The sequence below is a fragment of the Sabethes cyaneus genome, chromosome 2 (assembly GCF_943734655.1).
Source record: "Sabethes cyaneus chromosome 2, idSabCyanKW18_F2, whole genome shotgun sequence".
NCBI lineage: Eukaryota > Metazoa > Arthropoda > Insecta > Diptera > Culicidae > Sabethes > Sabethes cyaneus.
Window position 1 is genome coordinate 39241354 of NC_071354.1, and position 72089 is coordinate 39313442.

General features: G+C 40.3%; 2 protein-coding genes across 4 annotated transcripts; one reads left to right on the forward strand and one right to left on the reverse strand.

Annotated features, from left to right (window-relative positions):
- Positions 1-469: 469 nt before the first annotated feature.
- LOC128734935 (exportin-4-like) lies at positions 470-14912 on the forward strand. 3 transcript variants are annotated; one of them, XR_008411996.1, is made up of 8 exons: positions 470-1109; positions 1619-2595; positions 2651-2825; positions 2893-4028; positions 4089-4290; positions 11292-11708; positions 11776-12306; positions 13513-14912. XR_008411996.1 is itself a non-coding variant. In XM_053829344.1 (7 exons), the coding sequence occupies exons 1-7, from the start codon at positions 1059-1061 to the stop codon at positions 12247-12249; spliced, it is 3432 nt and encodes a 1143-aa protein (XP_053685319.1). In that variant the 5' UTR covers positions 470-1058; the 3' UTR covers positions 12250-14912. The 3 variants fall into 3 exon arrangements, 1 of the variants encoding a protein (XP_053685319.1); XR_008411997.1 differs by having other exon boundaries at positions 14151-14912; XM_053829344.1 differs by having other exon boundaries at positions 11776-14912.
- Positions 14913-25417: 10505 nt separating this feature from the next.
- LOC128737882 (broad-complex core protein) lies at positions 25418-27701 on the reverse strand. Its single transcript, XM_053832625.1, has 2 exons — positions 26571-27701; positions 25418-26497 (listed from the first exon to the last, which is right to left on the reverse strand). Exons 1-2 carry the CDS (start codon positions 27699-27701, stop codon positions 25418-25420), a joined length of 2211 nt encoding a protein of 736 aa, XP_053688600.1.
- Positions 27702-72089: the final 44388 nt, after the last annotated feature.

Consider the following 72089-nt stretch of genomic DNA (forward strand, 5'->3'; position numbering starts at 1 on the left):
ACTTATTGTGTCTGCTAGTGGTGACAGATAAAATTCATCCAGTTCCAACTCAGATTGAACAAAACAAATTTGCTCTAAGTTCTACCCGCGGTTCAACCTGAGTGAAAAAGCAAATATATTGACAGTCTTTCGATTGGAACTAGGGCGAACCTAGGTTGGACTTAATCCGAGCGTTCGGTGAAAATGTCGGTGCTGCAAATCGACGTTTACGGATCTTTACTAACGTTTGGTCAAGCGTTAGGTATCATACAAATTTTCACCTGTCCAAATCTCGGTAAAATTTTGCAAACTTCGGCACTTTCTTCTGTATACAGTTTTTTACCTACATTTGATGTGCTTTGGGGTGTACCTCCGTCGGTGGCTACCGAAATCCGACTACCTTGTTCTTTCTTTTTCTTTCATCTTCATGCGCGAATAAGCCACTTTTACATCGTTCGTCGTCCGTGCAACATTGTTCGTATAAAGAAAAGTGTGCTATTTCTTATTTTTATAGTTCCCTGAAAATTCTGTAGTGCCCATTTGGTGCAAAAGTGTAGTGAAATCATTTTCCGGAGACTGTTCCGTTCGATAATTGTTCGAACACGTTACGATACGCCTGAAAAATCCTGTGTTTTGCTTCGTTTGGGTGTAGGCAAAATTTTATGCTCTGCAAATCCCATCTGGGAGTGAGGTGCCAGCTCTAGACGGGATTCGTGCGAAAAGAAAAATAGTAAGACGAAAGACGATACGGATGTGCTAAAGCAGGGAGGTCTGGCTGCTCCTAATGGCACGAAGAAAATAGAACAGATCGCTGCTTTTTGGATTTGCCGTCTTTTGTTCTGGTGTTTCGGTTTATTTTCACGGGTGTTGTTGCTCGTTCGATTGCCTTACGTTCGTTTGTTTACTTTTACTGTAAATAGAAGAAATTTATGGTTGAAAATTTTCCTGAAAGGACAAGAAAGAAGAGAAATTGATATAGTGATTGCGTGGAAGAAAATTTCGATTTAACACTTGGCAGTAGTGGATCAAGTAGTGGAAGAACGGCGAGCGTTTGGAGAAAAAGAACGTAGTTCTCCACAATGGAGGAGTCACTGCTCAAGGATCTGGAGACGGCTGCCCACATTATAATGGTAAATATTGCTAAAAATTTATTTGATTAGTTTAACAATCTATGCGCTCTAAATCAAGAAGATAGTGAAAATTTAATAGATTTACCGAAGTCGTAAATTTCATTCTGAATCATCAGTGTGTAACCATAACAAAGCAACAAAATATCGATTTTTGTACTTCATGGACATTCACCCACACAACCATAACAAAGCAATAGTAACATGTAAAAATAAAATGCGTAAAATACATTCTGCATTCATTGCACTCAAATCAAAACAAGGGGGAACATGACTTCTCGGTACGACTTTTGCTGCGTGTTATGCTACTACGTCATTTTGCTAATATTTGCAAATGTTTTAATTAATAGGATTTTAATAGCACTTAAGCTAAATGTACAAATTTGATTTTTACTTGCATTGATTTGAAAAATATTTTTGGATGATCGTTACACCTATTAATTACATAAAAAATATTTAACTCTTAAATTGTCAACAAAAATATAATGCTTTATGTTTTCTCCCTCTAAAAGGCACCGCCTACCGTGGTCAGCAAAGAGCAGCGTCAGCAGTCTGAAACTATTTTTATGAATTTCCGCAAAACAAAATCCCCGTACGTGCTGTGTCAGACAATTCTGGAGAAGTCCGTCGTGGATCTGGTGTTGTTCGAAGCGGCCGACGTTCTTAAAAAAGCCGTCGTCGCGGAATGGAAGTACATTCCAGAACAGGACAAGACAACGCTGCGACAGTATCTACTGAATTACATCATCCAACGGGACATTCCAGTATTTATCAGGGACAAGCTGCTGCAGGTCGTGGCAATTATGATCAAGCGGGCCAGTTTGAGGGATGCCGGAATCGAGAGAGGTTTGATTATAGAGGAGACTAAAAAAATGCTGACTTCGGGTGATATTAAACAACAAATTCTGAGCTGCAGTATTATTCTCGCTATTTTGGAAGAGTACTGTAACATTGTTAGATCGGACGATACCGGTATAACGACTTACGAACATTTTCGAGCAAAGAAGCAGTTCGAAGATTCCGACTTACTGAAGGTCTTTATCATGACATTACAATCGATGGAGGAGCTCATTAAAGTATTCGACGCCAGTAATTCAATGCAATCGTATCTCTTCAAGCAAATGCTCTCGGTAATGGAAACTATTCTGACGTGGGGTTTCCTTCTACCCAAGCTGCGAATCGTTCGTGTGCTGCAGCCATCGTTGACTAAAAAGATAATCGATACTTCGGAGACGGTAACGAAAGCACTGCACGCTCCACCGTTGCGACTGCAGTGGAAGTGGAAGAATGTAATTTTTGAACCTAAACTGTTGGAGATATTTTTCTTCATCTACTGGAAGGTACGTGATAATGAAGACTTGCAACCGAAAGCGCTGATCTGCATCCTGCAGCTGTCCACCCTGAAAGGCCCGATAATCAGTGATAACAAGGAGGAAAGCATGAACTATTTGGGCAACTATTTGACACATTTCCTGTCGATGTTGAACACGTAAGTTAGATTGTATTATTTTCAAAACGTATATTTACAAAAGTTTTTATTTTAGCATCGAAATCAAAGAAAAAGAGGCCTACAGTTTTTCGTTGATTCTACGCAAATTGTTGCAGTTTCTGCCTCGAGCAGAAATCAAGAACCTTCCAAATTCTCTTTGTGATGCGTACATGCAGCAAACACTTACCATGACTTTGAAATTCATCGAGTTGTCCGCAATGGAAGAAGCCGTAAGTGTAAAAGTTTTTTTTGGTCTCTAAATCGTAATTATAAAATGTTTTCCTCCTGTTTTTTAAGATGTCACCTGACGAAACGGTATACATCGATGCCCTGGGTAATCTGCTGGAGATTTGGTTGGTCGTGTTGAACGATAAGGAAAACTACCCGTCGGAGGTGATGGTACCGTTAATCACGCAGATGTTTGAAAAGTATATCCAGTACCATTTAGCTGCTCCGGATGGCCTGCGAGGTGTTGGTAAAGATGCTGATACAATCGATGATATCGCTGAGTTTGAAGAATCCGATTGGGACCGTTTTAAGGAGCATTTGATAATTATCGGTTATTTCGGACGAGAGATTTTAGCCCATTCTTTGCCATTGCTTTCCAAACTGTTGGAAGACAGAACGAGAAATCTGGGCACGCAGTTACACATGTTGCATTCGACAAAAACAATGAGTGAATCGGGTTCCAAAACTATGATAAATTTGTTCGAAGATATTCATTGGATTCTGTTGATTACCGGACATGTTCTGGCACTGGAAGCGGATGGAGAGTCAGCAATGATACCGGGTGAAATTCTTCAGCTTTGCACGCAAAACATTTCCAACGGAGTGACGGACATCACGAACAGTTTAAAGCTGTTGGCTTCACCGAGCCAAGATATACAGGAGATTCCGAATGCGGAACTCAATGCAGACCCTGTGATTCGACTATTTGCGGCGGGTTTCCGGTTGTGTGAGCTTGAGAAAAGTGCCATTGAGGTTCGCATGTATCAGTTCCTCAGTCCAGAGATGAGCAGCACTATCGTTTGGTTCCTGCGGCGCTGGGCCGATGCGTATTTGATGCCGGTTAATGAGGAATATGTTAGTGCGGTTTTCCGAGAAGCGTTCGGAGCGGGCACAGCTGGTTCCGGGTGGGTCATCAACTATTTGCTGAATAAAATTTGCTTGAACTCGCAGTTTCTTCGGGCGGAACCGAAGGTTATAGAGGAAACCTGCTCCCTTTTCCTGGTACTGCTGAAGCGAAAGGATCGATGTTCGGCAGTTTTCAACTCGGAGTATTTCCGATCGATCTGTGATTTGAAAAGTGCGTATTTGCCATCATCTATCAAACGAAAGCTGTTGAAAGGGTTCGTAATGGTTGCGTCCAGCGTTGAAAGTGATGCAATGCGGAGCGAGTATCTGGGAAAGATACTGCTACCAATAGAAGAAAAGTTAGTTGATTTGCTAGTTGAACTGCGTGAGCCGAACATTAATATTACTTTCATTTTTAGGTACAAAATGTTGATCTCACATCAAAATTTCCAGTCCATATATCAGGATGAGAGTGTTAAGCTGAAGATTATAGAGATGCTGGAAGAGCTGATCGGTTGTGTGCAAGGCGCTTATCAAAACTCGTTGACTATCATTTTCACCAAGATTCAGAGCATCTGCAAAGAGCTGCCCACGTTTTTGGACATCTATCGTAACTATCCGGTGAGTATGATTTTCTTAGAAATAGGTGTGTTACATGGGTTTAGCCAAGGGCGCTAGGAGGTTGGTCTTTCCTAGGGCAAATTGTTAATCGACACTGTCCAATACCTAACCAATTTGTTGAACAACTAGTAAATGTTATGCAAACGCAGCAAGCCTTGATCTGAAAAAAAGATTGTCAAAAAATTTGTCATTTCGAAAAGAATTGAACATTCTGAATTTGGTATTTGCCTTAGAAAGTTTAGAAAGTTTTCGATCTAAATTGGACCCCTCCAGTGTTAATCCGGTTTAGATTTAGGTAGTTGTTAGGAAGATAGCCGTGCAACCTACACATTTGATTCTGCTATACCATGCGTGGAAGCAGCTGGTCCAGATGGACCATTAATCACATAACTAAGGTTATGTCCTCGTCTAAGTTTTGCCACTCTCGTTGCCACTTCGACATCGGCTTACATCTAATTTATTTCCTTATTTCCGTGGTGTCCTTCTGTTCGTAACTTGCGTACTCGGTCTGCAAAATGCTAATGAATGGGTATCATTCAGGCTATCTGTTCGCATGATTCACCGGCTAGCAGCAGCACTATGCCGTCGGCAAACCCGTCGTAGTCTTAGAGTTAGTACCCCATCGTACATTACGTTCCACAGTGTTAGGCCCAAAATAGAGCCCTGTGGCGCGCCAACGCCAGTCATTCTTATTTGTCCCACGTCTGTCTGCACAAGTCGTCTGAAACTTTCATCCTGTGAGTGTTTCTGTGATTGACTGCTGAACGCGTTCATCTTTTTTTGTTTTATTGCTGTTTTGATTCTCTCTACCACCTTTCATACGGCATCTACCGTGGACTTCCCTGGACAAAACCCAAACTGCATCTGCGACTAGACTGTTTTTACTTTCCGTGCATTTCTTAAATCTATTGATGGTAAGCGTGTCGAACAGGCATATGGTCCTGTATGATGACGGATTACCTACTTACCTACTTGGTCTTCCTGGCCTCGGCAGCAAAATCAGGTTTGGTCTCTTCCACGTCCTCCGAAACATATCCGGGTTCACTTAGAACGCTTTTAACATCCGGAATTCCATGCGAACCGGGAATGACTATCGCATAAAGCTTTTCCCTAATGATATGTACCGGTTCATAATTTTATGGAGTTGGGAGCCAGACCATTGGATCGTATTTTGGGAATAGGTTTTTAATAATTGTCTTCCTTTTCTCCGAATTTGTTTCAGGAGGAACGTTGGGACCTCTTACTTTCGCCATTACCACTCTGTACGCAAGAGTTTTCATTTGCATTGCGGCATAGCTCTTCGAAGAATCTTCTTTTATTTTGTGTAATTTCGCTTTTAAGAATCGTTCGTGCTACTCACTTCGAAGGTAACTCTTAGTTCCTCTCTTTCTGTTTCGGTTCTGGCCCTTTGCACTTTCCTTCTAGTTCTCCAGCAATCCAGCTTGGAGTTAGCTCACCATCTGATTTCCTCAATATGTCCGACGGTGACCATCATATCTCGGCTTCGTTTTCATTGGCATAGTTGTATCACATACAGTCAGTACCACGGTCAACTGGAACGCGTCACTGTACCTGCACTTCTCACTTACTCACTTGCGGAAGGTACTGACGGATACTTCGTTCGCTAGGCACACATCCAACTTGGCAAAAGCTTCTAGCATATTTTGCCCTCTCGAATTGGTAGCTCGTCCTGTTGATTGTGATTAGATACTACTTGTTTTGTGGAATATTTTCCCATAGACCATATCGCCGCCTTTCTAGCCTTTTCGGGTGCCCATCACTGGTATAGAAGAACTCCGTACGGTTGAGCTACAATAGCTCTACTGCCCATAAATGGAAAACAGTCATATCTGCAAAAACGTGCAACTACGAAAAACGCTGTTAAAGCCATGACAATTTTTCTTTATTATTGAATCGATTTTGGAAACAAATCGTCCAAATCGTCATAAAATCACTTGAATGTACATAACAGAATACTTTTACAAGCAATTGGTTCCCAAGTGACCTAAAATTTGTTCCAAAACTTGCCAAAACTTGAAAAATTGCCGAAGTTACTGATATGCGTTTATTTGTGCTTGAATAAGCAAGAATAAACGCATAACAGTCACAGCATGCCTTGATCCTTGCGTTGTCGGTGACTCGGCAGTATTTTCAAGACCACGTGTCGTTGTTGTTTTGATAATTCACGTGCTCGTTCAATTCAATTGTTCAAAATGTCCTTTTTGACTCAAATCTTTTCAAGTGGGACTCGGGGTAAAAATTTACCAAATGTGATTGTTGCGTTGTTCAGAAAGTGCTTTTATTCCGTTTAAGAATAAGGCCAGTATGGGGATCTCTGACAATAGATGAAGTTTTCTGGGATTTTTCTTCTCATCATCATCATTATCATCATCATCGTCATCATCATCATTATATTTAAAATATGACATTCCGGCCTTTGGCAGAGAGATCTTAGAGTCAGTTCGTGGAGTCCGCGCAGGGTCGAAACGCCTCCGCCTGCGGGTATAGGCGTGACGGCTATGCTTGGGGCTCTACCTGTGTTTTAGTGGGCGCCAGTGCCTGTCTCGTCAGGTAGAACTGATGTTTGAGGTCTCCCTGACACTTTGTTGACAACACAAAAGGGCCCAGCGCAGAGTTTTATACGCTATTAAGCGACCAGTTGGATAACCCGAAAAAAAGGAAAAAAAAGGAAAGTTTGTTATTTTGAGTTTATAGCGAGGTCGCATGATGGGGTTTGCTTGACTCAGAAGCTGGTTGCTTTCCTGTGTGTCCGGAACACTCCCAGAACGTGTCTGAGTATGACCAATGTGAACCTGGACACTATATGTGACTGCAAATGAACCATTTCAAACTAGTTTTGCAATTTCGAGTACCGACTTAGAGATGTCACATGTTGTATTTTAGTTAAATTCAGAAACTGATGCCCGTAGAGGTATCTGGAATGTTCACGGACATGTTTAGATGTGGCCAATGACGTCTTGAATACTTTATACGACTACCAATAGTCTAGATTTGCAAATCCGTGTATTTATAGGTGTCCATTGATGGGTTTGTTGGGATTCAAGGTGCTTCTATGTTCAAGTCCCATATATTCCGGAACTTGTTCCCACTGTAACTTCGGAATCGTACATCCGATCCAAATTCTCCTCAATAGTGTTCTTCTAGGCCATAAAATCTTCCGTTTGGTAGTTGCTGCAGTCGAATTGGTCCAGGCATTGCCAAAAAACAGATGCTTATTGATATATTTTTACTACTGCTACTATTATGCGTTTATTTGTAATATGGGACTGACATAGTTCGATATTTTTATCAACATCTTGGGAACAAAAATAACTTTTTTGTTTGAAATATTGAAAGAATAGTTAATTTAAAGATGATTTCCAGGTTTATCTCAAAAGTGGTGAAAAGTCAAATGGGACTGTTATGCATTTATGGTCAGTATATCGGTATCAGCATTTGGTTTCAATACTAAATTGCCAGAGCAGCTGCTACGCAGTATAACCAGTGTTGCGAAGTTCTCACTCGTATGGTTTAATTTTCTCACACATCCGTACTCATTCTTACGAACACGTCGGACTCTCGATCTTATTTATTTATGCACTGCGACGAGTTTTTGCGGGTGTGTACATATTTAGTTAACAACTACGTTCGTCGCTCTCATTCGTCTTTGCAGCCCGAGCTGCTGATACCAGTTACTCACGAGGGCTCGCACTTCTGCCCGTGAGTAGAATTTGAGGGCGTTGGCTTATCGGCGGTGTTGGCTTATTGAGTATAGCAATGTTTGAGGTTTATTTCACCTTATATTCCACTAGCTAACCCGACAAACTTCATATTGCCACAAATTAACCTTTGTTGTACATAAATCATGAATCTCGGATGATCTTTGTCACAATCTCGAGTTTTGCAAGCCCCCCAGTGGGCGCCGCTTCCGACGGCGGGTCACCGGCAACACTCGCGACCGTCTCGTCCTGAATGATCTAGTGTTACTATAGATAGTTTTTGTGGTCTTGTATTGACTAATGTTTTATGGAAGAGTCTCGAATTTCTCGAGTTCGATTAGTTTTTGAGTTTCGCAAAAATTTCTGTTTTATTTGTATGAGAGTCCATATCCGCCTACCACAGGGGTGAGAGGTCTCTAACTATCGTAAAATAAATTCAAGACTCCAAAATCTCCCACATGCCAAATTTGGTTCCATTTGCTTGATTAGTTCTCAAGTTATAAGGAAATTTGAATTTCATTTGTATGGGAGCTCCCCTCTTAAAAGGGGAAGGGGTCGTAATTCACCATAGAAAAAATTTCTGCCATCTAAAACTCCCACATGCCAAATTTGGTTCCATTTGATTGATTAGTTCTCGAGATAAGAGGAAATTTGCATTTCATTTGTATGGAAGCCCACCCTCTTAAAGGGGAGATGGGCCATAACTCGCTTTCTAAAGAAGAGAGGGGTCTCAATTCACCATAGAAAAAAATCTTGCGTCCAAAACCACTTACATGTCAAATTTGGTTCCATTTGCTTGATTAGTTCTCGAGTTATGAGGAAATTTGATTTTCATTTGTATAGGAGCCCCCCCCCCTCTTAAAGTGGGGAAATCCATAGAAAATATACCATAGAAAATATTCTTGCCTACAAACACTCTAGAACTAATCAAGCAAATGGAACCAAATTTATCATGTGGGTGATAAATTTGGTTCCATTTGCTTGATTAGTTCTCGAATTATGAGGAAATTTTTATTTCATTTGTATAGAAGCACCCCCTCTTAAAGTTGGGAGGGGTCCTAATTCACCACAGAAAATATTTTTGCCTCCAGAAATCTCCACATGCCAAATTTGGTTCTATTTGCTTGATTAGTTCTCGAGTTATCAGGAAATTTGAATTTCATTTGTATAGGAGCCCCCCTCCTAAAGTGGGTAGGGGTCCCAATTCATCATAGAAAAAATTTTTGTCTCCAAAAACACCCACGTGTCAAATTTGTTTCCATTTGCTTGATTAGTTCTCGAGTTATGAGGAAATTTGTATTTCGTTTGTATAGGAGCCCCCCCTCATAAAGTGGAGAGGGGTTCTAATTCATCATAGAAAAAAATTTTGTCTCCAAAAACACCCACGTGCCAAATTTTGTTCCATTTGATTGATTAGTTCTCGAGTTATGAGGAAATTTGTATTTCGTTTGTATAGGAGCCCCCCCTCTTAAAGTGGGGAGGGGTCCTTATTCACCATAGAAAATATTCTTGCCCTCGAAAACTTTCACATGCCAAATTTTGTTCCATTTGCTTGATTTGTTCTTCAGTTATGAGGAAATTTGTATTTCATGTGTATAGGATCCCCCCTCCTAAAACGGGGAGGGGTCCCAGTTCATCATAGAAACAAAATTTGTCTCCAAAAACACCCACATGCCAAATTTGGTTCCATTTGCTTAATTACTTCTCGAGTTATGAGGAAAATTGTGTTTCTTTGGTACAGGAGCCCCCCCTCTTAAAGTGAGGAGGGGTCCTAATTTACTATAGAAAATATTCTTGCCCTCGAAAACCTTCACATGCCAAATTTGGTTCCATTTGCTTGATTAGTCCTCGAGTTATGAGGAAATTTGTATGGAAGCCCCCCCTTTTAAAGAGGAGAGGAATTATAATTCCCCTTATAAAAAGGGGAGGGGTCTCAATTTACCATAGAATAAATTCTTGTCACCGAAAACACCCACATGCCAAATGTTGTTCTATTTGCTTGATTAGTTGTCGAGTTATGCAGAAATTTGTGTTTCATTTGTATGGGAGCCCCCCCTCTTAGTGGGGGGAGGGGTTTCTAACCATCACTAAAACCTTTCCTGGCCCCAAAAAACCTCTACATGCATACTTTCATCCCGATTGGTTCAGTAGTTTTCGATTCTATAAGGAACATACGGACAGACAGACAGACAGACAGACAGACAGACAGAAATCCTTCTTTATAGGTATAGATTGTCCTATCAGCCAGCGGATTTCGGGATACAGGAAATCTTGGACTACCTGTAATGTGGTCGTTGGCTCCCTGCGTAGTACAAAGCAAACATAGCTCTCACCACACCTAAGACACAGTTTGGATCTATCAGATCCCCTGCAACTTTTCGCTGGATGCCCAAAAGCCAAGCATTTGAAGCACCTCATTGTCTGTTGTGACTTCCCTACTGATTTTGTCAGCTTCTGGTAACGTGCCGACAGCTGTCTACCGGTACTGGCATTTCACTGTTGCTGTTGGAAAGTGTCTAAAACCCTTCTTCAAGCGGATTGACACTGAAACATTTACCAATGCCGTAGCTCGTCTTCTGTCGTGACTTGATCTATGCCTTTGCAGATGAGAGTCGTCTGCTGAGACCTGAGACAGAGCTTTCATCTTAACCACATTGCTCAAGGACTTTTCCACAAGCATTTGTACGTGGAACTCTTGGCTCAGTTTTGGGTAAGTCGGTTTTGACCTTTCTCAACAGCGGCATGGTCATGTTGAGCCCGGTGATCGTGGTGGTCGCCCTTTCACCTTTTAGCATTAGCGCCATTTTTTTTCAGGTGACGTTCGGACTCGCTTCGTCCAGAGAGGAGTGGCAGTCACCCTGGATGGTCCACCGTCTGCTTGATCTTCTCCTTTTGACTGTAACCAGCGTCTTTTCCATGGCTAGATTTCTCACAGTTCTCGCACGCCAGTGATGTTTCGCTTCTGCGGCCCTCAACTAGTATTGGCATTATGTTTGTTTTTGATAATTTATCGATCGTCGAGAGAGAGAGAGAGACTTTGGGTTCGTTTTTCTCGAAATTAGATTTTTGTTACTTGGTTCAGTCTGAATTAACACCGCCCAGTTTACTCTCAATTTGGACTGAAAAAGCTTTTGATTAAAAGTAGTTCCTCATATTTTAAATAAGCACATTAAAGTTAGGTTATTTTGGTTATCTTCTCCACCCCCTTAGAAAATTTTCTGACTACGCCCGATCCTAGTGTGTTCCAAAAAGCAAACCTTATAAAATCTTATTTACTTTCAGTTGATCGTAGAGCTTATTCTGGAGTTGGTATGTGAAATCATATCCACCATCGGGAACGTAACGTCGGAGCAGGCAATCCGAACAGCGGTGCATGAGTGTTGCTTCTCGGTGATTCGGGTTTACGTTAAAAACAATTCGAACCGGGTTTCGCTCGGGGCGGCAAATGCCGACAGTGACCCCGTGGATCTGATACTGATTTTGAAAATGATCAATCACCTAACGTCGAAGCCGCTGTTGATGGACGATCTGCTGTTTTCCGGCTCGTCGGACGACAGCAACGCACAATCATCGGAGATTTGTATTTTTGGCCTAACGCATATCGTGCCGCTCATCACAATCGATTTGATCAAGTATCCGGACCTGTGTCAGCAGTACTACAGCACAATTCGGTCTTTTATGGAGGAAAAATCACACCTTGTAAGTGTTTTTGTTGTATATTGCTTTAATATTTGCTAATGTATTGTTATGATTACTTTTTGGACAGATGCCCACCCTCCATCCAGATTTGCTAAAACAGTTGCTCAGCTCGATCGAGCTGGGTCTCGGTTCATTCACAGCCGAAGTCGAAGGCCTATGCTTGGAGTTCCTGGAGATCTACGCTAGCAATGTGTACTTCAATCAGGACAAAGAAGCACCGATGGCGCTGCTATTGCGGCCTTTCCTGAAGCTGATGCTGGAGATGATTTTCGGACAGAAGATTGACTTGAACAACACCACGGACTGGTATCGAACGGTGTTTGTGGTGGTTTGCTGCTTCCCGGAGCATTTCAAAGAGCTGCTCAACCAATTCCTAAGCGAACAGTTCGACTCGGAACAGATAATGGGCGAAGATCTGGTGCGGTCAAGCGTTGCACTGGTGAACGAAATAGAGTTCGTGAACAACCGACTCGCCCGGTCCGAGTTTGTCGAACGGTTTGACAAGTTTGTTACGAATTTCAGTACGATGTACAAGAAGTAAGCATGACTACCGGCAGTGATTTGTTTCTTGGTCTTAGCGCTGGTTACAAACAGTTCGGTAAGTTTCATTTTTTTTCTCGTTGATTTTTCTTGCGTTGATTTTATTGTTTTGTACGACGGCACACGTTCGAGTGAATCACTCGAAAGAGAAGTGTATTTTGAAACTGGTTTTCAAACAACCAAAAAAAAAAAAATGAAACGTATTGGTTATCTACATAATTTTAATTCTGACCATTGTTTGGTAAAAACTTACCTTGGAAATAAAATTTGAGCATCATTATAAATTACTGCGTATTATACATGCAAATGACGATCGCCTAAGTATAAGCGTCCGGGTTCATATCACAATCGCTGCGATTCTTGGTCGAGCTTTCTCCGATCAGAATTCCTATTCTGGATTTCGGTTTAGTACGAGGCAAAACATGGGGGCTTTTGATTTGTGTTTTCACTTCTGTTCTATGGTTTCAGTTTTGAAAGCTGTTTTTTTTTCAAACTTTGGTCTTATTTTCTCATGATTTTTCCATAATTAAATCCAGATTAGTGTATGGACCCACGTAAAATTGATGGTAACTAAGCTTGTCAACACCAAATGAGATCAAAATGCAATCAATTTATAACAAAGCAAAGAACAAAACAGCGAACGAAAATGTGCTATGAAATTTGCTTTATTTCTTTTCACTTTTTCAATTTCCGATCATGCTGTGTTTACATTACATTACATACCACACTGTCGATAGAGATTCCGACTCGTTGCAGCAGTAGGAAATGCGTGATAAGGGTACTGTATTTACAGTAAGCTAGACTAATATACGTAGATAGAGAGTGACAGGTTAATATCGGGTAATACATTAACAAGAAGTCCAGTTAACATTTGTTCATTTGTTCCTGTGTGGTTTATATTGATCGACTAAAACCAGAAAAAGAATGAATCTTTGAACATGAATCTTAAACTGTATTTGGAAAAATAGGGACAAAAATAGCCTTGCGCTATGGATTTCTAAGATAATTGACTGGTTGCGTTAAATCATGTCGATCGTTGGCTGATGAACCCAGTAAATGTTTAAACTTATTTATTTCACGCCCTTTTTCATCTTCCATACAATCTTCCCGCAAATCAAACGTAGAAATTAATGATAATTTTTAATTCAAGGCCTTTAGCAATTTGATAGTAAACTCATCTAATTATCAACACATTACAAACATCATGTAGACCGCCTGTAGAAAGCAATTTTAATCATACTCTGATTGTCTGATTCACGTTTAGCTTCTACGGAATCTCCGCTCAGACACGAGCAGCAGTCTGTGCCGTGAATTACTTTTCTAATTAGCAAAAAAAATATATTCATACAATGACATCAATCACCAGAACGTACATTCTCAACCTGAGTGAAATTCATACGGATGGAATAGAAAACAATGTTTTGAGGTCGACTTTTATATGCACTTTTTGCAGCATTTTTTATTATAGCTAACTAGTATATTATTCATATTTATATACAACGGTAGAAAATTGATACTTTTTCGTCGGATGTGTACTTTAAAAACGAACTGTATAGAATGTCGGTTAGTGTTAACGCTGCATCTTCGCAAATAGCTATGTGGTATAATACTTTTCGATTAAACGAATTAGAGTTTACTTTTCTGCTCGTTTCGCTGTTAAAGATATGAAATCGAATTATGTGTAAAGTAATTGTCTACTTTCGAGCACGGTAGTTTTTAGATAATACTATAAACTGTACATTACACTGTGAAAGTATAGCAATCACACGTCGAATCAATTTTGTTTTCGTAAACCTATCGTTTTGTTTATTGATTGAAAAAAAATCGACTTTTTACTCTTCTGCTATCCTTGTAAATAATCCACTACATTCAGATCATAACTTACGCGTTACTTTATTCTAGATATTTATCTACAAGCTAAATACCGTTACGTTTTTGTTGAATCGATTCGATTGAAATGGAATGTTCAGATATACCCCTATAAACACGAAGTTGAAAGATTGTATTAAAGAAAAACACATAACACAGCCTCAAATTTTGGAACTCAATATGAAAACCCCCACTTAGACGGTTAAAATAACACACTTTCAACTCTTTTTACGATATGTACGTTTGTGAATGGAAGCAATTTGGCCTCGCCAAAGCTGATCGACGGTCCTACATATTATTATGCGAGAGAATCGGCTTACGTTTTCAGAATCAGTGCTCATTCAAAATACCTTAATCAAAAGATAGTAATCAATGATAACACACAATGCTACAGTTATAACTAAAAAGAAATCATTGATATTAACCTGTAAGCGGAAGCATTTTATTGTTGCAATACAACAAGCAGGAAACGACGTTGCAGCTAACAAGCAGATGTAGCACGAGCTAAACATATAAACAAGAGCGAATCGCTCGCTCAGCCTCTCTGTACTACATACTACTACTGTATCCGAGCGAACGCGCAATCGATAATCGATATCTACTTTTTAAAAGTACAAAATAATTATTAAACACACAACAACAGAAACAGCTGTAATAGCAAAAAACTGATCAGAGAAAAAGGCAGTGTGTCAGATATTAGCTAAGCGATTTTAAATTCTTTCCGATAAGTGATACTATAGTGGATAGTAAGAAATAAACTATAATGATGACACCAGGGTTTCGGCCCGGGCTCATACGGAGATCAAAATCTCCTGAGTAATAATATTTTTATTAATATTTTTGCCTAAAAACCTATCCGAATTCTTAACTAGTGACCCTTCTCGGTAGGCCGTAGAAAGTCCGATTCGCGACTGCAATTTCTTATATGAATTTCTCCACTACTTCATATCGTTTACCATCAAACCCAAACTTGCTGCAATCCAATTTAAAATTTTCTTACAATTTTTCCGCTTTCCATTTTTCCATTTTGGTTTTTGATAAAACCCCCGTTTGCTCTTCGTATTGCACCTCCCAAGTCAATGTTGAATAGCAAGTTAGGGAGTGCATCCCCTTGCTTCAGTCCATCCAGTGTCACAAAAGCGGCTGAGGTCTCACCCACTATTCTGACCCATTCCATCCAACGTCACATAAATCCGCTTATGTCGAAAAACCTTGTTCTAGTATTATCTGCCATAGTCCCACAGTTCATTTCGTTTGACTGAATCGTATGTCGCCTTAAAGTCGACAAACAGATGATGAGCCTGCAAGTTGTGCTTCCGAAACTTGTCTAGTCATTGACGCAGGGTGAACATCTGATTCGTGGTGGAGTGACTCTCACGAAAACCAACTTGGTACTCGCCGACGAAGGCCTCCGCTAACGATCTTAGTCTACAGAACAGGATACGGGAGAGCATCTTAGAGGTAGAATTGAGTAGTGTTATTTATAGTGTTAAAATAAGGCAAATGACTTAACATCTTGCCATCGCTCATAATTCTAACCCTGCAGTGAGGTTTCGCCGTGTTCGACAACCAGTGAATCTTAGACACAACGATCGTGATCAGAGTCGATATTTGGTCCCTGAAAGGATCGTACATCGATGACATCCGAAAAGTGTCGACCGTCGATCGGGTCCATAGGTTCCACTATCCATAGGTTCGCTCGAGCTTGTCATAAAATTCTTCCTTTAACATCGTCGGATTTATCATTTGTTTGTGGGTAAACGTTGATTAGATCGTAGTTGAAGAATTTGCCCTTAATTCTCAGGGCCTTCACCGGATAACTGGTTGCTTTTGTTTTCCCAACCTATAATATTTGGTCTATTGCAAGGATTTTTTTTTCTGCGGAATTTGACCACCGAACTTCCCTGAATAACAGCGATCTCCACTTCGAGTCGATATAGCAAGCAAGTCAGCTCGTGTCGGTTCATGAAGAGTTCGGATATTCCCGGTACTTACTGGGTACTTACTTACTTATCTGGGCCGCATTTAGCAGTCGTCTTCACGCTTCTCGGTTTGGCGGACTGTCGCTCTTCAGTCGCCCTTAACACGCGTTGTTCTAGCATCCTCGACAACAGTGCTCATCCAATAGTCATCCGGCATCCTTGCTACATGGCCATCCCACTGTAGTCTGCCGTGTTCTATTCGCTTCACAATATCCGCATCTTTGTATACTTGGTAAATTTCATAAATTTCATGGTTCATGCGCCTGCGCCACACTCCATCTTCTAATATGCCAGCAAGAATTTATCGCAGGATCTTACTATCAAAATCACCAAGAGCTCCTCGTCCACGCTTCGTGACCACAGAGTACCACCAGGAGAATTAGTACCTTATAGAGCGCGCGTTTCGTATGGCTACGGGACCTCTGCTGGCTACGTAATCCGTACCCTGTTAGCAGCCGCTATCCGCCTTTTTATTTCACGGCTCACAACGATGCCACATGTCACATAATGTATCAAGATAAACTGGTTCGTCGACCGCTTCAAAAGTATCACCATCTATTACCATCATGCTCCGTACCAGCTACCATACACTTCGTTTTGGCAGAGTTTATGACAAGCACTATCCGCGCAGCTTCCTCTTTAAGAAGGGTGCACGCCTTTTCCGCAGCTCTATGGTTAGCACTTATGTTATCGATGTCATTCGCGAGTATGTGAGATTTCGTGAAGACGGTACCGCTTCTTTGTACGCCTGCCCTTCGAATAGCACCTTTCAATGCACTGTTGAATAGTGAATTCGATAGCCCGTTCCCTTGCTTCAAACTATCTAACGTCACAAACAACCCCGATTCTGACATTTGATTTTGAACGATCAAGGGTATGATCCACCACAGTGCATTTTGTTTAACTGAATTGCACGCCGCCTTGAAGCCTATAAGCAAATGGTGAGTTTGCAAGTTGAATTTTTGGAATTAATTGAGGATTTGTTGCAAGGTGAAGAATTGGTCCGTCATGGAGCGTCCTTCTCGTAAACCGTCCTGGCATTCGCCAGCAAAAGTTTCCTGCAGCGGCCTCAGTCTATGAGACAGGACGCGACAGAGGTGCACGTCGTTGGACATGCGGACGATAGGAATGCGAACATTAGACATAATGGATGCTAGGCATAATTTATAAAATTTTGCTTTCCAACGTATACGCACTTGAGTCAATCAGTCAGTGAATACATTTAAATACAGTGAAAAAACTTTGGGCGAATGACCGTTCAGCGGTTAAAGACCCGTAAACAAAAAAAAGTGAAAAAACAGAGTCCCTGTTTTGGACCCAAAAATTCCTTCCGAGATTGGGCTTTTCGACGAAAGGGTAATGACTGCTCATTTCCCCTTATTTCCTATTTACCGTGTTAAAAGCAAACGTTTGTTCGTTGATTCAGGGCGAGACGGCCATCTTAAATGCCATCATAAGAGTGTAATAAAACCCAAAATATTACTTGGGATTATGTCTTCTTCACGTTCTTTGTCTTTCTTTCATTATCACTATTGTCCATTTTGCCTAACGTCCATTTGGCTTAGCGTCTGTATGCCTAACGGGGTACAGTCATGCGACCGATAATTGGTATGATTTGCTGCATTCGAGTCGGTAAACTTTTCTGTAACTAGGCCATATGAGACCTTCCAACCAGTTCGTAGGTTGTTCTTGCCCAATCCATGACCTTTACTATAATCTGATGGATTGCACAATACAGCCGTTCGCTGCCGACTTTCTAAAATTTGGCGGGAATGCCGTCCTTTCCAGCTGCTTTGCCGTTTTTCATCTCTTTAGCTGCTTTTTAAACCTCGTCCAAAGTTGGTGCATTCTCTGCTTGTCGATCATCCTCAATCATTATCCTGTGTCTGTTTACAGCCTCATCTTGTCCACCATTCAACAGTATATCGAAATGCTTTCCAATACCTGACCACCTCCGTTCTTTCGGTAATCAGGTTTCTCTCCTTGTGGTTGCACATAACAGGAGTTGGCATGGTCCAATTCCTGATTCCGGTGATCGTTTTAAAGAAGCTTCTCGTATCGTGTCTCTCGAAGCAATTCTGCGCCTTCGCAAGAACGCAATTCGTAAGAAATGATTGAACAAAGTTGGTGAAGAAGCTCTGAAACGTTCTGGAGTTTGTGGGACTGTACTGAAATGGTATAGCTTTGAATATACTCAAAATATTCTGCACATAACTAATAGTAAATTTCCATATGAAACCATATAAAATCATCGAAAATTTCAAAATTTTGCCGAATTTAATAAATTTTTGTAATAAAATATAACTCCAGACATGCCACCATAACATTTTTATGCATGTACCAGATCTCAATGATTGTGAAAAAAATAGTTAAGTACCTTGTTTCACCTACTTCAATATTTCTAAAAATATTTTTTTGAATTTACTCCTGAAAAACGCCATTTTTTTCACAAAACTCAAATGTGCGACCCCTAAATCGCGGCAAACACTGTTGACGTCATATAAAAGTTTTGTTGTGACACCCTAAGCTATCATTGGAGGGGTGAGCCCCCGGGTTTTCTGACATAGTGCTATTTTGGGACACTCTAATGTTTGATTATACACATAAAAATTATACGCATATGAATAGTATGTGCAAATTTTTCGCGTGCACATAAATAATATAACTGTTTGGCACATAAAGGTCATTGGGCACATTGCAAAAATCTATATGTGGGACACATAGAAACTATACGAAAAGTTTTCTCAGTGTATTCGGAAAATCGCGTACAAATAACGAGGTACAAGGAATGTATGGCACCAGCAGCTCCAGTAAACCTTGGTGTCCCACAGGGTAGCGTGCTTTGACCGTTGTTGTTTATTTTGTATATGAATGACGTGAACCGTATTTTGGAGAGGGCCGAAATGAACCTTTGTGGACGACATACAATCGTAATTTGTAATCGCTAACAGCTACGAAGAGTGTTTTAATGAATTGAATAAATTCTCTGAATGGTTGAAGTGGAAAAGTTAAGTTTTGCCAAAACAAAATGTATGGTCACGGCAGCAGAGTGACGGAGATAGAGCAGTCCGAACTGACGGAAAAGTGGTTAAGCAAATACAGGTTGTGAAATATCTTGGAGTGATGATTGGCCAAAAATTAAACTTCAGTGAGCACATTGATTATACGAACCGTAAGGCTGCTCGAAAGTTTGGTGTGCTCTGTAGCATTCATCGTTTCTTGATTACAAACGCAGAGATTATACGTCAACCATCGCCATAATCAAAACTCGTAAAGTTATGCATTTGTTTATTTATTTGTACATCAACAGGCCTTGTGGCCCAAATGATAATTTAACCTAAAAACTACGCGCTATTGAAAAAAAGCGATTTTTCAGCATATTACGGCTGACGTCAAATTCGAAGCTGGAGTAAAAGCGGTTAAAGTGGCGTTGGAGACCGGTAATCGTGCTGAAGCTGCTGTAGTTAGTCCGTCGATTCGGCACGTGTAAAAAGTGGCTATTGCGCAATGTACGACTCCGGACGTGAATATCAAGGTTTTGCAATATATACGGGCAATCCACCCGTGAGGTCAATAAATCGGAGACAATTGTTGCTCTATCTACATCGCGACGAACATGAAGGGGGTCTACCCAACAAACATTTTATTTGAAGAGCACTTTGTTCAACCATTCTACAGCTAATTTCTAGTAAACAAGCGCTTGTTCAGCTATTAAACAACCAAAATGTTTGTTGGGTAGGTCGATGAGCCTACAGCGTTGTTCGTAGCTTGGCAGCTGGAAAGGGTTATTCCAAGGAAGTTTCCGAAGAGCAAAACGAATGAATCTCCGCTGCACTGACTCGATTCGGCTAACTCCATTTTGATAGTATGGGCTCCAAACTGGAGCACAGTATTCAAGGTTGGAGCGGACTAATGCACAATAAAGAGCTTTCAAGCAGTAAACATCGTTGAAGCTCTTGCCGATGCGCATAATGAATCCGAGGTTTCTGCAGGCTTTGTCCACGATGTACGCGATGTGCTGTTTGAATGTAAGTTTAGAGTCGAGCAGTATCTCCAGATCCTTGACGCAGTTTTCACGACGTAATGGCGTATTTGACAGCTTGTAGTCAAAAGCGAACGGGCTCAGCTTTCTGGAAAATGTGATGACTTCACACTTGTTGGGGTTAAGCAGCATTCGGTTGTCGACACACCATTTGTCAAAGGTCGATAGTTCCTCCTGAAGGACAGCGGCGTCGGATAGATTTTCGACTTTTGAGTATAACTTGAGGTCGTCAGCAAACAAGAGTCGCGGACCTTTAAGCAGGTAGTTGACGTCATTGAAGTAGATAAGGAATATTAAAGGACCAAGATGGCTGCCTTGTGGTATTCCAGAATGAGCAGTGAACGATCCAGAGAGACTGCCCTCAATGTTCACCTTTAAGTGGCGATCGGATAAGTATGAACGGAACCAACGCAGCAACGGACCACCTATGCCAAGTTTATCCAGTTTAGCAATAGCGATTTGGTGGTTCAATTTGTCGAAAGCTGCGGAAAGATCAGTGTAAATGACATCTGTTTGCGACCGAGCATCGAAACTATTTATCACGTTGGTTATCAGAGATGTACGGTTTGAAAAATGCAAATACTGGTTCAAACAGGGCGAGCTCAAACAGTTTCGAAATTGAGTTTAGAGCAGAGATTCCTCGATAGTTATCTACGTTTTTCCTATTTCCCTTTTTATGCACAGGGAACAGGTAGGTCGATTCCCATGCTAAGGGAAAGACACCTGAGTTAACGGATAAGCTGAAAAGATGGCTCATTGGAGCAGCGATAGCGTGGTTGCATTTTTTCAGGAACACAGGTAGTATACCGTCCGGTCCAACGACTCGAGAAAGTTTCAACTTCGCGGCGGCCGATGTAACCATCACTTCGTCGATGGTGAGGTTGTTCAATGAATGACCCAGGAAAGGAACACACTCGGTCGCTGTGCATATCTCTGCAATCGTCAAACTTTCATCAGTAAATACACTGGAGAATTTAATCGAGAACAGTTCAGAAATTTGCTGAGAGTTGCTCGCCGTTTTATCACCCAGGAACATAACCGAGGGTAGACCGTCATCTTTCCGTTGCTCGTTGACATATTTCCAAAAAGATTTGGGGTTACGCTTCAATCTTCGCTCGACATTTCTCAGGTAGTTTCGAAAGCAGGAACGACTCAGGCGTTTGTATCTTGTATTAATCGACAGGTAGTGGTTGCGGAGGGTTAGGGTCCTGTACCTCGTAAATTTCTTTAGAGCCGCCTTCCTTTCGGATTTGAGACGTCGCAACATAGTGTTTAGCCAGGGTATCTGGTACTGAGCGGGAGCAGTTCTTTTGGGAAGGTAACGATCGATAACGTAGTTCAAGATATTGGAGAAGGTTGTGACAGCAGTGTTTATATCGTCATTATCTAAAACTGTGCTCCAATTGATGCTGCTTAAAACATTTAGAATATCCGCCATCGTCACTTCCGGGGCCTGACTACGAACACTGGCAAAGCATAGATCGAGGAGATTCTGTGTTGTGATTGAAGAAATGACGGCTCAATACCTGACAAATACGTGTACGGAAAAGATGAGCACCGCTACCAAACAAGAAATACTGGAAATCTCAGACTGCTTAATTTTGCGCAAAACTCATTGTTTTATAAGGGCTACAGTTTGTTCAAGCAGCATCCGAAAACCGCAAAACAAGTAGTTTGAGAGAATTTAAACAATTTTGTAAGAGCCTCTGCATCGATTCTGCAATTTTTTTGTTTGAAATAAAAATTTTGTGCATGAAAATATATTCACTGTGTTTAGATTGGTAAAAAGAATGCAGTGAATACACTTCCATAAACAGCACCCCGCTTTTGAACTCAAAAACTGCTTCCGATATTGTGCTTTTTGAAGAGAAGTTAATGACTGCTAATTTCCCGTTAAGTTGTTATCGAAAGATATCTGTTCGTAATCCTTCCACGCTACAAAAGATGTGTATAGGTGTGAGGTGGGCCATCCGAGAAAGAAAACTGCGGTTTGAAAGGATTCTATTGTGATTCAAACAGAATCAAACTGTATTGTGAATGTAAACTAAAAGCACACATACCTATATGCATGCACATACAGGACCGAGAAGGCTGTTGTTGGCTGGAAGGAATAGCTGGAAGGAAGAACTCCGAGGTCGCTGAATCCCAGTATCGGATTCGATGTCGGTATAAATATAGTCGATGGTCATCCCGAGTTGAGTGCTACGTTAAGCGGGTTAAGATACTTAGAAGGTTAACGAGTTTGGAGATAGGTGACACGATAGTGAGGGTCGATAATTCCCGAGCAGCACAATGTTAGTATTTTTAGTTGCATAAACTTATTTATGACTAGAATTAGTCGTATATCGGTTGCCATAGCTACTTTGTAACAACTGTAGTATGCAGGCTTGTCCTGCACTCAGTGAACTTATTTTGCTCTTTTAACTGTAACACCTCAGCCAAGCAAAATTCGAAAATATTAAATATGGGGCATTTATAGAGTAAATTATTATCCATAAGATTGCTGAACTAAGTATTGCTCTATCTTTAGTATTTACTGCGCATTCCCAGTTCACACTGGCTGGTGCACCAAGGTGCGATAAATTTAACTTCTTAAAATTCCTAAATTTCCCAAAAAATTCCTAAAATTTAGCTTCCCAAATACTAACGAATCTCGGAATTAGTTGCAAACGAATGTTCTACAGACGGACAAACTAGAGTTAACCAGCCATGACAGTACTCCAAGAGAAGATGCTAAGAAAGTGTTGAACCAACACATATCAAACTACATACTTTCGGATAACATAGTAATAACGTATCAATATCACAAGTATTTTTAATCGCATTTTTATTCCATGTTCATGTTCTATACATTTAATATAAAGTTTACCCATCAAATATTGGTTTACGCTCATCTACAGGACACATTGATTTTTCCAAAAAGAAAAATATTCACATGTAATCATTATAATTTGTTCAGTTTTAACTGTTTCGTTATTTGATGCACTAACGATAAATCTACAACCGAAAATTAATTTTTACTTAATTTTTTTTTTCCTTCTGCAAAAACATCAGAACTAACATCTAGGCAACGATCAGTTTGTGTTTGAAACTTGTTTTGCTTTTTGATTATAATTTTTGTTTTACTTATTAATGTCTAATTGTGAATAAAATTGATTCATAAAAATAATAGTAAAATTACCGTTGATAATGTAACTAAGAATTAACAGTTTTCTTCCGTTAAGAAGCAAAAACAAGTTGTTTCGGCTGTTCCGTTTACTGCTATTGGCTCTGGCAATGTCCGTATTAGTTCCTTTCCGTTTCCGAAAGAAAACCGAAAACGTTCTTCGTTTGTAGTATTGCATCGGCCCAGCACTATTTCAGTTCAGTTTTTCGTTACTCTGAGCATTTCATGACTTATCTATCCTAAGTCTCGGTAAAAACAGCTTTCTTTTTAAATTGTTTTCTGCGTTGCGCTGCCATGCTGCTGCTGTCTTCATTTCTCACCAATAAATATCTAAGTAATGCTTGTGAGCGTTACCGACCAACGAAAGAAAGTATAAATCAGTCTTAAAAATTCATTCGAAAAAAAAAGTTAAAGCGATACGATAGTGTAGAATGTAGTACACGGACAACTTGACATTTCGAACAAAGTTATTGCTACTATTTTATCTACAGGAGGTGCAGGTTGCGTTGCTACACTTCATCTTGCCATCATCATTGCATACCACAGCGCTTGTTTTGTTTGATTCTGCAACACTTTCTCTCTCTTTTTAATCAGTCTTGTTTTAATAAAAGAAAAATAGTTTTGATTCTTATGCTTTTTCGCTGTGTATGCATTTGCTTATCGTTTTTTTTTTTGCTTTTTTCATCTACTCCCGAATATGGCATCCCTTGCTAAACACATTAATGTTAGATTTTTCCTCTTTTTGTTTTTATTACTAACAGTATTTCCACGACTACTACAGATTATTCTAACACATTCAACTATTCACATACCTTTCTAGTTTTGAATTTTGCTTCTTAATTCACGTTGTTTAAACTGAGATATGGCCTGACAACTTAACAATTAGAAGTCTCAAAAATTATACACATATGATAGGTTGAGAAAGTGAATGCAAAATATATAGTTCTCGGTTTTGTGTTCAATATAGATTTAGGCACTTGTTGGTGATGTCTCAACAAATATATTAACTTAAACGTAATAGGAAACTACCGAAAAGGTTAGGACTGTTTGGGCTAGGTAAACATATATAATAGTTTGAAATTTCGAAAATCTACAATAATAGTACAGACGTTGACCGTATTCGGTTTTTCAACGTAACAAAAAATTTCCTTTTCCAAAGATATTTACAGTTTCAGTTTTTCTAGTTTTTTTGTGTCCAAATAGAAAACTTTAATTTTCTAGTACGGAATTTGATATGATTTCTACTCTCCGTGTGTTTTTTTTCGTTTGTAAAAGTTATAGTACAGGATGGAACTAAATAATAATAGTAAAACAAAAAAACAACATAAAAGACATGCATTCATGCAAGCGATCTTACACCTAGGATGTTTAGATGAAAATATATAAAAAAAAATGGAAAATAGGATCCTCTGTGATAGAATACAAGAAAAGTTAAAGGTATTCAATATATTGCACCTCGATTTGCTTAACTGGTTTGTAAATGCACTGATTTCTGTGCCTGTATGTATGGGGGTGTGCTTGGATGTGTGCGTACTCGTTGTAATTACTCTCAGTCTATTGTTGGAATTAAATTGATTGACTTCACTATTGCGTTTGTTGCGTCCGTTTTGCTTGGTTTAGTTGAGATTCGTTTGATCTGATATGGGGAAACACCTGAAGTTATCTCGTTTGATCATTATATGCTAGTGAATTAAATAATTATGCGAATTAAATAAACAATAATTGGTGGGATTGCTTTCAGGTTCGTTTAAGGTAACTAATGTTGCGCGGCTTAGTTTTTTTTGTTTGTGGTTTGATGAATAACTTAACGACTAAAATTCGTAGTTTGCATTTTTTTGAGCTTTTATGTGTCTTTTCGTTTTTTTTTTCTTCTCCTGATTGTGCTTGAAGTATCAAGTATCAAATAATAGGAAACAAAAAGAATAGAATAACATTTAAAACAGAAAAAAATATTACCCGTTTTACAGCGTAAAGACCAAAGCTTCGAGGAAGAAAGTCTTACGAGTTAAGGTAACATATTAGTACGAATAGAGGGATTGTTGAGTGTGCTCGCAAGAAGCGAACAATTTTTCAAACAGAGAAATAGCCAAATCGATTCCAGTTCGGTTGATTATGATGATTCCATGTGTGGGTTGCTGTCCGCTGGGATTTCCCGTTTAATCGCCATCGATTGGTAGTCGTCCTTGATTTTGCCGGGAGTGGGAACAATCACACCCTGCTGCTGTGGAGGCAGCGGTGGTGGAAGTGACAGGTGATGCGGGTGGCCTTGGCTGGGCATGGGCGGCGGTGAGACTGACTCACGATCCGAGTCGGGACCGCGTCGACCCATTGACAGATCTTCCACCAGGTCGTCGCCCTCTACGCTGATGTCGCGTGGATCTTCGTGCTCCATCGATTCCCGGTCCATTCGTTCGTACGGTTCGGAACCATTGCTGTGACGGTGGCGATCGGTATCGGTGGACTCACGACGGAGCTCGCGGCTTTCCGGAGAACTCATCGAGACCGAGCGCATGTATTTCATGAGAACGTTTGGACTTGGTGAGCGTGCCGTTCCGTGTGTCCCCGGAGAGGTGTTGATTCCGTTGACCGCAGCGTGAGCCGCCGCCGCAATGGCCATCGCATGCAGAGCTTCACGTCCAGCCGCCTGCTGTAGGAACGAAGGATCTAGCAAAGCAGCTGCCGGGTGAGGAATCGTCGGCGGAAGATGATGGCCTGAATGTTCCATTTTCATCATTCTCGACTTTTCTTCGTCACTCGGTTGTAGATGAGACTGCGATGGCATTTGCTGTTCTCCGGAATGTCCTGCTCCGAACATGTGTGAAGCGCCGCTCAACCCGTATGGGAACGGGGCTGGACTGCTACCGGAGCTCGGACTGCGTTTTATCGTTCGGTTCATCGGACGCCCAGTGGTGATTCCCATCTTTTTCACTTTATCGTACAAAGTTCTCGAAGGAACACCGTACCTGCGGGCTGCCTGCAGGGCACTCATACCGTTGCGGACACATTCAATCGCGTTGTGAATGTCCGTACGGGTGTACTGTTTGTATCTCTTCCATTCGGGCTTCTGCTGTTGGTGTGGAACGTAGGACGCTAGTCGTGCATCGTCGGCACTGTAGTTTAGACGGGAGTCCATCAGGGCGTCATCTTCATAGGTCTTATCGGCGTAAGGTGAGAGCGGTTCCTTCATGTGCTGGAAAGAAAAATAAGCAAATGAGACTAACTGTTAGAGTTTGTTCAGGAACTTGGTTGGATGAAAATTTTACCTTGTAACCACCGCCATTCGGATGATGGCTATTGCTTAGGTTGGTTGGTTCATGATGTTCTGCAGCAGCACTGGCGGTAGCCGCTTCCGCTTTTAGTCCCGATTGAATCGATTGAAGTGACAGCGGAGAGGATGAGGATTGCGATGAGTCAGCGGGATTCGATTGAGCAAGTACGTTTCGTAGGATCGGAGTATCACGGAGCATGGTCGACATAGATTGTAGCTTTTTGCGCTTCAGTGGGTTCATGTCGGCACTGGAGTCATAGACGGAACTGAGCATGCTGTGCAACTGTTGTGGTTGATGCAGTGTAACCGGAATCTGACCCGGTAGCGACCATCGCAGATTATGTGGGCCCGACTGTGACGAAGAGGACGAAGCAGATGGAGTCTTTCTATGTTCGTCTTGTGGCGGTTCGCTGTGATGGGAAAAAGATGGATGTGGAGGAGAATGGGAGAATGAGGAGTGTTCTGCGTGTTCCCGATCTACGTGTTCTCGGCGCTCGCGTTCCCTCTCCCGTTCAACAGCTGTTGGACTAGTGCGCGGATACAGGCTCGTGTATGGTGACTTGTACGTATACGGTGGGGATGAGCTGCTACTGTGGGCCACCGAGACATTGGTTGAGGTCGAGATTACCGGAGGTGATTGTTGATTACTGCTCGGTGGTTGAGGATTGCTGCTGCTGCTGCTGCTGTGGTTGTTGTTGCTGGAAAATGCCAAGCCTCGCTCACGTTCGATTACCATATTCTTGAATCGTCCGTGGATATCGTCCATATCGAACAGACCCTTAACTTCCAGTTGTTTTGCAATATTCATGATTGGTTCGATTTGTGCCTGGGTAATGTTCACTTCTCCAGTGTACATGTATTCCAGGATGGCACGCATTTCGAATTCTTGAACACCCGGAAACAGGATGCTGCAGTGGTCCATGGGAACATCCTGTAGGATGGCCTGGAAATAGGATGAATTGGCAGCCAGCACCACTCGGTGCGCTTTGAATTGAACCTGGTCGTCGACGTAGATCGTACAGTCGACGTAACATTCCATTCGGCTCAACGCGTCCAGAATCTCCACCATGTTGGACTTGTGGTTGTTCCATCTCAGACAGTACGTCTGGGCTTCGCTGCTACCCATTTTGAACGTTGGTTTTTTAAGTCTAGAAGGAGAAGAGATAAAAATGTTGCTAATGTAATGGCAGTTTTGTAGGATACTGTTGAAAGCCAAAATCACTCCACTTCAATGACATTCAAAATTAACTATAAGATTGAAATTACACTTCAACTCGAACTTGGGTTTAACTTTAGACTTAGAAGTGGACATAGTCTTGAACTGGACATTCTTCCAGTTGCATGATGCAGTAGAATCAAATGTTTAGCTTGTACGGATGATTTCTCAGCAACGACATCTAAGTCGGATTACTACTGCTGGAACTCGACTTAAATCGAGGGCGAACAGAAAAAGACGTAGACTTTCTTCTTCGAATGACAAATCCTGAATGTTAAATTCTTGCGAAATGCCATAATGTTACCATGCTGCAATTTATGAGATGCAAGTAGGCTGCGAGAAATAAATTAAATAAATCCAAACGTAATGCTAGTGTCAAATACAAATTTTTAAATCCGGACAACCTTGAATCAAGAGAAACTGTGTTCCAAGGAGTTTCGATTCATGAAATCGTCAAAATATTTGAAATTCTAAAAACTACGCTAGAAGATAAGGTGAAATCAAAATATGCTAGTGATCGAAAGGACATACAGGTTGCGCTTTCAACTGATCTGAATGTTGAATTCTTGCCAAAATGTCGTAATTTCGCATCAAAAGATTAAAAATTCCACTTCTACCAAGTTTTGGGTGTATAGTTTCCCTCCTTTGCACCCAAGTCTATGAATCAATAGACTTCTCATTATAAAATTGCTTGCGATTTGCACGAATCAAGAGTTCGGTGCGATTCAAGTTTTGCCTGACTGAGGAGCTCCATCTCGCTGTTGGCTGACGTCAACGGCAATGGAGGCGCCGGGTTTACCCCGACAGTCTCGCAATATACTAATGACTAAGCCGCCGGTCGGTGCCGCGCGAAGGAAGAGAGAGAGAGAAAATCCGCGGAAAATTCCACCACATACATCCTCTCTCTTCTCGGAGGGTTGGCGGGGAGGCGGGTTGCAACCCTTGGGAAGTCCTCGCCTCCCACGGGGACCGAACCGAGCGAATGGCTAGACACGATGAAGTAGCGAAAATGCTTTTTTTTATTTTCAACCAATCTCGATTAGGATCAAGTCGCAACGCCATTCACCGCGGCGACCGGTCGACAAGCAGCGAAGAAACCATCGCGTGACTAATCAACCGTGGCGAGCTTGCTGCTGCTGCTGCTGCTTCTTGGAAGCTTGAATTTTGCAAATTTTATTATTTGCCTGCTTTTAGGCGCAAAAAGAAACCAGCAACAACGTGAGGAAAACCATGACCAGCAGCAGTCAGGTGGTAGCGACCACCAGCCACAGCCAACCAGCCAGCCAGCGTTGAGCGTTGAGAAAACTGCTGGTAATTATGGTGAAGACGGTCTTTTTGTGTGTGCCTTTTGCGGATGTGACGTGAGCATGTGTTGTGTGCTTCGATGTGGAACGATTTTTCATTCCGCATTTTTGCAGAACCGGCGCTGAATGAATGTACGGCAGGAAAAGCAGTGTAATTGTACGGTAGGATAAGTGATTTGCATAAAATCGGGGGCTATTTCGAGATTAGTGTTATTACTGTGGCCATATTCGAGCATGTTCAACATTGTGAGGTGAATTGAAGTCCTGTTGGCACGAAGGGTTGGTTCAATAATCCAAAAATTTTCACCCCGGACAAAAATTGGCCTACCAAAAGCTAACTGTTCACTTCATTGAATATAATAGTTCAATCGGTATGGCCACTCCGGCTAATCAACAGTTCAAACTTCTGACACACGCCCTTTTGAACTGCCAGGCGAAAGTAAATTGCAACAAGCCAAAAAAGCGGGTGGCCAATTAATACAGTGCCATTAATGGGATTCTTCGTGCGTCGCACGCATTTGCAGGCTGCAGTAGAATGCGTGCCTAACCGTACAGGAGGGTCGATGTTCTCCCTGTTTCTTCTCCGTAGTCGCTATTTCGGAAATATAATAAATAGACCCACAGCTTGCCGCATTTAGCTTTAATTCGAATGGTTAAGTACGGTTCACTTTTCCCCATAGACAACAATTCGCCTGTATCCGCGGGGTTCGGGCGAGGTCGAAGTACTTTCTGCTTTTTTTTTCGGCGTGTGCAAGTTTCAAACGCACTGTTTTATTTTTTTTTTGAGATTGAGAAGAAAAGTGAAATTGCACCCTCAACATGCATTCTGCCTCACTCCTCTGGCTGATTGTCGAAACCGGAAGTGCGCTTACACTGACGCTTGTGTGCACGCTTTGTTCGCATTCTTAACCGCATTTTGCGTTCGCCATTTGTGCGTTGTGCTTTTTTAGATGTGGTTTCGAACCAAAAATAGTTATCTGGATTTGATTTCGGTGCAGTGCGTATTTGAGGCTGGCTACAGAGTAAGAAATGCTGAAGAGATTCCCACAATCGATGCAAAATGCAGCTACCATTGTTGTTATTAGAATAGTGTTTGAAATTGCGCATTTTTAACAAGTTGAACTTCCATTGAATTCTGTTCAATCATCATCAAATAACGTTCCTGGTTCTGCAGTGCAAAATAGCGATGATTTTATCACACTTGGCAGATGAGAAAAAATCGCTTGTTTTTCCAATCCTTCCATTTTACCACCTAAGAGCCTTTGTTGCATTTACCCATGGCTGGAGAAATTGACTTTATACAGCGCTACTCTTTGGTTCCGTTTCATGTATGAATATGAACCAGCAGGCTCGTCAAATACGATTAAAAGTAGTGGAATTATTGTCTGCATTCTATCGTTGTTCTACCGTGAAGAGAGTTTAAATTGACACAGCTCTACTCGCTGGATTCGTGCCGCTGAACATCAGCAATCGGCTCGACTTACTGGGAACTGTGATTGAAAACTGAAGTGGAATGCTACAGTAACAAAGCCAACGCGGTCCTTCGTAGTTCGTAGTCCTACGTTAACCATGCGGTCGTATTTTGGAAATCATCCGCCATTTGTTAACATACTTGTTTGAATGGTTTCTTACCAAAAAAAAAACAAAAACTGTCTGTCTGTAGGACTTTAGCACCATTCCTTCGTGCAGAATTTAGCATCTATACCTATAAAGAAGGATTTCTGTCTGTCTGTCTGTCTGTCTGTCTGTCTGTCTGTCTGTCTGTCTGTCTGTCTGTCTGTCTGTCTGTCTGTCTGTCCTGTGTTCCTTATAGAATCAAAAACTACTGAACCAATCGGCGTGAAAATTTGCATGTAGAGGTTTTTGGGGCCAGGAAAGGTTTTAGTGATGGTTAGAGACCCCTCCCCCCACTAAGAGGGGGGGCTCCCATACAAATGAAACACAAATTTCTGCATAACTCGAGAACTAATCAAGCAAATAGAACCAAATTTGGCATGTGGGTGTTTTCGGTGACAAGAATTTATTCTAGGGTAATTTGAGACCCCTCCCCTCTTTATAAGGGGAATTATAACTCCTCTCCCCTTTAAGAGGGGGGGTTTCCATACAAATTTCCTCATAACACGAGAACTAATCAAGCAAATGGAACCAAATTTGGCATGTGAAGGTTTTCGAGGGCAAGAAAATTTTCTATGTTGAATTAGGACCCCTCCTCACTTTAAGAGGGGGGGCTCCTGTACAAATGAAATACCAATTTCCTCATAACTCGAGAACTAATCAAGCAAATGGAACCAAATTTGGCATGTGTGTGTTTTTGAAGACAAAATTTTTTTCTATGATGAATTGGGACCCCTCCCTACTTTAAGAGGGGAGGGGGGCTCCTATACAAACGAAATACAAATTTCCTTATAACTCGAGAGCTAATCCAGCAAATGGAACCAAATTTGGCATGTAGGTGTTTTTGGAGGCAAGAATGTTTTCTATGATGAATAAGAACCTCTCCCCACTTTAGGAGGGGGGGCTCCTATACAAATGAAATACAATTTTCCTCATAACTCGAGAACTAATTAAGCAAATAGAACCAAATTTGGCATGTGGGTGTTTTCGGTGACAAGAATTTATTCTATGGTAAATTGAGACCCCTCCCTCTTTATAAGGGGAATTGTAACTCCTCTCCCCTTTAAGAGGGGGGGCTTCCATACAAATTTCCTCATAACTCGAGAACTAATCAAGCAAATGGAACCAACTTTGGCATGTGAAGGTTTTCGAGGGCAAGAAAATTTTCTACGGTGAATTAGGACCCCTCCCCACTCTAAGAGGGGGGCTCCTGTACAAATGAAATACAAATTTCCTCCAACTCGAGAACTAATCAAGCAAATAGAACAACATTTGGCATGTGGGTATTTTTTTTGGTGACAAGAATTTATTCTATGGTGAATTGAGACCCCTCCCCTCTTTATAAGAGGAATTATAACTCCTCTCCCCTTTAAGAGGGGGGGCTTCCATACAAATTTCCTCATAACTCGAGAACTAATCAAGCAAATGCAACCAAATTTGGCATGTGAAGGTTTTCGAGAGCAAGAAAATTTTCTATGGTGAATTAGGACCCCTCCCCACTTTAAGAGGAGGGGCTCCTGTACAAATGAAATACAAATTTCCTCATAACTCGAGAACTAATCAAGCGAATTTAACCAAATTTGGCATGTGTGTGTTTTTGGAGACAATTTTTTTTTCAATGATGAATTGGGACCCCTCCCCACTTTAGGAGGGGGGGTCCTATACAAACGAAATACAAATTTGCTCATAACTCGAGAACTAATCCAGCAAATGGAACCAAATTTGGCGTGTAGGTGTTTTTGGAGGCAAGAATTTTTTCTGTGATGAATTAGGACCTCTTCCCACATTAGGAGGGGGGGCTCCAATACAAATGAAATACAAATTTCCCCATAACTCGAGAACTAATCAAGCAAATAGAACCAAATTCGGCATGTGGAGGTTTTTGGAGGCAAAAATATTTTCTACGGTGAATTAGGATCCTTCCACACTTCAAGAGGGGGGGCTTCTACACAAATGAAATACAAATTTCCTCATAATTCGAGAACTAATCAAGCAAATGGAACCATATTTGGCATGTGGGTGTTTTTGGAGGCAACCATTTTTCCCATGATGAATTAGGACTTCTTACCTTTTTAGGAGGGGGGGGGGCTCCCATTCAAACGAAATACAAATTTGCTCATAACTTTAGAACTAATCAAGCAAATGGAACCAAATTTGGCATGTGAGAGTTTTAGATGGCAGAATTTTTTTTCTGTGGTGTATTACGACCCCTTTTCCTTTTAAGAGGGTGGGCTCCCATACAAATGAAATACAAATTTCCTTATAATTTGAGTACTAATCAAGCAAATGGAACCAAATTTAGCATGTAGGAGATTTTTGTGTCTTGAATTTATTTTATGATAGTTAGAGACCTCTCACCCCTGTGGTAGGGGGATATGGACTCTCATACAAATAAAACAGAAATTTTTGCGAAACTCAAAAACTAATCCAACTCGAGAAATTCGAGACTCTTCCATAAAACATTAATCATTCTAGATCATTCAGGACGAGCCGGTCGCGAGTGTTGCCGGTGACCCGCCGTCGGAAGCGCCGCCCACTGGGGGGCTTGCAAAACTCGAGAAGTGACAAAGATCATCCGAGATTCATGATTTATGTACAACACAGGTTAGTTTGTGGCAATACGAAGTTTGTCGGGTCAGCTAGTTACCAATAAAGGAGTCTTTTACCAGAGCAAATTTAAAGGAGTGCTACTGACTCGAGGTGCATGATAATGTGACTCTTGTTCAAGAGCACTTCCTGGTTCTAGAAACCAAATTGGCGAAGCAAAGTAGTAAATTTTAAGAAAAAAGTTACACATTCATGCACACATAAATAGCATGGGTTTATGTCCAAGTTTCTCCATACTCACTTTGTTTTTTGGTGCTGAATTCTGTTTTACCGACAATGAAGCCTCTTGCCGAGGCTAGTTCTAAGAATGGCACTGACCTGAGGAGCGTAATGAAGACTTTTGTCAAAGAATAAATTATAACTCGTTTCCGCAATTCCTTGTTCAAGGTGCGAGCTTGGTTTTGGAAATTAGTAAAATAGGAATGAAAATCGACGCTTAAGCTAGGATAAGAAGCAGTCCGCTCACTCAACAGCAAGAAACGAATCGCTTCTAGATAGTAACGAATCAGATTTAGATTCATTGACATAACTCCGCTTATAAGCGACAAATACTTTGTCGCGATCTGTCCAGATCACGACAAACCTCGTAACAGATCATGTTTAATTGCTCGATCGAGTTGAGAAATATCACAGATACAGACGATCGGTTGTGTGCAGTGCGTGAATCTCAATACAAATAACATGAATAACCTTTTCTTCTTGCGGTTTGGTAACTGTAACACTGTGATCGGCTGCTAAAAGTTGTCAATTGAACAAAATGTTGTGATTGAAGGTTAAGATTCACTGTTTGTCAATTGTACAGATCTTGAAATAACTGATAGATTTAATCAAAATCACTTATTTTTCATCTCTGCTCAACACCGATACTATAAAAGAACGAAGTGCGGGTTACAGAAAAGAGTTTGAACGATATCACAGTATATCGTAACACTGGTCGCAGTTCTAATATCTGTGGTCTTCCAGAGAAATGGTCGGGTTTGTAAGCTTTCACAATAATAAAATTTTTGGTGCCATTCGATTAGGATCATTTCTGCGAATTGCTTCTGGCTCATAAATTCCATAGTGATTCGGAAGGATAGGTTTGTCAGACGTTAGACAGCTGTACATACAGCTGGACATTATCGCTACGACCATTATTTTGATCTATTGTGATTGTGTGAGTGATATCGTCCAAGTATTATATTCCGCACTTAGTTTTTTGTAGTATCGCTACAGAGTGAGCGAGCTGCTTATTATCCGTGCTTGAGTGACGGTGTTTTTTCCTTTTATACTTTTTTTTAAATACTTGCCAACCAATCTACGTTCTCTACAGCTGGGAAGTGCGGATACTAGTCAGAATTTGCTCTTTGACAAAAGGCTTCATTCGCACCTCAAGCAAGTACGATTCTTATTATAACTTGCCATGAAAAAAGGGAGGTTTTACTGTTGGTAAATGCAGGAAGAAAGGATTTGAAGGGGCCTAACAAAAAACCCATGCTATAGTCCTTGTCTGGCCTGATTCTACTAAGATTCGAACCCACGACCACTCGCTTGTCAAGGCAGACTCTATAGGGCCCTCAAACCACATAAACCACATCATTGCGGATTTCTGGTTCTGGCTACTGTTCAACCGACGTACAAACCCTACACGCGATGCAGTTTTATGAAACTTTTAATGTAAGTTTAGATGTAGTTTGTACTAGCCTCCCAGCAAGCCTCGAGGTATGATGCTGGCCCAATAAGCCAATTGTCGTATGTTCGAATCTCGGCTGGGAGAAGATGTTGGAATCAATAGGATTGTAGCAACTGGCTTTGCAATTGTCCTGTATTCTAACAGCTGGTTGCGAAGTTTGTCGTATAAAAACAGAAGGTCAAGTTTCGATAACGGAATGTAGTATCTAAGCTTTGCTTTGCTTTGTAGTTTGTACTATTGGATAATTTCATTTAAAATATTTCTGATTAGCTAAATAAAATTTTCTGCACAAATTTTGCCGAAGTACGGCATATTCTTTGAACGTTTTTACGAAATACACATTAAAATTTGACAATTCGAGAGTTTCAGCATCGATTACCGAGTATCTCGGTAAAAGGAAAATTCTTGGTAAAGGTTGATAATAATCTTTACGGGAAGAGTAAATGTTGAGTGTGACAAATCAAAAATAAGATGGACTGAAAATCTTATTCCCAGACTAAAAATATCGACTAAGCGAGGGTGAGAGTCGAACTCACAGCTTTCAAACTCTAGTTGAGCGTTTTGTTTAACCAATTACACCACCAGGAGGCCGTCTGATATCTTACAGTCTAACATTAAATTTTGTTGCGTTATCGAACTTTGTGATTTTATCACGCATTTACACAACGGGAGTTTTATTAACCGACTTGTTTTGTTCTTGGCTCGCTGGTTGATAATAATTGTTAGATTTGCGAGATCTCGGTAATTTGGTGTTTTACTGAGATCTCAGCTGTTGGGATCTCCATAATTTGTTTTGTCGTACCCGGTGATAAAATTTAAGTGTGTATGAAAACAAATTTACCTGAAACGATGGGTAATTTTTTTCCGTCACACGTTTTCATGCAACGTTCAGACACTAGAATTAGTGGGCGGGCGATCCTTGTAAATATTATCAACGTTATCATTAAATAAGTAATTAAGTCCAAGTAATTTTTTTTACAGAACCGCACATTTTGCAAATAAAAAAACGTCGATTTTTTAGAATGAAGATATCAAAAAATAAGAATATCTATGATAGAGTAATTCTCCGAATGAGGCACTCGAAGGTGATGTGGTACTGCGATTTCTTAGTTTTTCGTAAAGCCAGTCAACCAATTTAAACCTAACGACAACCAAAAATTAGCTAAATTAATTTAGAGGAAGTTTACAAATTGAAGTAGGCGCGGAGTACCACCCATTAGCTCAGCTCCCATCGACTTCTCCGAGGGACCACTGAATACTATAAGATCTCTGACGGGATAGAATCGAAGCAAGCGGTGGCCGGAGTCGGAGTTTTTTGGCTCACGAGATTTTTCGAATAAGATTTACGTTTCGTTTTGGATGATTCTAGCTAGAGGAGCTATATTGTTGGAGGCTGTTGCAAGTTCTTCTTTATAATGTTCATACGGACAATTTTTAAAGTGATGGCTTAAATTCCTATCCAACAAGTGGTGTTAACATAGATGCAAAACCGGAGATAAGTGCTTTGTTGATATCAGGTTCTTGTCAAATGCTTAGATTCGAGTGTAAGGTTAGACCGGCCGGTGGTGCGAATTTTGGAGGCTACCAACTTGCAAGGTTGCTGGACAACTATTGTCTGCACAATTACAGGAGCAAGTGGTTGGCGAATTTATGGTTGCAATCAGCTTTAAGTTCTTTTCAACGCCATCGTGTCTTCTCTTCAGGAAACATTTGTGCCACCACGAAAGAACTTTTACGAAAGACACTAAAGTTATTAAAGTGGATTCAGACCCAGCTCTCCCCCTGCAGATGCCTAAAAATGAACGTGGAACTGAGCGTGGAACGACTGGTATTCGCAGTAAGTTGGTTTTTACATATGGTTTTTGTTATTGCTTAAAATAGTTAGATTTTAGCACTTAGTATCTCCTATCTTGTTGAATAGAAGCGTATGCCCCCTTATTATCCTTTTTATTGCATGATAGACCACTAGGATACGAATTTTTCAATACATACTTCCTTCTTCCCAAAGTTTTCTAGTCGTCCTCTGGAACACTTGTCTCTTGTAAAACACATTGAGGACTTTTCCAGGAAAATGTTATGCAAGATCCATGATCCTTCGAGGAAATTTGCAATGCAGAAGTCCTTTTATGTGCTCGTTGTTTCGTATAGGTTCTGATGTTACGGCGCTTCTTAATATTTTGCATAGTTCCGATGCTTGTGTTCAATTTTTTGGCAATATCACGAACAGAATGCGTAACATTTGATGTTAAGAGATGAACTGCTTAAAGTTCCTTATTCCGGTCCACTGGTCATATTTCTGTGTCAGATTTTTCATACTTCTTAATGATTTTGAACACCGCAGACTTTGAACATTTCGCGTATTTCGCTAATTTGCGCAACGATAGCATCTTGGAGCACCATTTTTGCAGAATTAGTCTGCATGTCGACATGCTTGTCCGATCCCTGCTCTTGAAATTTGGACTTATTTTGACATGTATCAGTTGTGTTGCAATAATGAACTTTTTATATAAACACAGAAATAGTTTTCATAATTATTTGTTCAGAATTAACCTTCAACCATTGAAAAACAAGTGTCCATTTTATAAATTGAACAATCCTTACGTATTACATGCAAAGAAATCTATTCAGAAATGTGCTGCTAACGTTTGACTGTTTGCAGTTTTGACCTACGCATGGAATTTGCTTTTTGGAAAACATAGTCGGTCTGACAAACTCTGCTTCAAATTTTTCAAATTGTTTTCTTAAAAAGCATTTCGTTCAAATGTTATATTTATCCAACCCAATTGCTTTTGATTTCCTGAAAAACTGTCAATCAAACCTTGAGCGGACACAAAAAAAAAATTAATGCCAGTGCATCACGGAAATGCCAAAAAGCTAACGTCTCAATCAGTGCATTTCTTTTTTTCTTCAAGCGGAAGTCTCTAATTGGATCATCATTAGCTGCTCGTAATAATCCTCGGGTGCAACAAAGATCCTTTGTCTCTGTGCAGAAAGCCGGACCCAGCTTGAAGAAACCTAGCCCTTGCTGCTGAAGCGAGATCTAGAGCTTCTGACAACTTAACTTCTAGGCGTAGTTTTTTCCCATCGCAAATCTTAGGCTTATTGGGTTATAAATCTTTGCAGTTTTGTTCAGTGTGAACGACGCAAAAAGCAACAAAATACTCTAAAACTCGGCACATTTCTACCCGCACGCCGCCGGCCGCGCCTCCGTGCCGTAAAGTGCAAAAATCCTCTGCTATAATCCTTCGAAAGTTAGTAAGGGAACCGCCCTCACCCACTCTTGCTCCTACGTGCAGTCGTCGACAGCAGTTGTAGGTGCCTGATCCTTTTGTGGCTTTCATTCTATTTCTTTCTTGTGTTTTTTTCTTCGTTCCAATTTTACGTTTCGTTCGTTCTCACACTTTTTCTGCCTGGTTTCAGGTTCAGGATTTTGTCGAAAGAACCCCGAAAAGAACACACGAATTGTGCAACTTCTTTTGTTTGGCTAGGATTATTTTTTCTGCAAAGTCCGAAGTTTCGATTTCGATGCGGCCAACATTGGGCACATGTTTGACTCTAGGGAGAGGGTGCTTGCTTTTCTTCTGCTTCTTAGTTTTATGGTGACGGTATGTTTTAATGTTTCATGCTTGGCAGTGTTTCCTATAGGATTCTTCTAAAAAGCCAGACACATATGATCATCGTTGGCAGCAGTGATCTTGTGTGATTAATCATGCGTCTCCATGCAATCAGCGTTTGCGTAATTTTGCGTGAATCATTGACTTTTTTTTATTGTACATCAAAATCGAAAACTATTCTAAAACTGAGTCAATTCATAACACTTATGACGGTAGCCCTCATATGTTGTTTAATTTTAAAAGGACAAAGGTCTTGGTGCTATATTTTAGAACTTGGTTTTTGTTTAAGTAGAGTTCGGATTTGATTTCTTGAGAATATTTACTGATATGTTTCTCAGAAATCATTCCCACCCAAGTAACAGTTTTGGGTTTTATCATACACTTATCACCGCCTTTTTTTTACCAAAAATTGCATTTAAAAGTCGCAAATGGAAAGTAATAAAACTCAATTATTTTTTGAAAAACTTCAAAATTATTCTTGTCTAAACTATGTCTTAACTTGGACAAACTCGAAACTATCCTCTTTTCGCAGAAGCTTTCTCTATCACCTTGCCGCACTTAACGCCTCGCGCACTCAAGAGGAGGGCAGCTGGCCGGCTGGCTGGCATGGCGGACGAATTTCGCGTCGACCTCTTAAGTCGGCTCACAGCATGCCGCAGCCGAGCCGTGCGCGCAACGAGCAGAGCACTAATAATAGATGGATGCATGCATGCATACTTGTGCTCTCTTTCAGAAAAGGTACGTTAGGCAAACGGCCTGCAAGGACGCGATGCGCGTTGTGCAATTTAGAGAGTCACATCCGCAGCTGAAAGCCCAAGCCCACGTTATCCTTAGGCCGGGCGGAGTGCGTTTTTCCCTTTCAGTCAGCCAGCGGAGCAAACGGGAACCACATGTGGCGTGTGTAATTTTTTTTATATTCACCATCGCATGCAGAAAGCGCAACGCGCAACGTTTCCCCGCACATGTGTGTGCTGTCGGTAAAATTTGAAAATTATTTTCAGTTTCTTCTACATCCGAAGCTAAAGTTGAGGGCGGTTAGGGGTTGAATTTTCACGCTCGCTTCTATCTGCGAGCCGGGATCTCTATTGAAGGGATGATGACTTGGCGAAAAAAAATCTGCATCTTTTGAAAAAATTCACATTTCGAGTGTTTGAACTTACCTTTTGGATCAAATGGTCTGACCGTCTTGTTGCTTGCTGTGGTGTATTTTTAGACGATTGTGGCAGGACTTATGATTGGCGATTCCTTGAAGCGGTTGCTCATAATCGAAAACTGTCTTCTTGCCGGTTGATTTTGCACACGTTATTTTTCGTCGATTTGATTTTTTCGAATTTCAGAAACAGGGAAAAGGGCGTTGAGCAATTTAAAAATTTTGATAACCTCAAACACAGCGAGTCCGAAACAATTATTGCGAAAAGTGTGGAATAGGATTTTTAACGTAACAGGCAAAGCCGAAAGAGTTGTGATGCACTGATACGTAGATTGTGTTTTAATCCAAAATTTAGCTGTGCGAGGTGTGTTTAGTACTAAGGTTGCTTAGGAAATTTTAACTGTTCTGTTCTAGTTCACTTAAAAGCGCTGCGGCTTATCACTCGGAAATTTTCATTCTGTTCTTCGTTCTCACAATACTTACAGTCTATCGTTATGGCTAACCACAGTTTTGTAAGATTTTTGCTTGCTAAATATAGTGTCCTTCACTTTCACACTTGACTGCTCACTTGTGCATTCTTCGTCTCGTCTGTTGCACTTCCGGAGCATACACCGACTTTGCGCTCGCTTCGAGCACTTTGTTCGCGGCAAGAGGCAGGATTTTTCGTCCTCACTCAACAAAATTTCATTTCGTACTGTTTTGATAGTTTTATTTTCAATTTTCACACACTGCGATTGCGATGCGATTATGCTGCTGCTGTTCCTATATGCGGGAAATCGATTGTGTGGGTGAGTTCTGACAACGCCCCCACTACCGCACGGTCGTCCTCGTCGCAGCGAAGGGTCACGGTGCGTGAGTGCCCCAGGAATGTTGCACCGCGCGTGACAAGTGGGCCGTATACGCGACACTGACTGCACACACGTGGAATTCGGCTAAAACACTTGAAAAAATCTGCACAAAGTCACTTATTACACAACAATCAATTTTTTCCCGTGACTAATAATTTATACTGTAAACACCGTTTTATCTAAGAATCATCGAAAACAACACGGTTGTCGTCGGTCGTCTTCGTTGTCGCCGTCGTTACAGTTGCACGTTTGCAGAAGGAATGAACAGGCTGTTTACACGTGAGCCGTCTCTCGGGTACTGGTCCAAGTATTTCGACCAAAAAGTCGTAAACAAATCCAACAAACACACAACAAGCACAACCACTTCGTGCGGTATTGCATATCGCTGTATACTGCCTAAAGCTACCGACGACGTTGTTTCGTGTATGAACTCGGATTTTTCGTGAGTTCCGTACGGTTTCCAATACTGTGATAGATTTTTCCCAATTCTGCACCGTCGCCTACCCCGGCAAACCTCCTCATTCAACAACGTGTCCTTTTCTACCCTTCGACAGGTTTCCCCGGTCTGGTGCTATCCCTTTCGGTCGCACAGCACTTTCACCCATACAGGCGAACATGAAGCTAGGATTGCATATTGCTAGATGCACCCGCCCGTTTGCTAGCCCACAATAGAAGAGAAGGTTGTGTATCGCAACGCAAACGCAATCTGTTCTCCTGTACACAGCGACAGCAGGATGGATGTAAAGCTTTCGCTATTCTGCTATGTGAAACTGTAGAACATATAGTCGGGGAGAGATGAAGTAGAAAAAAAGACTTGAGTGCATTAGGTGAGTGCATTTGCGACGGTCTTTTCTGAATAGGGATCGATGGAGGGGATGATGCAAAATCTATGTTGGACTGCATAGACTCAAGTGACGTGGTAACAGTTTCCTATGGAGGGGATGAAGTTGCATTTAGACTTGATGCGTGAGTTACTTTGACTAGTGGAGTTGAGCTGATTCCATGGTTTTGTTACGCAGAAACCAGTTGATAACTGGGTAGCAAAGAAGAGTTGCCAAGACCGTTTTGGTTAAGATTTGTAGTAGATTATGAAGCTGGAACTTAGAAAACTAGTTCTTTATCCCTTTGTTTCAAACCAAGCAGAATATTAGCAGTGGTATGCTGGAACTCTGGGTGTAACAACACGTCTAGTTTGACGTGCAATTTTATGTTCTATACATAGAGCTCTTCAATTTTTAAACTGAGTCCTTATTATTTTTTGTATACGGCGTTTGCTTTTAGACTCTTAAAGCCACATATGGAAATTGTTGTAAATGGGCGATACAAAGAATGTATAGTAAAATTTTTTTAGCACCAACATTCTGACCATGCGTTCAAGAGTTGTCATTTTTCAAAAACCGGAATTATGGAAAAATTGCGATAAAAATTATTACGCGAATTTTTACTTTTAAAGAAAAAGGACCTATAGAACAAAACTATCGACCTCAAAAATTTTCTGTGAGTAATAGACATGCTTTATTTGGCTTTTTTTGATATATCCGATTTGAACAAATATCTGAGAAGTGATCAGATTTTTAACAGTTGTAATTCTTTCATTTCAGTGTATGTCAACATATACTCATACATTCTGTCAGTTCAAGTACATATATAGTTTGATTTATTGTTAATTTGATGCATTTATTTCATGCCAAATTTGAAAAAATCATGTAAAATGAGAAAAAAAACTTGGACACCAGAGGGTTAACTGCGATTGCTAGTAGTCACAACCACTGACCGCCCAGTTAACTTCGAGGTACACTGTCGAATAAACCATTCGTCGTAGGTTCGAATCTTGGTTGAGTGGTGCAGCTACACTAAATTTTTTGGAGCGTCTTAGTAGAATACAAAACCTGAAATTAAATAAAAAGGAATACTTTGCATATTTATTCGCGACAGATACGTATTTCGCCTACGACTTGCAGGCTTAAGCAGCGTCTGTTTTCGAACTCCGACACTGATGAAACCTGCAAGTCGAAAACAGACACTGATGAAGCCTGCAAGTCGTAGGCGAAATACGTATCTATCGCGAAAGTACATAGTAGAATTCAATTAAAAAGTTTTCCTTTTTATTTAATTTCAGGTGCAGCTACAGTTAGTAGGATCGTTCCATTAGACTCATAATCATAATAACGATAATGGATCAAGTCTTAAAGACGCTTATAAGCTAGATTTTTTAGTAAAACAAGCAATGATTCCTAATCATTAGCGTGCCCAGACATAACCAAAGATATGTGCCCAGACATAACCAAAGATAGGGTAACCGGCCCTTCAGAAAAATGGTTTGACCTGGAAAATCGAGCAGTCGTAGGACGGATCATTTCGCAAAAACACCAGCCGATTAGGTTGAAAATTCCAGACACCTCTACTTGGAACTGGAAATAAGAGTTGAAATTGCATTTGAAATCTGACTTGACATTAAATTAGACTTGCTTTTGAACTAATTTTGGTTTGAAGCGAAAGTAGGACTTAAAATTTGACTTCAAATTGGACGAGTTAGTCATTGCATTTGAAGTTTTACTTTGAATTAGACTTAAAATCGGATTTAAAAGAGAATTTGAAGTTTTTATTTGAAATTGGACATAAAATTTTACTTGAAATTGAACTTGAATTAGGCCTGGAATTTGAAATTGAATTTGAAATTAAAGTTGAAATTAGACGTGAACTTGCATTATGCTCGAAATTGTACTTAAAATTGGAAGTAAATTAGACTTAGATTAGACTTGGAATTACACTCGAAATAAGATTCGATTTCTTTATTTTTTGATTATGGTCACTTTAACAGCATGGGTCATTCATGACTTCTGTGAGGTTGGGATTTGAACTCGGGTCCTTGGCGTGGGAAACGTTAACGTTCGAAATTGTAATTCAAACTGGGCAACAATTTGACATGTACACGAGATTAGACACGAAGTTTTACTTGAAATTAGGATTAACATATTTCGTGTTACTCTCTTATTTTTCTTTTCCATCCCCGGCTTTTTATTTTATGTTTTTTATTTTTATTCCTTTTTTCTCTTTTCCAGTTCCATTTTTTCATGGTTTGTTCTATTTTTTCTTTATTTCTGTACGTTTTTATTGAGTTTTACTCTTACTCATCTTCTTTTTCTTTCGTTTTCTTCTTTTTTTCGTTTTTCTGTTTTATTGTTACGTTTTTCTTCGTTTCTTGTCCCATTTCTTTTATTTTCAGTTCAGTTTTTCATCTTGGTTTCATTCTTTTTTGTAATGTTCTTTCTCGTTTTCCGTTTCCAGCTTACGTCTTTTTCTAACTTCTCATTTCTCGTTTTTGTATTTATTTTTGCTCTTTTATATGTTTTTTCTTCTTTTCTATCACGTTTATTCTGTTTTCGGCTTCTTATTTTCCTTTTGCTATGCGGCTTTCACGCGGTGTTTACGTCTTCTTCTCTCCAGTTTTAATCTTTTGTTTGGTCTGTTTTTCCTGTGTTTCTTTTCTTCTTTTTCTGTCTCATATTTCCATTATGTCCCAACTTTTTCCTTTTGTATCTCGTTTAAGCTTTTTTCTGTTTTCCACGTATAGTTTCTTCTTTTGGTTTTCTTTTTTCTTTTTCAGTATTCTTTTCTTCCCTTTTGATTCCTCTTATTGTCTTTTCCGTTATCCCTTTCTTGTCACGTTTTTCCTCTTATCTCACCCGCTTTCCCACATTTTTTGTTACGTTATTTTATTCCTTTCTCTCGCTCTCTCTCTCTCTATCTCTCTCTCTCTCTCTCTCTCTCTCTCTCTCTCTTTCATCTTTATTTTCTTATCAGTCCTGATTTTTCTCTTGTTTTTGCTTTTCAGTTCGTTTTTTTTTGTATTTACCATCCATTTTTAAACTCAAGTCTCGTTTTTTGTTTTATGTTCCTTCACTCCTTTTTTGCCGTGCTTCTTTTGAATATGTCCTGCTTTTCTCTTGATCTCGTTTGCTTTCCGCTTTCAGCTAAATTGAGAGCCACTTTCCTCATGTTTTGTTCTCGTTACTCAATTCTCCAGCTCTCGAATTTTCACCTTTTTTCTCCTTTTCCATTCTGTTCTTTGTCTTTTGTTGCTGTTTTTTCTCTTTTCTATCCTGATGTTCTTTCTCGTTTACTTTATCTCTTTTCCTTCTTCTCTTCTCTTTCGTTTTACCTTTGTTATACTATAACAAAGGTTCAGGAATTGGTCGAAAAACACGAAATTGATCCGAGAGGCCGGGAGGGCCGAGCCACATATACCAATCGACAGGGTTCGACGAACTGAGCAATGTCTGTGTGTTAGAGTGTCCCAAAATAGCACTATGTCAGAAAACCCGGGGGCTCACCCCTCAAATGATAGCTTAGGGTGTCACAACAAAACTTTTATATGGCGTCAAAGTTGGTTGACGCGATTTAGGGGTCGCACATTTGAGTTTTATGAAAAAATGGCATTTTTCAGGAGTAAATTCAGAAATTTTTTTTTAGAAATGTTAAAGTAGGTGAAACAATGTATTTAACTATTTTTTCACATTCATTGAGATCTGATACACTCATAAAAAAGTTATGGGGGCATGTCTGGAGTCATATTTTGTTACAGAAATTTATTGAATTCGGGAAAATTTTTAAATTTTCGAAATTTTATTCAAATAAACGTCAAAACCACCACCACAATAGATCAAAGAACTGGTCGCAGTGGTCCAAGGTCCCCAACAAGGAAAAAAAAACGTCAAAACAGGGTATCGAACAGTATCTCAGAGCAACGTAGCTATACTGTATGAATGGGAAGTTTTATGACAAACAACTTTGTCGAAGATAGTATGGACGTATGTTCAAATCTCGCTGAGATATTTACGATTTTATGAAGGCGGAACAGAACACATTTCTGTAATTTTCAAATTTTAGCAATTTTGACTTAATTTTGACCCCGAATGACTCGACTACCAACAGATACATTTGAAACTTTTTATATTTGCTGGTGGTTTTGCTGCATACAGACACCATTTTTCTATATGAAGAAACGAGAGAAAATTCCAGGGCCAATCGCGGTACACCTCACATGCTGATTGCTTCGTTTCTGTGATGTCAGTTTATGCTGATCTATTTTCCCAACAATTTAAAATATTAATGCATTGAATAATGATGACGTTTTGCTCATAATAAGTTAATTGAAGAATATACGTTAGTTAAACAGCGATTTGTAACTTTATAACAATATGGCATTCAAAAACCTACACGTGTTGTACAAAATGCAACAGCGTGAGTAACCGAAGATTAATAAAAATTGATGAAATTTATTCAAGTAAACTTTATTGATGTCAATCAAAAAGAATGGCATTACAGAAATTTATGCGTAGTTCAAAAAGCTATAAACTAGACTTTTACTACGCAATGTATATTGTAAAGAATAATATTTCCTCTTAAAACTTGCTTTTACCTGCACTTACTCAAATTAGTAACAACCAATTTACCCTTACTCAGTAATTTCATGAAAAAAAGGATCTATCAAAATTTATAGGTGCTGCTACTTTGTTCAAATTTTGTAAACTTATTCAATTTCCAAAAATTTTATGAAAACCTACGCACTACGCAACGATAACCAATAGATGAATTATGTTCCGAAGACGTGTCGATTTCTATCTCAAAGAGCAAGTAAAACCGTATAACAAAGGTTCCTTTCACCACTAGGTGGATTAAATCGGGTTTTTTATTTTTTTTCTGTGCAATCTCCTCTATAATTTTGTCGTTTTTCATTTTTTCTCTCATGTTATTTCCCTCTTCTTTACTTTTTACGTTCTGTTTTCCCTCCCATGTTGCACAATTTTTCTCTCGTTTTTCTTTTTTTCATCCCAGCTTTTTCTTCTTTTTCTCTTTCGCGTTTTTCTTCTTTTTCTATCCCTGAGTAATGCTCGTTGAGAAGAGGCCACTACTGACACGAGGTCTTCAGATATTGGAACTTTTGTACTTGAATAGTTGAAAATGGTTTTAAAACAAGTCTTACCCTTTTAATAACGGGTGGCAACTAAAATTTTGGAATTTTTTTCTCAAGCTGTCAAAAAAAAGAGAAAAATACATGAAGAAGATCTGATTTACCAAAATTAAAGATACATTATCCATTGTTGAAAACAACTAGTGTACTTTTTCGAAAACGATCCGTTATCGGTTGTTCAGTGAAACCTTCGTTTGATGTCGGAACGGGAGCGTTGTACAGCCGTCAAGTCTACGAATGCCTCACTTGATTCTATCAATCAACTGCAATTCGTGGCTCTCCAGTTATTTTTGTACACCAAGGAATTCAAAATTCCGAAGAAATCTTCGGAAGAAACGGGATCAAATTTTTCTTTAAACATTCGTCAGGTGCACATCTTAATTGATTGCCAAACCAGACGGCTTTTTGTTAAAGGCACGAAAAAGATAACGATGTCCTTCTGCGTCCATAATTTTGGCTGGTCTTCCACTACCTTGTTTGCGAATAGTTGTTGGGCATCTTAGGATATGGTAAACAGTCGAAGCCGCAACATATTCGCTTCTTAAATGTTGTACCGTTTACTTTTTGCCGAGATTTCTGTGGCAGTTCGCAGAAGTGTACAACGCGCTCCCGATATGCTTCTTGTTTCAACGTCATTTTAAGCAAAACTGGGCAAGCATAAAAAGAAAACAAAAAATATTGACAAAAAGAGGAGAGAGAGAGAGAGAACTAACATATTCATACTCTCATTTCTCTCGGAGCTCATTTGTTGTTGAGTATAGGGTCCTCGAAAAAATTCCAAAATTTTAGTTGTCATTTGTTAGTCTACTCACAATCCCGATGAATCATCTAGATCTTGGTACAGTTCGTTGAGTTCGAATCAGGTATTAATTAGCTCAAATTATAAGCTAGTTCAGCTCACAGTTCTCCCTGTTCAGCCAAAAGTAACAAAATGGTTCACTTATTCCCTCATTACTACATCTAGATATAAATATTTAGGATGGCCGGTCCAAGGTCGTCACAGATTCACAGGTCTTCCAAACCGCCACCATTCAAAATTAATACCTAACAAATAAAGAACAAAAAAATTCGGACTGGAATAATCGGAATAGATCTACTCAATAAAAATGGACTATGGGCTGGAAACCCGACGCGTGGTATTGCCAATATCTCAACTTTCAAGGGAATAATCGAGTGCTCTCTGACGTATTGAAGAGCCGCAGATTGGACGTTAAAGCGCTGTAGAATGTTGAGTTGACCACGGTTCTAGGACCTCCTACAGTTGATTCCTAAGATTTGACCACGACATCATAGCGATATAGCAAGTTGAGTTGATCACGATCCTGAGGAGGAAGAAGCGCCACAAGCTACAATAACTATTCTGGGCTAATTATATTCGCAAATTTTATGAGAAGGTGAACCAATCTCGTAAAGGATACACATATCCAAGCCTAATGTGTTGAGACGAGGAGGGAAACGTTCAAATACGGATCAAATTTTCAATCTCCGCCAATCCTCCAGAAATGTCGTGAGTAAAATATACCCATGCATCATATTTTTGTGGATTTCAGGGCAGCATACGATACAGTTCAATGCGAACAGCTATGTAGTATGTACGGGTACGGCTTTCCGGATAAACTGAAGCGGTTGATCAAAAATACGTGCGCGTTTCGGGGGCACTCTCGAGTAAGCTTCGAATCGCACAGAGGATGGTTTGTCCTGTATGCCTGTAACCAACTCCTAGGATTCACAGACGACCTCGTCATCATTACTAGAAACCTTGGAACGGCGAAAGCAATCCCCGCTAGACTGGAAACGAAGGTTAGGAAGGTTGGGTTACAAATCAACGTGTCGAAAACCAAATATATGGTAGGAAGAGGCTCAAGAGAAAACAACGTTTACCTCTCACGGACAGTGGCTATTGACGGCGATCAACTGGAAATGCTTGATGAGTTCATATGTTTGGGATCGCTGGTTACCGCCGACAATAATACTAGTATGGAGATTCAACGACGCATTTGCTGGAAGTAGAGCATCCCTCCCTCCGCGAGATGCTTTGATCAAGGAGCATACGTCGATGCTGCCGCACGATGCTGACGATGATACAAAACGCCGACAATAATTACGGACTTGAGTTGTGCCAAATGGCCCGACGAGGTTGAAACCGATTTGCATGTGTCGAGACGCTCAACGAATTGGTGATCAATAGCCCAGTGCAGTCGGGTAAGTACAGTGGAGATTCTTGATACATCAAGAGCCACCCAGACTATGCTGCTAGAAGAAGAAGAAGTAAGCGTTGCAAAAGCGCTGATGGTTTTATCATCTTTCAGAGCTGCGGTAACACATACGAACTGGGTACAGCTTTCATAGTGTGTGGGTGAATGATGGGAGAAATAAATGCAGTGAGCCTAAGTCTTCCGGAAGAGCTCACCGGAAGAGAAGGAGAGGAGTTATCAGGAAACGTGAAAGTTCTACCAGAAATTAGAGAATTCCGCGAGTCGGAATATGCCGGGAGAAGAATGGAATGTCAGTATTTTTGACGAACGATCGTGAGATGACCGAAAGGTGTAAATAACACCTCGATGAATACCTGAATAGTACCCAGGCGGAGAACCATGGCGGCGGGAAAACAATTTCAGCGTGCGACAAAGGTGGAAGAGGAGCCAGTCCGCGATTGGCCATGTTAAAAAGGCCATCAAGGAGCTAAAGTACAATAAATCGCTCGGGTAGAATGGTACAGTGGACTCTCGGAAAAGTTAATCGATTGGGGAATGGGTCGATTAACTTTTCCGAAATATTAACTTTTCTGAGTAGTCCTAAGAGTCATCGAAAGTGATAAATACAAAAGCGAAAAACATATTCTCCGATACAGGATACACATTTTTAGGAATCTGGAAGTTGTAATGTAAAGAAATATGTAGCATGATCCTTAAGAAATGATACTTAGTTCCTTTCAGTAAATTTAAAATAGTCGGTTATTCTAGTTTACTTTTGATTTTTCGTAGTCTACGACAACGTTTTGACAATGTTCGCGCTTATTTTTTGTTCCCTACTGTTCCTCCTTTTGCTTGTAAAATTCAATCTGAGTTTACGCTTTTCCAGTTTGTTATCAAAAATCCTGAAGCAACTATGTACCCGTATTGAACTATTACTACAACTGTCCGGTACAAGAGTTTCAATGCCAGCTATGATGATACTCTGTATGAAGTTGTGGAAAAGCGATAATAAACCGAAAAATGAGAAATAAAGATAAAAGGAAAACACACGTGTGTGAATGAACGCTTTGGACAACCAATAAATTTAAACTCTCAGAAAAGTTAAACCAAAAATTAACTTTTTAGAGCGTTACATGAGAGCTAATATTCGCTTAACTTTTCTGAACAATTAACTTTTCAGAGAGTTAACTTTTCCGAGAGTCTACTGTATAAGAGGGGAGTTTTTTAAAATGGAAGCGGAAAAACTGGCCACTTGTGTGCACCGGCTGATTTGTTGAAATTTGGGATTTTGAACAGTTATCGGAGGAGTGGAAGGATGGGATTATCTGTTCGATCTATTAAAAAGGTGATAAACTGGATTGTGAGAACTATCGCGCGGTCACCGTTCTCAATGCCGTCTTCAAAGTACTCTTCTAAATCATTTTCCGCCGACTATCACCAATTGCGAACAGGTTTGTGGGAATTTATCAAACAGTTCAAATCGATGAAGTATCAAATCAACAACGGATCAAATATTTACACTACGGCAGATTCATTAAAAAGACCGTGACTACAAAGCTGCCATTCACCATTTGTTCGTTGACTGCAAAGCTGCATAAGGTACCATCGACCGAAAAGAACAGTGGAAAATCATGGATAAGAACGGGGCTTCCCCGGGAAGCTGATATTAACATGCGGTCCAACGATATACCGTTATTTACGCCGTTTTTCTTGACCAATTTTGGTCTTAAATGCCATCATAAGACTGTAATAAAACCCAAATTGTTATTTGGGCTGCACAGATGGGCAGGGAAAGTTGCATGAATGTCGGACAATTGCCCTGAAAAAATGGTTTTTGGTTCAAATCTGGTAGAAAAAGGATGACCAGGGGCGCAACGAGCAAGATGGTTACACCATTAGCGAAATCTGCTGGTCTGTGTCTTAGCATGAAAAGCCAATTAAATAAACTAGTACAGGAGTCCCTCGAATAAGGCGGTGGGTGCTGTACCGTCCTCATGTGGTCTATGGTATTCTTAATTATTTTCAAAGGTTGGACATTTTCCAAAATTTCCGTATAAAAGGGGTCGAGGATCCTAAGATAAAAGTAAGGCCCCCAGTTTGCCTCGAAGTACGACACTGTCCTGAACACTAACGGAATCTAACTATCAGTAGGTCAAATTCCGTCGAAATGTAGACAGCTTCTCTAAAAAAGCACTTACAAAACGTAAGTCTCTCAAAAAGGCAAAGTAACAGTGTCAATTTATACATAGCTTATAAGTAAACGAATATAGTGGAATAAAATTGCATTTATTATTCGAAACCTGCATAAACTTTACATTTCATACAAATAGTACAAAGTTTATATTTAAGAAAAAAAAGTAACGATTGCACATAGGTATAATTTCTTTGGCAACACTGACTCTAAAGCAAAATTTAAACCAACCGCCGGACTGCGTTTCTTCTTCACCTAAAGCCAACTCGTCTCCACGCGCGGTCGCAAGTATGCTAGCTGAGTGGTGGTGGGGATAGATGCACTTTTTTCCACTCATTTCATGTTGAACGCTTCATGCTGCGTCACGGTCCGTGCGCCGTCCATCTTTATGCGCAGCCAGCATAAGCGAACGGATTAATGCTGCGCCGCGATGAAATCCGCGGCCATCGAGATCTCGCGAATGCTCGAAGAAGGAAAAGGCAGATTTTCGGCGAAATTGTTGTCTGAGTGAAGTTTCATCACAACATTACTGCTATGTTGGTATGGGTGCACGGTGGATGCACACATCGGCATAATTATGTAGCTGTATCCGATGATTCCGGGAAGACTGTTTCGTGGCAACGAAAATGCACTCCGGTTCGAGTCAAGTGTGTGAAGTGTTGGCTGTCGTTTGAGAGTTGAGCAGAATTTTACAGTCTACGTCGCAGCTATTCCTATTTTGTAGATGAGACTATGGTACTGCAGCTTGTCGTTGGATTGTCGCGCTATAGTTTGCGGATGTCACCTCGGAGTAATGACCTCCGATCAGAAACTATTTTCAAACTAGGGCTGGGCTAAAGCATGAGAATTCTAGTATAGTGTCGCTAGAGACCGACGTTGAATTCTGTTTTTAAAAAAGTTTATTGCATAATATGCAAAACTGAAATACATATTTCAATTAATATTTTCAAATTGACTGAAGACTTTTGTCATTGGAGAAGAAATGATTGTAAACAACTAATTCTCCTTCACCGGAACACATCTTTCGTCGACTATTTCGTTTGATGATCAAAACACCAATGATTAACTGGAAGTTCCCCAAGTCGTACATCCACATAATTTTGGCCGAATAACCAAAAATTACCATAATCTTACGTTTATGTTCTGCATGTAATAATGCTCCCACTGCCACATTACTGCCTCGCGCGCCTCGAAAAGAAATGAATGTGATGACGAATGTGTCGCCATAATGGACGAAATTTATACGAGGACATATTTTCGCTGACCTAAGGATGAACGGCAGGTCAATTAGGTGGCATCAGAAGCACCGATTCCAGCAAGTTACAATTTATATGTGTGTGCAATGGCACTCGAGCTGGAGGGCGAACGCTCGGCGAATGAAAAGAACTTCACCCCAACGTCTATCGACATTCGTTCGTTCGTGTTGATTAGCAGATTAGAAATTGATGGAGTAACTTCGGGCTATGTATACAGCGAAAAGCACGAAGCAAGTGGTGTGGCCTCCGGTTAGGACGCAGGTCAAATCCAGGCAAAAAACAACACAGAAAATTGCACGAAAGCTCCCAATTGCCCTAGCCGCAAGAGAGGTGAAACTATATCTATTTGTTTTCTAGCTCATGTCTGACGGTTTTTATCACGAGCTAAAGTGCTTGGGCTAACGAACAATGATGACATCAGGGTTGGATTTGCTTGCTTCGGGGGGCAGTTGAAATTTACAATCAACCGAGTCGATTCTAAAATTATTCAGTTGTTGCAAAATCTCTTACAATCATAATAGTTTCGTGTTTAATTTCGAGCAATTTTCTTTGTCTAGAATGAATCCTGCCCTCTCCGAAAAATTCATGGTATAAGGCACGCTCCAATCGAAACTGCATGCAATCAGGATAAATTTTCCGTTTGTCCAAATTCGCCAGGCGCTTGCTGTTGACGCGATTCCAGCGTCAGCTTTTCACTTCAAACCCATTGTACTGGTTGGTTGGTTGGTTTGGTCCTTCGAAAGGGGGTCGCGAGTCGCTTTTCGTTCTCGTCCTATCGCTGTCCGGCTGCTACCGGCAGAGGAAAAACGATAAATAAATTGCGAATTTTCGTGCTCACTGAGCTCGAAGGTGAACATCCCTTTCGTCCTCAGTCAGTGGGGGCACCATGGGGTGCTGTATTTATTCGTTCATTTTTTATGTGGACTGGATTATAGATTGTTCGGTTTGCTTTTTTAATAGAAAGACTTAAAATCACATTTTAATTGAAGCCGCTATTGAAAACAGAATTAAGATATCGGCTAGATATTTTTAGAACTGCAAAGTTCTAAAAATCTGAGGGGTTGTGCACAAGACACGGCCGCATAGGTGACGTAGGACTACGTAAGTCTCTTTGCAGCGGTATTAGCATGTATCCATGTATGTAATAATACGATTCTCCATGTATACAACCTATCATACGCAACGTTTATCAAAGTAGTAACATTGTATACGTTCAATCCTCAACCGATTTTGGAGTTATATCCATGAATTGATTGAATCTATTTTATTAAAACGAAAACAAGTCAGTAACTAAACCAAACAGTATATAAATTTTTATGATCTGTTTCTGCTTTGAATAGTGCTTTTCCTCAGTTAATCGGTAGACGGTACACGAGTTTTCAAAAAGCTGAAAGTTTTGCGCAATTTTTCTGTGGTTTACAAAATAACACGGATAATAAAGCATTAACAAGCTGCAGACGTTTTGGAAGTCGCAGAAAATGTCGCCCGTGACCAGAAAACTTATTACCGTGGTTGGTCGTCCGCAATGGTGAAAAATTCAACTTTTCCCTCGTTGACTGTAATTATGGTATTAACTGGGCAAGAAAATATAATAAACTCTTCAATCGTTGTGTGGCCCTTAAAAGGACCGATTGTTTGATTATCATAACTTCTGCTTGCAATAAACTTGCACTAACGCACTTAACGTAATTCTCTGTTCGGTAAATTGGAGTACCGATAACCGCTAACCAGCCACGGCTTATTGCAACGGACCAACCGGAAAGCCTCAGCAGCTATGCGATCAACGAAGCCGTTCGTGTATGGTCTTGAATCACGATGAAAAACCACTCCAAGTGGCCAGCTGCAAGTGACGTGGGATGCTTCTGGTCGTTTCGTTGTCGCGAGCAGCATATTTCCTCCCAATTCCAGAACTTCAGCAGCCAGATATCCCATCACGGCAGCGAAATGAGTGCTCCAGCCTCAGTAGCCGACCGGGAACTGCAAACGTGCACGAGTTGACTTTCGTTTGCTCTGGCAAACGATGTTGGCAGTAGCTCAGCTAGCGTTTGAATAATGCTGTTCGCTGGCTTACCACGTATTATGTACCAGAGCAAGCGACAAGAATCGGCCACACCTACTTTTCATGGTCCTTCATTCTATCATCTACGTTAATAAAATAGAGCATTTCAATTTTAGTCTGAACAAAAGAGCAAAGTTACCAATGAGCCGTTCGCCTTTTGCTGCTAAATAAAAATTACGCTACGTATTATTACTGTAGCATTGGTGATGGATAAATTTGTGTTGTTAGTTTCCTAGGTTTCATCAATTACCGAAAACCGTTCTTTGAGGAACGAACAAATTCTTGTATGAAGATGCAAAAGATGTTACTAAAACTTTCATTTTATTAAACCCATGGTTTTATGCATTTTGACGCTGGACCGAATACATTGAGCTGGTATATTTGTTGGCTGCTTCTTACCTTCCGAGACGGCCAACTCAACCAGCAGCAACAAGCGAACAGAAGCGCGAGAGGTGATCGGTTAAAATTATTTGATAAGAAGCGAACAATTAGAATCAGTCTAAATTAAATAGAATTAAAATCAGTGAGCGAAAATTCCTCAAATCTTCATGAACATTATGTTTTGTAAGAACATTTTGTCGACGTGATGTGTTGGAAATTGAAGCCTTCTTTTCCATCTTCTTGGGCAGCAACAAAACATCTTGGATATTCGGAAAGACACTTCTCTGAGCAGTGGTGACACTGGACAGCAATTTGTTCAACTCTTCGTTGTTGCTGATGGCCAGCTGCAAGTGCCGATAATTCTGATCGTTTCGTTGTCGCGAGCAGCATATTTCCAGCCAATTCCGGAACTTCAGCAGCCAGATATTCCTTCACGGCAGCGAAACGAGTGCTCCAGGTCTAACACACGCTCAGCATCTGCTCAACAATTTTCGATCGGATTCTATAGGACGTAAATTAAATATAATCATAAAGAAGCTTAACCCATAGCTTATATCATATATATTTCTGTCATCCGTGCTAGGGAAGCACTGACGATGGAAGGCAAAAATATGAAAATAATTCAATTTTTCAAGACAAGCATTGAAAATCAATAGTTTTCTGTATTTTCAATATTTTCCAAATCTATTTTTCGATCAATTGGTGTAAATATCTTGGAAATCTATTGAAAATTGACTGACTTATAAGCCGAAGAGTGAAAACGCGTTTCTACTTTGATGACGTCATTTCCAATAACCAATCACGAAGCAAGAATTCTAGTAAAACATAGATTCATAATTTTCAATTTTTCAATAGTTCAACATCAAGAATCCATAGTTTTCTTCATTTGGGTCAATTCTTAGAAGAATTCCGATCGATTGGTGCAAGAATATTGAAAATCGATCGGAAAACCGCTGAGCTATTAGCACTCAAAACCTATCATTTTTCGTGACGCTCGCATTTTTCGATTTTTTTGGAATGACACCCTATCTCAAAACTTGCCGTAAGACGTAGTCCTACGTCAAAAGTGACTATTGACAGCAATAAACTGGAAGTGGTTGATGAGTTCGTATATTTGGGATCTCTGGTCACCGCCGACAATAATACGAGTAAGGAGATCCAACGATGCATTCTAGCTGGAAATCGAGACTAATTTTCCCTCCGCGAGATGCTCCGATCAAGGAGCATACGCCGCACAAAGCTGACGATGTACGAAACGCTAATCAGGCCGGTGGTCCGCTACGAACTTGAGACAGTAACTTTGGTTACGGAAGACATACCGGCACTTGTCGTATTTGAACGAAAGGTGTTGCGGACTATTTTTGGCGGAGTACAAACGGAAAGCGGAGAGTGGCGGAGGCGTATGAACTATGAGCTACAGCTTGGAGAGATTCCCATCATGCACCTGGCGAAAGTAGGGAGATTACGGTAGGCCGGCCACATCGCAAGGATGCCGGGCGACTTCAAGAAATCCTCCGGCACCAGAAATAAAGGGGCCCAACGTGCTAGATGACTCGACCAGGTTGAAGCCGACTTGCGTGTGTCGAGACGCGCAACGAATTGACGACGAGTAGCCCAGGACCGAGTACAATAGAGTTGAATTCTTGATACCGTCAATCGGGGTAACTTGCAACAGCGGGGTAACTTGCAACAACGCTATATCGGTCGAATTTATTGTATTTTTTTACCGTTACTTCAATTTTTAATCTATATCAGTCACTGTATCTTATTGATAACAGATCCAAGAAGCCATAAATGCTGTCCTCTTGGTTTTTTGATGTTTTTGGTGATTTTTGAAAAACTTCGCAACATGGTGTTAAATTCATTGTCATTTTTTTGTCTGCAAAACGTTTGTTTCGCCATCAAGCAATTCAAATAATAGAAGTCCAACATATATTTTTTAGTAAAGTGAATAATAAGGAAACAATATGATTGATCTATGATGACTAATTTTGTTTATCCTGCTTGTTACCAAATTATTCGTAAAACAAGTGCTTAAACGGGGTAACTTGCAACAACGGGTATATATAAAAAGCTGTGTTCCGTTAACATCTCGAGGCAGGTTATCATTTATTTTTGCATCGAGAAAAGCTGGAGAGTGTAAGATGCCTGCGGTGAGTAAGAAATGTGTAAGTTTTTCTCGGAATATACTGAAAATGTCCATAGAAGTGACAAAAAGAAAATATCACTGAGAGATCACAGTGATAGGCCAGCAATATGATAGCATCCAGTTACGATCAGTCGTAATGTAATGAACATTCATATATTACGTAACCAAAGTATCGATGATTTTCAACTCTCCCGCTCCCCTTCGTAACACGATTTTGTATAGTGGATTTACGACGTGTTATGCATTATTCGCAACCCCCTATCTCCTAAGTGCATTACGTAATATGTGAATGGTATCTAAAGAGGGCAGCATTATCGGATCCAGACACGAAATACCAACTGCATGAATAACATAAAAACTTAAATTCGTAGTTGCCGTTACGGGGCTCATAAATTATTTTCACAAACGTAACGTAGGACATTTATGCGTTTCATATTTATGTTATTTATAGCAAAAGCATTAAAAATCGCAGGTCCGATTACCATTTGCATTTTCAAGTCAACAGAAACTTATACAAATCATTAAACTCATTCAATATCAAAAAAATGTGACTTGTTGCAAGTTACCCCGTCGAAGGGGTTACTAGCAACAAACCAGTATAAAATTTCTACAACAGCCAACATTGATCACATATTTCTTCTCAGTACGTAAAATTATTCTATCCTAATAACTTCGGGGTAATTAGATATCCTCAAATGTGCTGCAGATAAGTTTTTACCTGCACTCATAGAGGCGTAGTTAAGAACTGTTGCAAGTTACCCCGTTTGACGGTACGGCAAGAACCGGCTCTCGGCTGGTAAAGTAAGTAATTCCCTTCGTACTCCTGGCAACAGTCGGGAGGCGGCGGGGTAGGCTGGCCACGTCGTTAGGATGCCGGACGATTATGCCGCGAAATCTGTTCTCTTCAAGAACCCCACCGCACATAAATGACTAACCAGTTGAAATCTGATTTGCGAGACGGTTGAGACGTTTAACGAATCGGTGACGAATAGCCCAGGACTGAGTTCTAGCTTTTTTTAACGCCAAAGCTTTTTTTAACGCCAAATTCATTTACTCCCAGAAGCACTTTTAGGTTTTCAAACGTAGTTTATTTTTTGCTCTAAATAAATTTGTTCATTAAATGGGTTCTGGTGGGCAAAAAGAATGAAAAATGTAACTTATAATAATATGTATTATTGAAAGAAGAGATTTTAATAGAGGTTAAGATTTTTTTACTGAAAGATTATTCATTTGAAAAAACAAGAAAAATATTTTAAATATATTCTATAACGTAAAACACACAAATTTGTACCAAAGTCTTTCGGCATTGTGATATATTATATTTTTTCTGGATTTTTTTTTGCAGTTTTTCGTAGAAAATTTTCATTAAAAGTATGTTTTAAATTTTTGAAATAAGCAATGTGCAATAAAATAAGAAAAATTCATTTGAAATTTTTTGCAAAAATATTGCGTAGTTTTCAAATGTTGTTTCTGATTTTAAGTCCATGAGCAAAATTTCATATGATTCTGGGACTTTTCGGTTCATACTTAGGATAATTTGAAAAATGTTCATAATCACCAATTTTCACTAATAGGTGGATTCGAAAAAAAATCTTTCTCCAGAACTCAAAGGCCACACAGTCCGAAGTCCGCATTATAGATGACCGGTTGGAGTTGTATGGTATATTACCTACACTATGAATGAGTGCCAGTCGAGTGCGAAGTGGGACCGATGATTGCCGCTAATGTGTAGGCTTTAAAGTTCGTGCACCATTTAGTGACAGCCGGTGCCGGGGAAGCATGAGTTTGCAAATTATGGGCGATTTAGGCCTAGGACAGACCCCCTCGCGTGAGTTCCCATTCCTGCCGTTCCATACAATATACAATGCGATGCGCTATTTGTCCATTATGTTTTTCACAATCAATCCTTTTTCAGTTCGTTTTTTTTTGTAATAAGATTGCAAAACGAAACCGGAAAGAAATTATAGAACTAAAATCTTCAATAAACTTTCAAGGTTTAATCAAGGAAAGGATTTCTCCAATTAAATATTTTAGCTGGCTAATCCCGAATGTCAACCAACAATGGGAAATGATGCCATAGTTCCGCTCAGCCCCCCGCAGTTACCATCAACCACTCTGAGCTGCAGCAGTGTTTTGCTGAAAGAAAACCGATCAATTTCTTCGAAAAATTTACCTACTCGAAAATGTCGAACCGTGCCTTGCGGCTCGAGTGTGATCCTTGTTGCCATTCTTCTCTCATCGAGGGCATGATGTGTTCCTGTTTTTATGACATTGTGAACCGGTATAGAAGGACAATAAGGACAATAGCGTAATTGCCATTGAATTAGATGAGGAAAGCATTTCTTTTTTCTCCTGCAGTTTTTTTGCTTGCTTGCTTGCTTTGTGCAGAACAAGCATGTGTTTCTGGTTGTGTTATGTTGGCTTGGTTGGGCAAAGAAGAATGCAGTTTTACCACCGTGTTCCTCCCTGTCGTTATTGTTTGCTAAAAAGACGCTAATAACCATAAAACCGGAATGGCACAAAGCGCAGCGGACCCGATACCTCCGCCCGTTGTGGTGACAATAAAGGGAAAGGATTCAGAGGTTTCTTTCTGGTCCGTGCTTACGGCCCTGGCAAGCAAGGATTCGCCATCGTATAATTGCAGCGGTGAAGTTTTTTGACCTTTCTTTCGGTTTACTGAATTTCAAAGGGTTCTACTGAGGAAAGGGTTTTATGGAATGGTTTGCAATTTGCAAATGACGAAAGAGTTAAGAAATATAAAAAAAATCCTATTTATGATGCAAAATGGTCTTAGTTTAAACTTGGTTTTCTATCTGTAGAGAAAGTCGGAACGCACAAATTACTTCTTCGTTATGTCATGGTAGTACTCAAATCCGTCGTTCGGTGTCTCGTGCAATCAATATTTGTCAACTGATTCGACACCTAAACAGGCTAGCTTCTAAATAAAGCCGTCTTATCGCGACCAGATGCTTCAGCTCACAACTTCTTCGCTTATTGCGTTTTCCAGTTTTGAGGTTTGAATGGGACACTGCACCGGAGTTTCGCCGGTCCTCATGTAATGATAAGGGCACAAGTCGTATGCATTTTTTATGTTTACATATTTCGTAGCAAATGTGTTTCTAAAACACGCGTGCATTTTCGTGCGATGGGTTTTGGAAAATCTATCGCTATCAGTGGTGTTTTCTGTTCAACGTTTGCCGATAAAGACATGTTTACTTTAACGAGTTCAAGCGAGTTCATTGGACTTTTTAACAGTGTTGTGTAACATCAATCGTATTAGGGAGAAACCAGGATAGGCCGAAAGCATATGGAGATTTCCTGCATTTTTCATACAGGTATGCTTGTTACAGCAACATAACCTTTTTTTAAAATATTTTTATTTTCTGTACTTCAACATTTAATAATAACATTAACTAGCTCAACGTATAATTAGGTATTTAGACTCAACAGCAGTAAAATAAAACCGAAAAAATTTGCCGGCATTCGCTTCTTTTCGGAATCGGTTGGTCACGCATTAGACGCAAGCAATAAAACCTGGCAAACTATAAACACGTTTGTGTCGGCCGACAACCCACGCTGAGAGCATCGAATATGTTCCGTCCGGAAAAGCCAACAGCCGAAAGTGTGCACTTCAAACAAAGGCCACGCACAGCATGGGTGCATTATAAGTCAGTCCTTATGTTTTGGGCATGAATTGAAGCATCAGGTTTGCTCCTAGAGGAAAAGAGTTCCGAACGACCGACACACGGGCTGCGAGAACCGTAAGTGATAATGAGCAAAGTAAAAGGATAATAGTCGGTATCTTTTTTTGAAGTTCGGATAAAGATTACTCCTTTATGTGTAACCCAGCATCGCCGTTCCGCTTTTTTATAAATTGTTGTGCTTCTTGTGTTGAACACAGAAAGCCTTATATTTCTTTGTTGATGGTAAAAATCACTTAAAAATAGCTTTTTACTGAAAAATGGCATTATTGTTTACGTTCAGTTAATAAAACTGTTATCAATCTATTTTGAATCTCAATTTTTAAGAAATAAATACGAACGAAAGTGGCCTTTGCATGTTGAAAATAACTTTTCTAATCACTAGCTTTGCTAACGGTAGCTGCCAAATGATTGATTTTCGAGTGGGAGTGTCAAGACGGAAAATATCAAAAGAAAGCCACCAAACGACTTATTTATCAGACGTTCGATGACAACAAAGCAACTCAACTGTTTTTGGTCTCAAACCTCACGAAACGGAGCCCAGCCCGAAAAGAGCACGAGGCGCCGCCACACAAAGACCAAACCCAGAGTGGTGCACTACTCAGTACCTACATGTTTTGACACTCACTCTGCCTCACACCGCCCCCGCCCGCCCGCCTGTCGCTAAGACCGGACAAAATATGATGAATGGAACCGTATAGATATGAGCGGTGGTGGGCTTGGGCAGAACCCGGGGCGGGAAAAATATTCAAACCGAATGCATTTCGGTTCTCTCTTTGTGTGCGCTAATTCTGGATTTCCTCGTGTCATTTACCTTGTGCCTTATGATTATCAAAACGGGCATCAGTGAGGAGGTGCTAAAGTTCAAAATATCCATAAACCGCCCGAAAAAAACCGCAGGCGAAATTTATGAAGGTGTCAATGACTGACGACAGTGGTCATTTCGGGTGCGTTCTTCGGAATGGTTCAGTGCACTTACCTGTGGCAGTTATTTCTTTTTTTTTTTGGTTGGAACACGGGTCATCGCTTTCATGACATGTGCATATCGAAAATTATGAATTTTTAAATATGACGTTTGCAACTTGCATAAAGGTGGCAGTGTAATATGCAAAAACAAAACTTGTTTTGATTCATTTTGCGCTTTTTTCGGTATTTTTCATTATTTATTTTAACAATGATAATGCTACAATTAGAACAACTATTCCGAGCTAATGACACGCGCAAGTTTTATGAGAAGGTGAACCAAACTCGGAAGGGGTTCACACCAAAACCTGACATGTGTAGGGACGAGGGAGGGAACCTAAGGAGCGCGAGGTAGTCGACAGATGGAAGCAGTTCTTCGATGAACACTTCAATGGCGCCCATGGAAGATAGTAATGTCCTAGCACCTGATCTCCAAGAAGTCAAACGAGAAATCGGGCTGCTGAAGACCAATAAAGCCGCTGGGAAGGACCGCCTACCGGCAGAGCTTTATAAACATGGCGGAGAAACGCTAGCAAAGGCTCTACACTGGGTTATTTCGAGGATTTGGGAGGAGGAAAAGCTACCGGAGAAATGAATGGAAGGAGTGGTTTGTCCCATCTACAAAAAGAGTGATCGGCTAGACTGCTGCAACTATCGCGGTATTACGCTGGTAAACGCCGCCTACAAGGTACTCTCCCAGATCCTGTTACGCCGGCTGTCACCGATAGCACAAGGTTTCGTAGGGAATTATCAGGCGGGTTTCATGGGAGCTCGCGCAACTACGGACCTAATTTTTACTCTCCGACAAATCCTTCAGAAATGTCGAGAGTACAACGTGCCCACGCATCACATCTTTATTGATTTCAAAGCAGCATACGATACAATCGATCGAGACAAGCTATGGCAGATAATACATGAACACGGTTTTCCGAACAAACTGATGCGACTGATCAGAGCTACATTGGATCGAGTGATGTGTTTCGTACGCATCTCTGGGACACTCTCGAGTCCCGTCGAGACGCGGCGAGGGTTTAGACAAGGTGACGGTTTATCCTGCATGCTGTTTAACATCGCTCTTGAGGGGATGATCCCACGAGCGGACATCGAAACGAGAGGCATGATTTTTACCAAGGGTAGCCAACTTCTAGGCTTTGGAGATGACTTCGATATTATAGCCAGGAACTTTGCGACGGTGGAGGCAGGCAATCTACGCCAGACTGAAAGCGGAGTGCAGGAGAATTAGGCTAAAAATAAATGCGTCGAAGACCAAATACATGAAAGGAAGAGGCTCGAAGGAAACAAACACGCGTCTCCCACGGACGGTAACCGTTGCCGGTGACGAACTAGAAGTGGTAGAGGAGTTCGTGTATTTGGGATCGCTGGTGACCGCGGACAACAACACTAGTAAGGAGATCCAGCGGCGCATCCAAGCGGAAAATCGGGCCTACTGTGCCCATCGTAAAATGCTACGATCAGGAAGCATACGCCGCCGCACGAAGCTAACAATGTACAAAACTCTTATTAGACCGGTAGTTTTTTATGGACTTGAAGCCGTGACGCAGCTCATGGAAGACATACGCACCCTTGCCGTGTTCGAGCGGAAAGTGCTGCGGAGGATATTTGGCGGAGTACAAACTGAAAGCGGAGAGTGGCGGAAGGTATGAATCACGAGCTACAGGCCCTGCTTGGGGAGACTCCCATCGTACATCTAGCGAAAGTTAGCAGGCTACGGTGGGACGGATACGTCGTAAGGATGCTGGACGACAGTGCGACGAAAATAGTCCTCTTCAACAACCCCACTGGCACCAGGAACAGGGGAATTCCTTTGCCAGTCTTTTAACTGTCGGCTTATTTTCTGCCAATATTTAGAAGACTGTCGCGTATAATCTATAATAAATGTCATGTAATAACATGTTAAGAGAGTAGTTTGAACACCCTATTGCGACTTCCATCCATCCATCACCAGGGTGCGGAAAATGGATTAAGAGTGGCAAAAAAACGATAAGCGATAGACGGTGGAGTTCATGGCGTGAAAGGGTCAATAGGTCGACAGAGAAAACGATAGCCAGAGCCAGACCTGGTCAGAAGTTGTTGGACAGACTAGCTGAAAAAACGAAGTTTAGTAGTGAACTGAAACAGTAAGGACGAAATTAACATAGAAGTCTACGCTGTGTAGTAGTTCTAAAAATATACAATAGGGGGGGGGGGGGGTCTCGTAAGTGCTGGGTTGTTACGATTCCGTCATTTTCAGCGCCTGTTTCCATGTCAGTGGTGGCACTTGATGGATTGACGATTCCTCAACCAAGTGCACGGTTGTTCTCTAGCTAAGGAGCGGCTCACTACAGTGTTTGATCGCGAGCGTTCGGTTGAATTAAGAAATGATATCTCGGTACTACAGCTACCCCCAAGAAGGTAAAAATAAGATGTTCATCTAATATATTTGAGCGACGGTTTACATAACCCTATACATAACCTTTTCAAATACCATTTGACTGAGACGGTACAGTCAAATGAATCTAAATCGAGTCAAAGTGATCGTACCATGCTTGATGGTTGATAAGCATACAGGAAGGAAATGATGGCAATACAGCGAAGAAATTCTTCAAATGCTCTAAGGTTAAACCTTACTGGTTTTAAAGTGTAATTACTCGAACGTTGGAGAACTATTTTGCAGCGCGCGTCCTCTGGGTACGAAATCAATACAGTAAAATTTGAGGAATAAGGTATACAGAGTGAGTGGTAACAGCTCAGTAAAGTAAATGGTCGCACATATAAGACGCTTGCATAAATTTTAGTTTTGAGTATTTTATGTAAAGTGTATCCATAACATTTGTCTTAAATTAGTCGAATTCAAATCTTTCTCCTTTTACTTTAATTACCAGTCCCTATCGTCGTTGAAAAGCATTACGGCAGTCACGCACGATATTCTGTAGCATTTCATCCTAAATCTTCACCAAATGTTGCTTAAAAGTATCCACTGTCAACCCTTTGGTGCTTCCTAGTTTGTCTAGCATGAAAACCCTTGCAAAGAAGTCGAGAACAATGTTGCGAATCTTTCGAGAAGTCAACGATGCCTACTTTTACGCGAGAGAGTATGAGAACGTCGCTCACGCAAGCGTGAAACAAACAGCCGCCGCTGCTGTGTGCAGACATTCTACTACCTACACTCTCGCGAAAGTCCAGCCGCATATCGTCTTTTTAAATACCTTATTCGGGAGTCAAATAAGTCGTGATTCTCAGGCCCCTCCACGTCCTTCCTACTGCATTTTAACAATGAAAGCCTCTTGCCAGGGCAAGTTATAAGAGTGGTATTTGCTTGAGGTGCGAATGAAGCCTCTTGTTCAAGGGCAAATTATAGCTTGTTCCGCTTCCTGGTTCTAGGAATGAGATTAGTAATGCATAAGTAGTAAGAAACACATACATACACAGATACACACCCTCACTCTGTGCTGAACTCTGCTTTACCGACCATGAAGCCTTTAGCCGGGACTGGTTATAAGAATGATACTTGCTCGAGGTGCGAATGAAGCCTCTTGTCCAAGGACAAATTGTAACTAGTCTCCGCACTTCCTGGCTCTAGAGCTAGATTGGTTGAAAAGTAGTCAGAAGCGTAGAGGGAAAAAGAGGTGAAAACACACCGACACTTTAAGCACGGATAATAAAAGCAGTTCGCTCACTCTATAGCGAAACTGCAATAACAACGAAGTGCGGAACAACACCTGGATAAGATCACAATAGATCAAAATGCTGGTCCTAGTGATAATATTCACACACAAAAAAATTGGTATTAGTAGCTCGGGCTGCAATAACGAACGAGAGCGACGACCGGAGCTGTTTGCTAAATAGACACTTGCAAAAACTCGTCGCAGTGCGTGAATAAATAAGAGCGAGAGTCCGAAAGGGATGCTTGGGCCGGCGTGTTCGTTAGAATGGATGTGTGAGAAAATCTCACCACACGAGTGTGTGCTTTGCAACACTGGTCGAGATGATTCAAATCAGGCGAAGAGGTAAACCACTTTTTCGAAGAAATAAAATCCGGAAAATTGTCCTCACACTAAGGCGGTGTAGCTTTCGCCCGATGAGACGGTGCAGAATCTTGTTGGAAGCAGTATGACGCATTCTTGTAGTGTTTTTTGACGCTTCATTGAAAAAAAGAGAAAAAGAGCTTGGAAAAATCATCTAAGTATTGTACAGTGGGCATAATCGACCGAAAAAACGGAACTTATTGCTGCGGCCGTTTTTAAGGGGTAAAAAGTGACTTTTCCTGTGTAAAAATGATGGTATCAACGCGCGGCAATGACGGGAAGTAGCCCATTAAGCCACATTCACCCCTCTAATTTGAAATTCTATGGCAAGAAAAGAAGAAGAATGTTAGAAAAAAGGTATATGAACAATTTTATTTCAATGCAACACAATCTAGAAATCTATTTTGTCCCATTTTACTCAAGGTTTTTATACTACTACATGAAAAATGTATGCAACATTTTCACCAGAGATTTTCAAGAAGGCGTGCCTGTTGGGAAGGTTTAAAAAGTCAGATCTCAAGACGATCAAGCTTTTCATTAAAATGTCGTGTAAGAGAATGTTTTGCCTTGTTTTACCTTATAACTTTTACTGAAATCTGAGAATGTATTGATAGGAAAATGGGCAATTGTGAAAGTGCTCCGATTTTATTCAAAATTCGTATGTTTGTTCCTAGTTGAAAAATTTTAGACGCATATTTTTTTTATTGGACGCAGGTCATAACTTTTGAACCACTGACCCGATTTTAATGATTTTGGTTCTAAATAAAAGATACTTCAATCAACTTTTCAGAAAATATATTCGACTGTAGTTTAAAGCATCCCGAACTACAAAAACATTGAAACTATGAAAGAATGGCAAATAAGACGATTTTTGTAGCCACCCTAACTCAGAAAGCGGCACCCTAAGCGTTCGATAAAAAATATGGGTTAAAAATTTTTCAACTAGGAACAAACTCATCAAATTTGAACGAAATCGGAGCACTTTTACAGTTGCTTGTTTTCATATCAATACATTCTCAGATTTCAGTACGTTATCGATTTTGCCCATTGTGCATTACCACGAGGAAAAATCTGGTCAAGTGTAGACGAGCGCGGAATGAGTTGACCACGATCTTGAGGAGGAAAAAGTGCCAGAAGCAAGACAGAGATCACGAAAAGCTAAAACAACTATTCCGTGCTAATGAGAGGCGCAGGTTCTATGACAAAGTGAACCAATCTCGTAAAAGAATACACACCGAAGCCTGATATGCTAAGGGATAAGGAGGAAAACCTGGTCACAAACGAGTGGCGATATAACAAGAGGAAATGGAACGAATTAACCTAGGAGTACCTACAAACGATAACAGCGTGCCGGCTCCCGATCTCGAAGAAATCTGGCGAGAAATCGGTCAGCTAAAAAATAACAGAGCAGACGGAAAGGACCAATTAGCAACGGTACCTCACTGGATATTTTCAAAGATTTGCAAGAAGGAGAAGCAAGAGGAGGAATGGGTGGAAGGTATGGTTTGATCCATCTTTAACTACCCAAGTAGCACTTGTAACTAATCATAAAAATAAAAAAATACAAAAAGATTGCATAGCAGTTACATTTAGGATACTTGTAACGAGTTAGGTTACATAAAATGAAAAATAGTTACTTTTTAGTTTTCTAGTGACAAAAATCTCAAAAAGTTACCAGGTAGTTACCAAATGACCAAATTGAAACCTTTTTTTCGAACTGTCAACAACTTGGTCGTCGCAAAACAGTCACATTTCAGTTACGAGTTACCAATTAGTTATCAAGTGACAGAAATGAAACCTTTTCCAAGTTTGTCATCAACTTGCTGGTCGCAAAACAGTTAATTTTCCGTTACGAGTAGTTACGTAGTCAAAAATAGTCGGCTAGTAACATTTTCGCAACAACTTGTTCACTGTTCCTTGTAAACACAACGGATTAAGCAAAAACAAGATCTAAAGAATTTTACTAATGGTAAAGATATACAATTGGTACACGTGTTGTAATATGCTCTTGTAAATGCGTTTACTTACTAAATTGATGGTACTTGGAATCTTCTCCGCACAGATATTGGTATTAAGTAAACAAATTTTGATTATTCTCAAACGTCAAAACGATCAAGTTACATCGTAACGAAACCGGCAATGAAACTAGGTTACAGTGTAACTTAGAAATGACGACATAAGAAACATTTTAGTTACTTGGTGACCACAACAGATTTAATATTGGTTACCGTAATCAATAGCGTAACCAGGTCGAAGGCAAAGGTTACGTGCAACTAGAATGTGACTGAAATGTAACCTTCTATGATTAACACTGCTGGTAAACTGTTTTATTCAAACTGAAACTATTCTTTGATATTAAATTAACACTTTCTTTTCACAACAATCACTAAAAAACACCTTTTCCCGATATCTATCAACAATGTCTGCTTAAAATCATTTCATGTGCAATATGCCGAAAACGATACAAAACTTCAAGGACGATGGTGTAGTAGTTAAAACCAAAGGCAAAATGGCTATGAATTTTACTAAGTGATAGCGAAAACAATTTGTTTTTTGATGATTTCTAGGTGAATGCTCCACTAATTCATTATTGCTAAAAATAAATTTAAAAAATCAGTAAATTAAAATTAAAATTTTTATATTTGTCCATATTTGTTTTACAAAAAATCAATTTTTCAAAGAGGTAAGTAACGAAAAGCTAGATTAAATAAGAGCGCGTGAATTTTTCAAAGCTAGAATCATGCATTTCACCATAAATTTGAAACTGCATTAAAATTTGTGTTGAAATAACAAGCGAAATTTATAGTCTTCAATATTCAACAGTTAAATTTACTGCTTGACGTTGACAACCATAGATTGGAATAAAAAACCTGCTGCATTGTTTTCGCTATGCAATAAAAGTTTCAAGATAACTAATTTGCCACCAATTGAAAGTCAGTTTACAGTTTATGTGTAACTTCAATAGTAACCATTTTGTAACTATACATGTTACATATTGGTTATTGAGTAACTGTTAATGTAACCATATTTAGTTACATAAGTTGCGCTATTTCGGTTACACAATTGTTATATTTTAGGTTACTGTAACCAAAGTTTTACATTTGAATTTGTCGCATATCAGCCGCTGCGACTCAATTGTGACAACGTGTGCTACTTGGGTAGAGCGATCGGCTGGTTTGCTGTAATTACCGCGGCATTACACTGATCGACACCGCCTCTAGGTGCTCTCCCAGATTTTGTTACATCGTCTATCTACAATAGCTAGAGAATTCGTAGGGTAACATCAGGTGAACTTTATAGGGGCCTCCGAACTTCTGACTCTCCGAAAAAATTCTTTAGAAACATCGAAAGTACACCGTGTCTGTCCATCATATTTTTGTGGATTTCAAGGCAGCATATAATACAATCGTGCGCGAACAGCTATGGCAGATAATGCACAGGAACGGTTTTCCGGACAAACTGACACGACTAATGAAAGCTACTCTGGGGCAAGTGATGATATTGCAAGAGCCGTATCGGTTCTATCCTGTTAAAAGTAAGAAATAAGATGTAAAAATATTATTTTTGTTCTTAGATCCGAAAACGAATCCCGCGTATAAAATTTTATAAAACTCTGGAAATATTTAGTACAAGCCTACAATGTATAGCTGCAATAGGATTGAACTCCCAAAAATAAAAATAAATAAATAAAGTATAAAGAAGAAACCAGGCTGCATGCGAATCAGCAGTTATGCGGGACACACTGCACACATTAGTTTTTCCCGCACCAAAGCCCATTGACGGCTATCCTCTTTGTACAATTGCAATACCAGTAGGTACGAGTTGATATCAATTAGGCAACTCGAGATAGAGATCGCTGTGCGTATCGTGCCACATTGCATTTACTGCACGGCGTGCATCGCAGCACCAAGCACCGTGAAGGGAAATTTTAGTACATAGCTTCAGTAGCGATAATTGACACTTTATTAATTGAAACATACACACTCAGCGGTTGATTCAAGCTGAAGAAAAAGGTACGGTTAGTCACACAATTGCCAACTATTTCTTCGTCTAGTATGTGTGTGTGCGAAGCAATTTTAATCAAACCAAATTATGATGGATGGTACCGGCATTATTCGCTAATAACTTTGATAGGAATTACGAACTCGCATGAAACAGTTCGACACATTTGAACTAATCATTGGAATTTCTTTAATATTATTAACTTAATAATATTAAGTTTTAGTAGGATTATCACGAGCCAGTATGAAGGCTACAGGTAAAATCTGGATTATTGGAATCGACATAAATATTTGACCACAACTATCGAGCAGAACAATTACACGATGAATGTTACGATTAATGGAAAGTGTGGGCGAAAGAACGAGGTACTACGAAATTCTTACCTCAACCGGATGGAACCGGTTATTTTGATGTCAGTACTTACGGCGAAATGGGTTTGGTGGACAATGCCTCCATTAGAAATTTCGTTATTAATGCACGCGCGCAACGGTCGTTCCCTTTCTCTCGCACAAACCTGTCAATATGACACGAAATTGCTTTCCGGCCGGGGTAAAAAAGTGCCAGAAAATGACCATGTGCGTTTTTTTCGGCTAGCCACTCGCAATGACCCGTCTACGGAGAAGCTATAGTCCACGCGCTAATACTCAAATATTAATCATGCGTCGGTTCATTATTCATATCGATCGGAAAATTACAGGGCTGATAGAACGGAAATTCGGTTCCCCCCAGCACAGCTAGACAGACGATCGGCTTCGGGCTAGGACACCATGGACCACCTCTGAAAGGCAAATTTGTGTGTCGATTGTTATCGTCAGGCTAGAAACAACAATTGGCGTTTACCAGTTTTGGCATTTGTTTAGAATTGCCTCACTGTGTTTACTCGAAAACAGGTATCAAGTGAAACGTTCTATGGACATATGCTTATGTCACAATACTAATTATAGCAGAATTAGACTCACATTTTAGGAACGACGGTCCCTTTTACTGAATGAATGTTATTAAATGCTGACGGCAAATCAAAAAGAATGCATTGAGCGATAACCTTATTTTAATGATTCTGCGAAGCGAAATCAAGCAAGTCCTTTCCACAAAGTTGATTAGTAGTTCCACTCCACAACCACTTCACTTCAGTTCGGTGACCACGATCTGGAAAATAAACGGAAAGCAACCAAAAGCAAATGCTTTAGCATGGGCATTGCAACATTACGCGCACCGAAAGCTTCCTTCGCCACGAAAATGTCCAATAAAATGATAAAATAAAATCCAGCTGCCGCCGCCGTCGCAAAATACTGTCTAGCCCCACGGTCGGCGTGGCGGCGGCAGTATCCCGACAAATCAAATCCCGTCTATCGCACCCTGCTGTGAGTAGAGACAGAGAAAGTGCCGGTTGGAAGTACTACTAACAAAATGGAAATTATTGCTGTTTCATAGTTTTTAGCACGCGAATAATCTGCACTGTGAAGTTGGGGCGCTAAGAGTGCACGATTTTTACGATTGCTTAATTCAGTTTCCGGCTGGCACCATTTCTCCCTAGGAATGGTTCACCTGTTCCACTGAATGTAGATGACGGTCGGCAGTTTATAATAAAGATTTTGGTTTTTAGCTCAAGTGTTGAAATATAAAATTGTATTTTGAACTACTCGAGTTCAAATATGCATCACATCCCATCAAATTCGTATTTCGGATGATAATTGAATGTCAAATGACAAAACATAATTAAAAAGTTGCGAAAATTAACATTAATGCCTAGGTGAGTGAAGCTGAAAGGTCTAAAACTTCTAACGTAAGTTTTATTATTCCTTTAGTTTAAGGTTCTTTTTATAAAAATGACTTAAGACAACATCATCATGTCATTTTAACACCAAACGTGATGAATAGGGAAACATTTTCAATCCGATAGACCACTCCAAGTACAGTCCCCTTTCAACTTTTGCACGGTTCGATTCCGATTCCGTGGCTCGACAGTCATGAAAAATTTAATCAAAATTTCATTAACATATCTTGAAAAGAAGTAACAAATAATGATCAAAACTAATTTAAAAACAACTGTACGTCACGAATATCGAATTTTCGTTTTGGTTGCCAAACCCGAAAGGGCACTATTCCATGACTTCGGTGGGCAGTTTGCCAGTAAACTTGAATTTCACGTTCTTTGGAACATCCTTGATCTTCTGAGGTGACGTAAACCGGTCCGCACGCATATTCAATACTGGACCGATAGTAAAAAGATTCTCATCGGAGAATACAACAATCTGATGAACCATTCTTCTCCAAGAATCAACAAACATTTCAAACACTAGAATCGCAGTGCTTGGACTTGATCCGTTACCAAGCAATCATGATACTTTTAAAATTATTTTTGTTCCACTGTTGCAAAACGGATTGCCGGATTATTGATTTTACCAGACTGTTGAATTCTTTTAAAGCGTAATGTTCGAATCAACCTTCCTCAATTCGGCTGCAAATTTATTTATAACTAGTGAACCGATTTTGAATTTTTAAACGCCTTATTTTAGTTAAAAACTTTTTTCAGCAAAATTGTAATTGTAATAATGGGACTTTTTCTCGACTCCACTGTCGTGATGTTACCACT

Bases quoted from the DNA above. Each gene is read 5' to 3' on its own strand.
- LOC128737882 (XM_053832625.1), bottom strand. From the start codon at position 27,701: ATGGGTAGCAGCGAAGCCCAGACGTACTGTCTGAGATGGAACAACCAC. The intron at 26,498-26,570 runs GTAAAATTTTCA...TTTTCTTTCCAG, and splicing joins CGAATGGCGGTGGTTACAAG to CACATGAAGGAACCGCTCTC.
- LOC128734935 (XM_053829344.1), top strand. From the start codon at position 1,059: ATGGAGGAGTCACTGCTCAAGGATCTGGAGACGGCTGCCCACATTATA. The intron at 4,029-4,088 runs GTTAGTTGATTT...TTTCATTTTTAG, and splicing joins CTGCTACCAATAGAAGAAAA to GTACAAAATGTTGATCTCAC. The intron at 11,709-11,775 runs GTAAGTGTTTTT...CTTTTTGGACAG, and splicing joins TGGAGGAAAAATCACACCTT to ATGCCCACCCTCCATCCAGA.